We start from the raw sequence: 70,724 nt of genomic DNA, 5'->3' as shown, positions 1-70,724 counted from the left end.
AAGCAGAACATAAAAAGAACCTGTGAACAGCACTCAGAGAACGCTGACAATGCAAAGAAGATGGCCAGATTAAAGATAAAAACATCTGAACACACTCAGTGAATGTTCCCCTCTCCTTGCACTGCTAGCAGTGACATCTGGACACCAGCAATGTGAAGGCCCGGTGGAAGGCTGAATCTGATATTTGGCTCAGTGTATTTCTGTCTCTTTGTGATGTGGATGCACATCTGTGTGTGTGTGTGTGTGTGTGCCCAGCCTCACAGACCGACCACAGCAGTCTTGAGGGGCCTCCCACGGGAATCTGTCTTAATTTATAGACTGTCAGATAGAAGGATTTAGTTTGTTTAAAATCATGCTGCCCATCTCACTTCCATCATCTATCCGCCTCTTCGCTCATCTTAATTTTCGGTTTTGGAAGCCTCTTTATCCCTTCACCTTTCTTATCTTGTCCTAAACATTCTTCCACAGCTGCGTTCTCTTTCCCCGACTTTCCCACACTTCCAGTCCTGTGAATATGACGGCTGTCCCCTGCCAAGGCCAACACTTTGACAGGATTGACCCATGTGGCCAAAAAGATGCCCGCTGCTGCCAAAGGGGAAGGTTGTTTTATGTGTTGTGTCAACATGGACTCTCAGATCAGTGCCAGCTGCCCTCCAAACACCATACCCATGGTGCAGAACAGTGCAGAGAGGTGGCCTGCCAGTGGGACTGTACCCACAGCTTCCCTGTGCCAACTGTACTGAAGAAACAACATGGATGGGTGTGCCAGCTTCCTGCCATCACATTAATACAGACTGGCATGGATTGACAGTAGGCTGACTGAACAGCAGCCATAAGCAGCTGTGAGGCTGTATTTGGGGGGTAGCTTTGTGTAGACAGGGCATTAGAAGTAATGCTAAGCCTCACAGTACACTGGTACTGTTGTGTAATGCCGTTCTAAAGTCACAGAAAGTACCTTGATGTTGCAGTGATGCAAGCAGGATTTTCTTGGCTCGACAACTAAGAATTTATAACAGAAACCCAAAAACCTTCTCTACTGTTGAACTGCATTATGGGAAATGTGGGATCAGAATAGAAAAATTCATAGCAGAGATATAAGAGATCCTGAACAGATATCTTTAGGCAAATTCTGTTCTAGTCAGAAGTGGGAAGTAATGAAATACAAATACTTAAATTACTGTACTTAAGTAGAATTTTCAGGTATCTGTACTTTACTTGATGGTTTTTTTTTCTGACAACTTTTTTATTTTTACTCCCTACATGTTTGCACAAATATCTGCACTTTCTACTTCTTACATTTTCAAAACAGGTTTGTTATTTTCTGTTTAACAGGTCTTTATTTCCCATCACTGCGCCTTCAAACATCAAACTGATTTGAGCCTAAATGGAGACACAATAACGCATAAAAGACAATTTTATTGGTATATTATCACTGGGGCTTTTTGCATACAAAGAGATGAAATCGGCAAAAAAGCTTGCATCATTTATAGCGCTGTGCTCAGGGGTTAAATCTGCTGGAGCACACAGTAGAAATTACTGTGATTTGTGGTTCATTTCCCCACATTGAGCTGCTACAACTGACCTCAGGGGTCCCCTGCTGAATCCCACTTTAACCCCTGACTGTGCTCATTTTTCTGTTTAGGTCTGGAAGCAAAGTCAAAAAAAAAGTTTGTATTCCCTTGTACTTATATCATTTTACTACTATATTAATATAGCATGACTGTTAGCATTGCACAAAGATAGCTGGTAGAAATGTCCTCCAAAGAGCTACTTTTTTCACTTTTACTTGAGTAAAGAAGTTGAATCAGTACCTCAGCTTTTACCAGAGAGCTTCTTTTAAACACAGGTATCTGTACTTCTACTGTACTGCCACCTCTGGTTATACAAAAGATGGAGGTTGTCCTCCCTTTGCCCCCAAAGAGCCAGTAACTGTGTGGTGGCAGGCATGTTGTTATTCTTGACTTCCTGTATCCATACCATGAATTAGCACGGCATCAGTTCAGTGCTCTGGTGGAATGAGCTGCTGATCATGTCGGCCCCCCGGAGTGAGCCGTGAATAAAGCCCTGATGTGTGACCTCATCACGTGACCTTGTGTATCCATAATAAAAGTTTAACTTGGTGGGAAGATCTTTTTAAATCATTTTGGGGGGAAAGAATTCAGACTAATTAAGATTTAACTGCTGAGTCTTTACGTGTGGTTTTTATGGCCTGATGACCAATGAAATCATTTAGTTCGAGGTGCCAATAAAAAAAAAAAAACTGCCCAGAGGTGTTAGCAAGATGCCTATAAAGCATGAGGACTTGCTTCTGTGTGCACCTGCTGCACTACCACCACGGGAGCATATCGTCCCATAGTTACTGACCTTTGACCTCTGCTGGTCAGCAGACATCAGATTCCTGTAGTTACAGTTGCCACTGAGCCTGGAAGAGCTCATGCCCTCTCACCTCTTTCCATCTCTGGAAATAGACACTGTTGCTAAAGAAGTTACGTAAGCCAGACTTTGTTGAGTGGATGATTGATGCACACAGAAGACAATTTCTCTTTCTGTGGGCCTGAACTTTTACATCTAGTCAAGGCCCCACCTCTCCCTACCGTTCTTCACGTAGTCTATTTTGGTGACTCACTTTGATGGATCACGTCAAGTAACTATGTTCCACGAAACATTGTAACATCGGATGCAGATCTCATTTGTTTTGCCTGTGATGGCTTTAATTCCAGAGGAAGGCCCCTGAAACACACAGGGCCATTTACAAAAAAATAAACAAAAAACACAAGAAACGTGTTGATAAAAGAACAATATTTAATTGTTGGATGTTATCTCAGGCAGTAGCTGTATAAATACACACATTACTTTCCAGTTTTTCAGAGCGGGTTACAGTTTAGTTCACATTTGATCAACTTTATTCCAGTCAACCTGTCAAATCTTAATCTGACCGTCCTGTCAATAGAATTTGAAGCAGTTATTATTTACATATGGTACAAAAATAGATTTCACAAAAAAAGAGATAAATTTACAATAAGAAGCTCTATAAAATACAAATATATTTCTGTTATAAAAAGCCAGTTTTAAATACTCTTCCAGCTCAAGTTTTGCACGAGGGAGTGTAACCTGGTCTGTGGTGGGATGAATAATAATTCAAACAGTAAGTGTTGCAGTGACTCCTTGTAGCACGTCTTTACTCCTCACACCTTTAATGGAGTCCATTAGCTCATGGCTGCAGAGCATTCCTGTCCTGCAAAGCTAATTTTGACCCTCGCTGCAGTCCTTACAGCCATGCGGTCTGGAGTTAGTGCCGGGTTGACTTCAGGAGTGCCGGCTAGAGCTGATGCCATGGTTGAGCTACTTGGCAGTTGCTGAGCCATCCAGCTGCATCCTGTTGGGTGGTTTTCTGGGGGGGGGGGGGCAGGTGCACGTTAACTGTTCAATGGGGGGTCCTCCAGACTTCCACTCCCTCCTTCCCTCATGGCTAGGCTCCAAGATGACTGTGAACCTCTGTGTCACATGCCTAGAGCAGACAGAGACGGACATGATTAGAGCAGGACTCCCTGGCTCCTGGGTCGCTGGTTCTATTCTCAGAGTGGCCGACGCTCAGTTTTACAGGCTGCTCGTCGTAAACACTGGTGGCCCCTTGGCTAACAGGGGAGCTGGCTGACTGCCTGACTGGCTAATTGAATGTCCAGCTTTCCAGACAGGCGGGACGCCTGTGGGCTGTGTAGGAACAAACACGGAAATAAGGAAAGTTCTTCACTCCCACTTCTGCCTCTTTCCACTGCTGACATTTAAAGTTGAAATTTCCGACAGGGTTTCCACCAGCACACATTCCTGATACTGTGATGCAAGTTCTAACACTCACATGGCCTGAATAAAGAAGAGGCTCAGCACAAATCAGCTGTCTATTAATCTGATGTTGTGTAAGGCAAACTGCCTTCTCAGGTTACAGTTTTGTGGATACCAAGTCAACTCAGGTAAAATGTTATGAATATAGCCCAGTTTTAGGCAAGCTATCACAAATTTACAAACACCATAAAACACTCTCTACCACAGGGTTGCCAAATCTACGGCCCAGGGGCCAGATTCAGCCCACTGAACAGCTTTGCAGAGCAAAAACTGCAAAGAGGGAAATCAGGGAATTTTACATTTGTAAGAACTGTGTTGTATGATGTCACCGTCAGGTTTGCAGCCTTTTTACTGACCCATGATTGCACTACATGGCTACAGTGGAGTAAGGTGGTTAAATCTGAAGAGCCGTGGCCGTGTGTTTCCTTGATTTACTGCAGTAAGTGACTTTAGACTGAGACGTGTTGTTAAAGTAGCACTTATGTACCTCATCATCAGTTTTACAGATGGATGGTTTATTATCTGTGACTGTTTCTCAGATTGGAGTTCAACTTTCCATGAAACGACGTGGGAACAATTTGGAGGATCAAACTGGGCGGTGTGTGGTCCACAAACTGAAACAAGGTTGACAGCCCTGCTCTACCCTAAGAAGCTCAACGCCCACATACAGGGGATCCGTTATGCTATTAAAAATATATGTAATATACACTGTATACATGAAACGAAAAGACTAGGATGAAATTAACAAAAAGTGCTATAGGGTGTGTTAAACTGCACTTCAACATTGAGTGACAGCGGAAAAGGGAAATGCAGGATGACCCCAGAGGCCTCAGGGTCCACTTCATAATCCTGACACATCATTGTTTCTTAGAAACCTGCGGGGAGGTTCCCGTGTCACTTTATGAGCAGTCGTTAGCGTAACTGACACAGGGAACAAACGCTCCTCTTAATCCTGAGTAGTGGGCGGCACCAACACACAGGCTAATTCATCACTGGGCTCTGACAGCCAGATTACATCAGCACTTACTCTCTAATGTCCTGTCCAGGTCGGCGATGAAGTCCTCCAGTTCTTTAGTGTCGCCCAGTTTGGCTGCAGTGGAGACGCAGAGAGAGAATCATGCTCATGAGCAGTTCAATTAAAAGCATCTTCAATCACTCGTTAATACACAGCAAATGTGGCTGGGGGTGTCTTCCCCCCTGTGATCTCTGGCACATTTACAGCACAGAATTCTGCCAGCGTAGCATATTTATGTCTGTGAGTTTTAAAGGAGCTTCACTCACGTTTTGGTGACATAAGGGGAGGTGAGGTGGAGGTGGTGGGGGAGAGCATGGTGGGCGAGTTCAGTCTCTCATCGCTGAAGCTGAAGCTGTTTCTGTTGAGAGACTCGGCACCTGTCGGAAAGAGACAGGAGAGAAGATGCAGGCGTATTAGATAAAGCGAGTGTTCGCGTTTCTCTGCATCTGTGTCAGTGGAACAGCTTCAGTGTGTAACCACTGCATTCTCCTCTAATGACACCCTTCCTCTATGGGCTGCCATGCACACGCATCACAAACACACGTGCGTGCTGCACAAAAACATATTAGGAGACAAAGGAAAAGAGTGAACACAAATCTTTACACAACACTGAGATCTCTGCTCCACTGGATGACTTCAAGAGCTAAAAATATATATATTGATAACCATAAATCAGAGAGTAGAGCGCCAATGTGGCTGTTAGTGACAGTAATCTGAAAAGTCTCTAAAGGTCTCTAAAGGCGGCCAACTCTTCCCCTGCTCTTAAGCAGTATTTATCTTTGACACGTTCAGTGCCTGATAGCAGAGTGTGCTCTGATTTGGGATTCTGGTTCTCGTGCATCACCCGAGACTCCACACACAGGGTTACATAAACGACCAAATGGCCACCTTGATTGTGCCAGACCATATTTCAAGCCGCCACGTAACGTCACATATTTTAACTATTTGTTTGTTTGATGAGGAAAGAAGCATTTTTTGATCATTCTTGTTGAAGAAGTGCAAACCATCCTGATAATAATTAATGTGTGCTCAGAGATTAGGCTGCACTTAAAGATGTCTGCACTATGTGCATCTTGCACCATGTCAAGCACCCACTTATCCCCCCCACCCCCCTTCTCTGACCTATGCCTCTCCCACCACTCAGCACTGAACACAATGTGGGATAGGCGACACCACATGGGGAGCGCCACACACACACACACACACACACACACACACACACACACACACACACACACACACACACACACACACACACACACACACACACACACACAGTGCTGAGGCCTTAGTGCCTGCATTTGACTTGAACCTGAACCCCTCTCATTTCTCAGCTTCCTCTGCTGCTCTATATTCATCTCTGTCTCTCCTTCTTATTCATTCCTTCATTCTTTGTACCACTTCTTCTCCCTCTCATTCACACTGACACTCCAGGGTGCAGCTCCAAGGCCTTTTGACATTTGTCTGCACAATCACTCCATCCATCAGGGTTCGAGACAATAGGTGGCCCCTGCGTGAGACAGGCCCTTCTTCATTACTTCACTGCTGTGGAGAGGACACGATGCATGTGGGAATCCGATCCCTTGATCAAATCAACAAGCTCATTAGTGTCATAGACACATGTTCAAACACCCTACCTGTGTTTGTGTCCCTGATGATGCTCCCTGCGAGATCCTTAGTGATAATGGACTGGTAAGCAGTGCAAGCAAAACCACTATAACTCCTGCTATCATGCAATTACCAGTATTAAAAGTCTGATTTCCTTTCTAAGATATATCACACATTTGACTGTATGGCCATCTAGTCTGCACATCTTTTCTCCCTCCTTAGACAGCCTTTCCAGAAATCTTAAGCCCATAAAGCCTTTTCACGCCTTCTCTTTGGAAGTTTGGAAAACTATCTTTGCACATGGGGACGTGAAGCATATTTTTCTCTGCATGTCAGCGTATGAGGCTATCCCACTTGCCTGCCTGGAGCCAGCTCTGCAGCTGGGGGAAGCCAGACTTTTAAGACGCTGTATGGTAGAGTAATAAGGTAATGTATGATAGTAAAACTTTAGAGATGCAGCCACAAAGTAGGGACAGGTGTACCAAAATATGCAGCTCAATCTGACACCAGCCTGAACCATGAGGAAGGGTTTGTCTCTCTCTGTGTGTGGGCAGGCGTACGCAACAGTTTGCCACTTGTCTCAGATGCCCTCTGGATGCTGCACTGTAAATGCAAACAATATCCTAACTTCATTTTAAATCATGCATTTAAAATGCCTTATATATATATATATATATATATATATAAATTTACTTGAAAGAAAAAAACGATATAAGTGAGAGTGTTACCTGTACCTCACACCTGTGAGAATGTTAATGTTTAACTTTGAGTCAGTTTAGCAGTGTTGGGATCATTATTCCAGTTATGTTGTGTTTACACTCCTTGTGGGTGTGGAATGTGGTCTCCGGTGGTCCCTCCTGTTGAGATCACTGACTCCTGCTCAGTTTTCTTGTTGGAGTTCATGTTCAGATGTTAGCTAGTGTTCATGTAACTGTGCGGTGGGTGGGACACATGAATGGATCAAAAACTGACATCTCAGCCTCAACACCAAATGAAAACATGAGACACGTTTGTTTAAATCCTACAATATCAACTGAAAATTAAATAAAGCTCTTTTATTTTGGTATACTGCATTAAGTTATTGACATAGCCTCAAGTGCTGTACACTCAAAATAAAAAAGCTAATAAACCTGGCTCTTCTAAGTTGTCTTTACTTAAATTTTTTTTGAGGCAAAGAATTTGCATTTTTTTTTAATGTAAGGCCAACTTTACAGTGTGCATGATAAGATATACACCCAAATATACAGTGCAGTGGAGGAGCTTATCTCTTTAGTCTGCACAGGAGTACTGGGTGCCAGTGTTTTGTGACACTGTCTTGTAACCTTTGCCTGACTGAGTGCGGTCCAGTTTAATTGCGCCATGCTAAGGATCCCAACAAAGTGGCATACATAAACTATTCCAGTGTCTTTGAGATCACATTTGCTGGAAAAACGTGATAAAACCCAAACAGGATCAAACTCCCAACAGGTGACCCCAGAGTACATAATCCTTCCCCACTTACTCTCCGTGTCGCTGATGCCGCTGTCGCTGACGCTGGCGCTGCTCCTCCTCTTCATGGTCTTCAGGTGTTCGTCGTACCTGAAGTGTCGCTTTTCCACCGGCGACGTGAAGTCTTCGATCACCGCGTCGAACTCGCAGAGCACGTCGTTCAGATCCTCCTCGTTGATGAACTTGGCTGCAAGGAAAAAGCAGGAAAAATGTACCATTAATGAAATGGAATGGAAATGTACCATTAATGGAAATTAATGGAATTAATAAGAACTATTAATGCTGTGAGTCAGGGTTTTATATATTAAAAAAAAAAAAAAAAAAAAAAAAAAAAAAAAAAAAAAAAAATATATATATATATATATATATATATATATATATATATATATATATATATATATATATAAACCCTATGAAACAACTTGGCATTACCTTGAGGTTTCAGCTTTGGGGACTTCATGATTCCAGTAATCCGGTTAAAAATGATCCAGAAGCGTCCTCAAAGGTTTATGAATAAAGTGTCTCTCAGGGTAAAGTCCCAGTCACTGTGTCCCAGGGTGCAGCGCTGCTTCAGGTCTTTATCTAAGCCTTCAGGTCCGGGACTGGCGCTTTTTAAACGAGCCTGAAGAGCGGGGGCGGCGACGAAGAGAAGGGAGGGTAAGTGTCTGCGTGCGCGCGTTCTTGCCCGCGTGCGCCGTGACCAATAAAACTTCTCCCGGGTAAAGTTACGGTCCCCTGACGTCGCCTTCATAAAAGTATGTTTGTCAACAACTTGTGTGTCATTCGCCAGGCAGAAGTGTCATGCGGGGATATTTATAATCGTGAGCCAATGCTTTTCATATTTTATCACCAGGCAGATCATCGCAGCAGAATGAGGACCCTTATCTTCGGGGAATGACCACGTTTCTCTAATAAAACTGCATTTCTTCATATTTATGGCCATTGTGGGGTCTGTTTAGACCAAGTAAAGGATCGGCATACTTCTTTCATCAATGATTAACATCCTTGTTAAGTGATTGATCTTCATTCACAGTGTCAAACACTGCATGTTTGCTGCTACAGTAATTCACAAAGACGCCTGAGAACCCATAGGTGCCAGAAAAACATCAAGTTATTGAATAACTTCTCTAAAGAATGTTAATTTCATGTGGTTTCATAGATAGAACATGATGCAGGTTACATAATGCTGCGCTGTACTCAGATTAGACCTCGAAAACCCAAAAAATCAGCCTGTTTTGCTTCATATGAGCTCCAGTGCTCTTATCTCCATGAGACAAAACTTTATTTCAGTGCCCGCAAAATATTTTGTCTACGTCTGATTTTCAGCCATCCTGAACTTGTAGTGACATCTGGTGGTGAAATCCCGCAGTTGCAGGTAACCTTTGCTCGTGATCTATGAAGTTGTTCAGCAACACAACAGCCCGAGAAATCATCTCAGCTTCGCTGCTTGTGTTAGAGCTTTCAGTTGAAGTGCAGTCTTCATCAGCAGGTAAATTCAATTATAACCTTTGCTTGCATTTCCATTAAAACAGCAAATCATCCGTTGGGGAGCAAAACCTCTGTAAACCTGGCAGTTCTGGCTATTTTATTACTATTTCATACTGCTAAGACGATAAACACATTAAATACTAGTATGTGAGATGTTTCTAATATAAAGGCATTTTTTTTTCTGGATGACCTTATATTTATAAACCCAGCGCCACAGTCTTCTTCTTCATCTTATCGAAAGCATTTCCAAATCACACAGTTGAACAGCTGCTTCTCATCAGTATTCCCAGAGCTCCAGCCAGACTGCGGGTGTCCCGTAAAGCTAGCTGTGAGTTAATCTGCCTCCACAGATCGGTAGCAAAGTAATCCAGACATGCTGAGACTTTCACACCTCCGGTGCCCAGTTTAACATGATCAGCAAATGGATAAACATAACATGTGTGTGCAGCTGCACGTGTCTGTTGACTCTGGGTGCTGCTAAATGACGGCCAGCAGAGCCGCTAAAAGTGACACCTTCAAGGCACCGTGAGACATATGAGTGTTCCCAGACTCATGCTTGGGATACCAAGGCTCTCCATTTGTTCAAGCCAAGAGCCATCATTGAACACATGACACTGGATAAAAAGAATGCATATTGTATTTATTAGAAATAAAGTACATGATCTTTGCTTACATATTTACATTAATCAGGATTTATTTCTGATAGACAAAATACCACAGAAACACTTTAAACTACAAGCAGTATTCCAAAAACATAAAACTCTTACTCACTCATCTCAACCTGAAATATATTTGGAAATTTAAGTGCTTTATGATATTATTTGTAAATGCTTTGTTTTCTGCTTGACTGCAACTTCCAAGTTGAGCAAAAAGAAAAAAAAAAAGTCCTAATTCACTGAGTTACTCAAACTATATGATGAATTTACCAAATAGTCTAAGCAACAAGTGTGTGTGTGTTTTCACGTTAGCTGTGATTTGATTAATGTACGTTGTGTGACCTACTTTATTGGTGGCTGTATATGTGAGGGTGGATGTGCTTGTATCTGGACCTACACTGTAAGTGCTTTTTTGGCTTTCTGTGCATTTATTTCTATGTTTATGTGCCTGCTTGACCTGACCTGCATTATCTATTATCTATTATCACTCAAAGTCACATCCCAGTAGCTCGATTCTCATGGTGATGGAGTTCATCCAACTTTTGGGGATGATTCGGATGAAGCGAGAGAAAATGGGAGGGTAGATGTAGTTCTTTAGGTGGTCGTTGTTATTTGTATTTCCCAGGAAAACCTGGATTTGATGAGAGTGGAGAGAAAGAAAGGATTTAGTCTCACTTCTCTACTTCGCTCAAAGAAAACGCCTGCTCAAGGATTTACAGTCTGCGGCAGCTCACCTTGGCAGGCTCATCTTCATTATCCGTGTAGTCCTTCCACTCTGTCCCATCGTCGCTGTACTGCAGAGTGTAGGAGATGACGTACATCTCTTTCCCCAGAGACTTGGCTCCCTGTGTTATGATACCTGTGATCTTCTTAATGTGAGGCAGTTCTACCTGAAGCCACTGGTTCATGTCATTGTTCTGAGGAGGAGAAACAGTCAGAAAAACTCTATGTGCTAACAAACTGTAAATAAAGTGTTGTAAGTGTCCCAGTTTTTACCTGATGCTCACAATAAATCTGACTGCACTTATTTTTGACCTGTCATGCCAGTATTAGGATCACTACCTTGGCCCGCCATGCGTTGATGGCACCCTGTCTGTTGAGGCGTGCGAGTGACGGCTTCCAGGGTCCAGCGTACCAGCTAGTTGCTGTAGAGCTGGCTGTGATGCTGTCGTTCAGTATGTCTTCACTTTCCATCCCGAGAGGCACTGAGCAGCCTGAGGCAAGAGATCAGAACTCATATCAGGAGCTTTGACGTGGTCACAACATAAATCACAGCATCACTTACAGCCAGCTTTAAGTTTAATGAGTTTAGTCTGGGGTTCACAATGCACAGTGCCCAAACCTTTCTTTGTCAAACATGGCTGTTACTGCATCATCTTACCATCAAGCTCACAGCCGTAGAACTCCATGCGGACTGTGGCCATGTTGTACCACTCAATGGGGTGAAGCCTAATGAACCGTCCCACCATGGGAGGAAAGAAGGTGTTTATCTGCTTCTCATAGGCATCCTGGTTACCAGTGAATACCTGGTTAAAGAGAAGAATGCACAGCTGGGAGAATTAGATAGATGGTCCTGTGCTTGTTTTCCAGTTTGTAGGTGTTTGCATTAAACACAGGAAATGATCAAACTCCGCCCACCTTTCTGTAGCCCTTGCTGTCACCTTTGTAGAAGATCCAGCTCCGGCGGTCGTTGCTGTAGGAGATTAAGTATTTGACCACATACTGGGAGTAGAACATCTGCTTGGCTCCCTGTGTCGCCACCTGGCTGATCACAACTGGCCGCTGAAAGTCTACCTGTATGGGGGGCGGGGGTCCACAGGTATTAGACGGTACTAACAATGAAAGCAAGGGAGTCAAACGTGCATGTTATCACACCTACACCACATACCTGAATAAAGCTGTTGTTCTTCTCTGTGCTCCACGCATTGTATTTACCCTGATTGTTCAATCTGGCAAGATGGGGCTCCCAGTATCCTTAAAAGATGGAAAAAATGTCATCACGGAGTGAAGTCTTTGCTTATAGACCTTTACCATGCAATAATTTGACAAGTGACTCCTACCCTGTAAAAAGTAATTGAATGGACACTGAAAAGATAACTTTAAAGGTGAAAAGCCAGCTTCCTGGGTCAATGGCCTTTCTCTGTAAGAAGTCCTCAGTAAGAGTCCAGAAGACTAACTTTGACCAGAATTTGGGAAAAGTTCTCATTTCAGTTAGTTTTTGTTGGGTCCCATTTTTATTGCTGTGTTAGTGCTAAATGTGATGTCCATCATATTTGGACCAAATCACATGGGCTGGCCTTTATTCATGGCTTTTATTCTGCTAAATAAAGGCAGTGACCTCGATGATCCCTCCAGTTTTAGTCCAGGTAACAACGTCAGTAGATTGCTGGTCTGTGATGTGTTGTGACTAAAGTACTGAGTGTATTTGCTGCAGACAGGAGGTCATATAGCTACCTCTAGTGTTGACTGCGGTGATCTGGTTGTCCTTCACACTGCCCGATTCTAGACCCAGTGGACGATAGCAGTCTTGGAGACATACAAGAAATATTTCAGTATAAAAATGCAACGTGTCAAAGTAGGCAGAAAATCATGTTGTAGATGCAGCAGAGTGATATTGTTTTTGTCTGCACCATTATCTAGAACCAGAAAGAGCGTCTGCATGCCCTTCTGTTGGTTAAAGCCAACTTCTGTCTCCAGCTGCCAGAGGCCAGGTTTGGATGGATACATCTCCAGAGTAGCAAACCCCCCTGCAAAGACAGTTCATTTATTAGCTCAATTATCTGAAAGGTCTTTCTCTGCATTATAGCTGACAATCCAAATACGGTAGGATGTGACTTCTAATCTTTAAAATGTAATGAAGAAGGCGTTACATTGAATTTACATATCTTACTCACCAGGCAGCAGTGGGTAGACAGCCTGTCTATAGCTGGTGGTCTTCTTGTGGATAAATGTCTGCCCATGGAAGTGGACACTATGAAAGTCAGTGGGAGAACCCATGTTGATGAGGTGCCAGGTCACGAGCTGGTTGGTGTACATCCTCAGGCCCTTCAGGCTGTGTACAATTCCATTGATGGCTGGAGAAACACCAAACAAGACAGGTTTATACACTTTTTTGTCTCTAGATAAGTGCACAGTATGGAAGCTATTTTATCTAAACACATTTTGGGTGGATTACAGTGGAACTTTAAGTTCTCCTTCAAGTTGGGATCCATGATTTTCCTTCGCCTTTTCCTTTGCATTATATCGCGGTTCTTCTCGTAGTACCAGCTCTGCGACTCATCAAAGGTCATGAAAAGTAATGTGAATTCTCTCGTATTTGTTAACGTCTTGTCCAAGGTTCCCTCTCGACACACCAGCAAAGGCCCGATCAAGCCGGAGTGGATATCCCTTTCCTAAGAGACACGTGAGGTTCCACATTATTTTAAATAAATATTAAAAATGAAAAACATTTGACCTTTTTCATGTCATTAATTTGTTTTTGCAAATTCAACTACCTTCTGGCATGCTACATATATTTAGCTGAAAAGTCACTGCATCTCCCCTTTTATAATAAGTCCTAATAAGCACTCACAGGATTAACGCCTGAATAGTAGGCCCAGGTACGGCAGTCAGACTCTTCTGGTTTTGGCCCAACTGCATGCTCAACTTTCCATAAATAAGTAAAGGTGCTATTGGGTTGAACCTCATTGTCATATTTGAACCAGTACGTGGAGTCATCCTCATAGGACAGACCCTCTGTCCTCTTGGTATAGGACACCCCATTAGGGTGTATAGAATATGGACGGTTGGCATTGTTCCTGAACACCACCTGTGAGACAAAATGACACATTCTGTATTTTGAGAAGATCCAGTTTCAAAATATTTACTTTTTTACGCTTGCTGAGAGTTAGATTATGAGATCTCTGTTTGCGGGGTCAGTCAGTTAGCTTAGTTTAGCTAATTGCAGCACTGGTTAGATGGCTCTTGTTAGCTTTGGACAGAGCACTGCACATAACAATGAGAGTTTAATACAATATATAAAATCTAGAAATATAAAGAAAGCAAAGGCAACCGGTTTATGCCGGCTCAGTCTTACCATGATGCTTTGTCCGACCTCTGCTTTGATGACAGGCCCCAGGATGCCGAGATGCTCTTCTATCTCCCCACGGATGTCGGGCGTTTGGAAGCTACTATCCATGTAGCCTCGGAAAACCACCTTAGTGAACTTAGTTTCTCGGCTGATTAGTTCAGACTTTTCTTGCCTCCTGTTCCAATAACAGGATTGTGCTTTAGCTAATATGTTCTTGCTTTACAGATTTCTAGTATTATAGTGTTATATTTGTTTTTAAACATTTACGTCTCAGAGCTTACCTGTGCCCATAGCCTGCGTAGTCCCATTGAACCTCCTCGGCAGCAATAAAATAAGCTTTGATGTTGGAGCCAAACATTTGTAAGTAATATTTGGTGGTCTCATCTAGGTTAAGGTTCTTGATATCTTCACGATCACTGTAGGGGTCTTTGTACATCACATACTCATATTCATTAGCATTGATGTCTTGTTTTTCTAGCCCTAGGTGATCTGGCTCTTCCCCGGGAATATATAGCTCATAGTCACTGAAATCAGGCCGAGGTACACCAATAACAACGGGCATGTTAATGAGATGGTCCTCATCCACTTCAGATTGTGGTGTGTGGGGCCGCGACCCACGAGGGGTCATTCCTGGATTAAATCCACGAGGAGAGAATGGTAAACCAGTCCGGGCCTGAGGCTTATATTCCTTCTTTCTTCTTGTTTTCATACCATGGCCCTGCTCAGGTCTCTGCCGACGGATCACAGTCCTACGTTTCTTCTTTGGAGGTGCTGTTGTTTGAGGGAGGGTTCCTTTCTCAAAGAATTTCTTCATGTGATCAGGCATTTCCTCGGGGACTGTTTGATAAATTCCTTCGTAAGTCCAGTTGTGACCTTGTAATTTGACCAAGGTGGTTTTAATAGCCTCTGTATGGTTTTCCTTAAGATAGATAAGCACCTCACTGCTCTCAGAGGAGTATCGCTCTTCAGAACTGGTGCTTTTTACTGTAACACCAAAGAGGGACAGGTTAGCTGAAACTACAGTGTCATTAGACAGACTTCCCAATGATGTGTTGGTAAACTTGTCAAGAAGCGCTGTGACGTTCTCGTCACGCTCCATACTGCTCATCCCTGACAGGTCTGATCTGGATGCATTCACTGTGACATTTTGCTCATTCTCAAGCAAAATATGGGTCACATTTTCCAAGCTGGAATTGGTTGGAACAACTTCGAGACTGATTTGAAGTTTGTACTCCAGCTCTTCTGCGCTAACAAAAGTGTTATTGTCACTGGTTTTATTATCTACGCTATCAACCAATTCCAAGTCGGTTAAGTTGTTTCTTTCTGTGCTGCTGCTGCTGACTTCCTGAGCATCTGCCTCTGGAACTGACAACAAATGGTTTGTTCCCTCTGCTGAGATGTTGATATGTTTTATTGCTGTGTTATTCTCGTCTTCCACTTTTGCACTGTCTAACAGAGTGTCAGCTGATAAACTGCTGTTTAGGCTGTTATTGAGACTGTTAATGCCAGGCTCTGACAGAGGCACAGAGTAAGAGAACACATCCCCTCTGGTGTGTTTCTCCTCGAAGTCCGGTACCATCTCCTCGATATCAACAGTCACTGTTACATTTACTCTTTCCCTTTCTAAAATGTAACTTGAATTTCCTGGCAATGCTGCAGTGAGATTGGTTGGCTCTTGCAATGCTATGGTGAGATGGGTAGTCTCTGCAGCTGTATTTCCAGTCATAGATGATGCTGTAGTTTTGTGAAGCGTTGCATTCTTTGTGCCAGAAACAGTGACATTATCAGAAGCACTGCCATTTCCAGTTGTACTGTAATTCTGTAGTGACACATTGTGGCTATTCAGAACAGTTGGGTTCCCTGCTTGATACAGAGTGGAATTGTCCGAGGCAGACTGTGTCGACGGTGTGCTGCTGTTCTGTACGTGCGTTGCGTTCTCAGTAGCGCTTTGGTCCTGCAAATAAGCAGCTGTAATGTTCAAGACTTTCCACATAAGAAACCAAATCTGATTTAGTGCATCTGGCTTTGTGGTAGCAGTCTCTGGTTCACTCTTTGTCTCCTTGAAATCAAGGGTGTTGTTCATATCTCTGTCAAGCACATTCACGGCACCGTAATCAAGGAAAGAGAGGTCCAACCTCTCCATATCTGAGTCAGTAGACTGGTTCTTCAGAGACCTGAGACCCAGTTCTTCTGCAAACATATCTGTGTCGATATCTGGATCCACTGCTGTTGCTTTAACAGGCTCTGGCTCCTTCTTTTTCGTTTCTTTGATGTCGTTGAAGCTTGGGGGCTTCCACACATTAAACTCGTTTGGTGATGAACCATCTTCGTATTCATACTGGTAGTCACGAAAGCACTCAACATCCTGAAACTTTATACGCATTCCTTTAGTTGTCTCATGCGAACTCAGGGAAGCAAGAAGCCAGACACCTGGTTTACGAGACAAACAAAAAAAAAATCAGCTTGGTGAATCTGAACACGCATATCCTGGTTTTTAATCACATTACACAAGATGAACTTCTTGTTATATTAGCTATGAACTGTAGTCTAACACTTAGGCCCGTAAACTCATCAAAAATTTGTTTATCAAGGTCACATAATAAGAGAGCTGAGGGCTGTGTTTCCATAGACTTCTATATAACTGCATTGGTTTTAATTTTCAGAACAGATATCGATGTCAATATTTCATTTACAGTCCAAGGTTAAACCATTGTATCTATTAATCTACACTTAATATGCAGTTTTATGCAAAAATTCACTGAAAGCAGCAGGTCAGTGTAGTGTTGCTTTCAGTGCATTTTTGAAGCTAAAGCTATCATGACAAATTCAAGGTCTGGATGTAAAAATCAGAAAATGAACATCGTCAGTCCTTACTGACCAGTGTTGAGCATTTTCATTGTGATGGTCTCCCCAGTCATGGGGTAGAGGCTTAGGAAGTCCTCTGTTCTCTCATTCAGCTCAAATGTGTGGCCGTAGAAGGTAGCTGTCTGGATGTAGTCCTGTGCACCAATGCTGGACACGTGCCATGTCGCAACCTCACCATTGCAGAATCCCAAGGGTGGGTTGTTCTTAAAGACATAACCGTTAATGGCTGTAAGGCAATTCATGAAGATTAGTTTACTGCAGCCAGGTACACGCGAGGTCAATGTGTCACATGAACTTTAATTCACTCAAACAAAAACTTACTGTGCTTGATATTGGATTTATAAAATTCCGGGTCTTCTCTGTTGACTTTAGATCGATCACAATATTGGCGAATGTTATCCTCCAGATACCAACTCTTGTTCTCATCGAAGACGGCAAAAACGGCATGCTGCTCTTTGTCTGCTTTCAGCTGCAGACAAAAAAACCCTCCTTTTTACAGTTTCGATATCGACAGCATAAACAACTCAGTTTGCATTCCTTTTATATTTTATTGTCCACATGACAATAAAATATAAAAGGAATGCAATGAAAATAATAAAAATTAGAGGAAAATGAAACATTTTGAAACAGTAACAACTAAATTCAAATGAGTGAACCCACTCTGACAACTGACTGAAACTAAACTGAATCAAAAATTATATATATAAAATTTTATTAGTGGCTTTATTTTTATTTTTTGGTAACTTTGTTTTTACCTGCACATTCCTGACATTGAGGGACTGACTCTTGCAGATGAGCATCGGCCCGATCAGTCCGGAGGCGATGTCACGTGGTGTGTTCACTGCACTGTGGTACAGTCGCGTCAGACATCGGGCATCTTCCTCCAAAGGCTCATCCTCTTCGAGCACTTTCCACACATAGGTGTGTGTCTCACCTGGCTGAACGCCATGAGAATGGTTTCCTGACAACCACATTACAAAAATGCCATCAAATATATGTGCTTTTTACATAATTGAACCAGTGTGCACAGCTCAGGCTTCCAATCAATATTCAATCAATCTGTTTTACATGGATGAGAAATCAGTACCTCCCTCTGGATAGTTGACTCCTTCTTGGGATTTCTCTATTGTCAGTCCATGTGGGTAGATACTGTAGGGCCTGGAGGCCTTGTTTTTAAAAACAATCTGTAACAGCAGGAGAGGGTACATGAGGACACACAGTCTGTAATCACTGTGAAACGACTGTGCAATCCCTACAGTGCACTTCAGTGTGACACACAATTCTTGTGTTGGTTCTGTGTTTATTGATTTTAAATACCACCGACTGAGGATAGAATGCTGACTTTCAACTCAACAGTATATCTGTTCCTCGAATTTTGGAGATTTTCAGTTTTAGAATACACTTAAAGTTTTAAATCACATAGTGAAGTGTATTGATGCCCAAAGAGCTGTCATTTTATAGCCAGTCAGTTCATGTTGGGTGGCCGTAGCTCAGGAGGTAGAGCAGGTCACCTACTGATCGGAAGGTCGGCAGTTTGATTCCTGGCTGCTCCAGGCTGCATGCCAAAGTATCCCTGGGAAAGATACTGAACCCCAAGTTGCTCTCCAGCGCAAGCGTTGGTGTGTGAATGTTTAAAAGCACTTAGCTTAGTTACTCATGGAAGTGCTTGTATGAATGGGTAAATGTAAAATGTGTTGTATGAGCGGTTTGAGTGCTCAGACAGAGTAGAAAAGCGCTATATAAGAACTGGTCCATTTACCATGTTCCCTCAGCCAGAACTAAGAGTGAGACAGCTTTTAAAGTACAGCATTTGAAGCACGATACTTTTGAGCTTCTTTTTGAGTCTGCTTTGAGTTATGTGGCTTCTACGATAATGTAGAGTAATTTGAATAATAATTTAACTCGCGGGGTGCTAAGCTGGTATGATCTGGTCTCAAATAAAAGTTCTCTCACCGTGATGACATCTCTGATTTGCGCTCTGATCACTGGGCCCAAGATACCCAGCTCATTTTTCCTCTGCTGGGACTCCGACCTCTCAGTGAACGTCTCATCTTTGTACTGAGTGTACACCACCTTCTTGTACTTCCCACCTATGCGTGTTGCTGACTGACTCAAGTACTGGCGCTTGAAGTCCCTACACAAAAAGATTAGACATTCTTGTATCAGTTCATGTTAGCACATTAGTGGTTCTAATTATTCATAAACGAAAAACTATATCTTGTGTTAGATCCCACAGGTTATATCTGCGACAGCTACTCCGTTTAATAGGGTCCTGATTACACATCAGCGGAGTATTACCCTAACTGATTTGATATAATACTACTTAAGCTGTGGCGGGGTAACTCGCCTGGCTTCTTACCACTGATAGTCCTAGCGTCTGCCCTGCTTCCTCTGCACCCCGATGCCGCCAGTCAGGAAGGCTTACGCAGCTGACCCCGAAGCACAGTCCCGCTAGTTTTAGTGGTTTACCCCTTACAGATCTGTGCGCTTGGTACGTGCCAGGGATTATTTAATGGCTAGGTATAAGCCCTAAGGACATATATTTAGTTTAAGTGGATTCAAGACTAGTGTGACCAAAACAGAGCTAGATGTTGGAGCTTAACTTGCTTATAGTTTTACTATAGCATGAGACTAAGTGTACCGTTAATAGGGGAAATAATTCTCGAAGGAACTATACTGACTTTTTAGAGTCAATTTTAATTTGCAGGTTTCAGCTCAAGCAGATTGCAACTAGCTTAAAATCAATACTCAATCAATTCTTAAAATTCAGTAATCAACTTAAAATTCAGAAGTCAAAATCAATATAAGTCAATTATAGAGTATAATCCTCAAAATAACTAGATCACAATCATGATGAAATACTTATGAGCTGGGTTGTTGAAGTGGGCTGAAAATGTCGGGAAGAAGCTCCTGTAATTCTCGTCCGATGCTTCTGTACATCGTCCTTTATAGTTTAATTCTAAGACACATTCTAGTTTTCAAACATCATCATGACAAACTATCACTCCACCGTCCATTTCCAGTTATGGTGTTTGGCTTAGACATTACTTTATTTCTCGCTAATACATGGGTCTATGAGATACTTTTCCACTTAAGATATTTTTAACATGTTTTTAACTTTGCTCTTGCTTGTTTCCAAGCAATGTTTTCGGGTTCCTCTTTTACCCTGCTCAGTGATTTTCCAAGATTTTACAACTTCCTTAATACGTCGTGCTTCAAATCATCTCTGTATCACACACACACTTATCATCTAACTGAAAATCATACAGATCATTTGTTACATTCATAGAAATCATCCTTTAACACTTTTGTAAATCAGAATTATGATTGCCCACATAGTACCAGGCATAGGCTCTCGGGTAACCAAGATCTCAACTCACTTGACACTTGCCATAATATATCAAATGTTTTAAAATGTATTCTCTACATACTGCTTACTCATCAATATGATCTTGCGTGGTAGGTGCGTAGTCCCAGACAATTTCCTCAGCAGCAATGTAGTATTTCCACTCCCTGCTTTGTCGTCTTTGTGCAATCGTCATCCATCGATTGGGTTTTTCAAAGCCGTCACAGTTCATCACATCCACAAAAGCATGCATGCCAGCTGCAACGGTAGGTATACATTTTTAGCATCAGTTTAGCTACATGCGTAAATGCTTTTCTACTCTGCATAATGTAGAGACTGTATAGAAACACTAACCTTGTATGTGCCTGGTGGTGTGTGAGGAGAGCAGCCAGCGGCCTGTGTGGACAGCCACCATGCTGGCGGTGATGGAAGAGCCACTGATGAGCCCGACCGATGACACTTTATGCCCGGTGTGCTCCAGCACCTGCCCGTTCATGTGCACTGAGAATACCTCAGACTCGGAGCTCATACCCACCAGATGTAGTCTCACAGAGGCATGGGCACACATGCTGATATCTGGAAGGGAAAGAGGAAACTTTGGGTCTCTGTCATTTTTACCTTTGTGTTCTTTTGTTTTTGTAACCAAAGAGGGAAGTGTCAGCTGTGGCGTCGGCTGTGGCCAAATGTTTTAGGAGCAGCAAAGTTTTTGAAACTCATAAAATCTTTGTGATTGTTCTTAACTGTATCATAGAAACATGTAAACAATAATTTAAATGGAAACTGAAGCAACAAAGCGCCCGTAAAACTTTGTGCCGATGCCAAAACCTTTGGCCACGACTGTGTTAACCTCAGCAAACGGAGTCAACCATAGCTAAAGATTAATACGTCTCATTTATTGCTTATTTATTGTTTTTGTTTAATTTCTATTGATATTTATGCATCAAATCTGCATATCAAAACAGGCTCACTTTTATCTCCCTTGGTGACAAATGACTGAGTGTTGTACAGACTTACTGGGCAGAGATCCTTTTGTATATCCATTGATTGTGTATTTTACGTGGTTGTCTGAGGCATAGCCGTTAGGCTCGTATTTGCTCTGGTTCTCATCAAACACGCCAAACAGAAATACAAACTCGTGGTGGATGCCAACCTGCTGCCCCGACTCATCTAGACTGCCTGAGAGACAGAAAAAAGAGACAGAAATTAAAACTTATTACCAGTCAATTAAAAAAAACCCACACTAATAAACACACAAAGCACCAACACTTACCTGGCTTGCAAATGAGCAAAGTGCCAATGAGGCCGGAGTTGTAGTCCATGACCACATTTTGGTGGGAGATATAGGTGTAGGTGAGACAGGTGGGGTCATTTTCCTGAGGAGCAACATCTGACGTCACCTCCCAGTAGTAAACATGTTCACTGTTGGGATATACTGTGTCATCCTCTTTCTCTTTTTGTGATGTGTTGTCAAAGTAGTGGGCTCCTGTGAAGAAAGTACACAGATGCAGGGGTATTACAGATGAATAAGGAATTGTTAAAAGTAATATATCACAATTCCATCCATCCACTTTCTTCCATTTATCCAATTCAGGGTCGCGGGGGGGGGGGGGCTGGAGCCTGTCCCAGCTGTCATAGGGGCGAGGCAGGGTACACCCTGGACAGGTCACCAATCTGCCACAGGACTAAGACAGAGAGACAGACAACCATTCACACCTATGGGCAATTTAGACTCACAAGTTAACCTAACCCCACTAACTGCATGTCTTTGACTGTGGGAGGAAACCGGTGTACCTGGAGAAAGCCCACACAGACCTAAGGAGAACATGCAAACTCCACACAGAGAGGCCTCGGCCAGATGCTGGATGCAAACCCAGGTCCTTCTTGCTGAGAGGCAACAGTGCTGACCACCACGCTGCCCTATATCGCATTATATCACAATGGTAAAATGATCTGAGAAGATTTTTTGCCTTTTTATAACCAACTTTGAACAGATTCCAAGAATAATGAAGATTTTCCTGTAAGGTGTTCTTTAATTTTTGTATTTCCTGAGCACTCTGAATTTTTGCATTAAGTTCAAATTAAGGAACACTTTGTCTCAATTTCCGAAATCCACATTAATTTCTTCCTGTGTGTAGGGACTCAGACAGTGATTTCCTAAGGCTTAGCAGCTGTTCCTGTTGGACTTCAGAACTGTCTACTTTGATAATCAGCCTGCCTGGTTAATATTTTAGAAGAAAACAAACAGAGTTGTTTGTTGTATTGGCTAATGTTGTGTAATTATTACAATGAGGGACATCGTGAGCCCCCGCAGTGACCCTAAAAGGCAGGCTGTGTTATTCAGTGGTACTGCTGTTTTTAGGTTTGCACCATCTGTCACATTCATCTGTTAGCAGCTGGATTAAAAGTCACTCACCCTCAGACTGTTTCCCGTAAGCCACCCCATGCGGGTGGATGCTACATGAGCTGCTCGCCATGTTTCTGAAAGTGACGACAATCGTCTCCCCCTCCTCCGCCCTCAGCGTGGGCCCAAGGAGACCTGCAGACAAGTTTATTTATGTGGAATCATGTCATTTTTAGGCTTTGGTTCATCACTGCGACACACTGGGATACACTCAGACTGAATCGTCACTCTTTCCCTTTAATTATTGTTGATTTGAACCACAGACATTTGCAATGAAATGACAGTAGCCTTTATTCACTGCTTTGCTTTTTTTTCTCTTACTTTCCTGGAAAGGAATTAGCGTGTTACTGTTATTTCGCCATCCTGCAAAAAATATGTACTTTGGCACTACGCAGGAAGAGGAAGGGAGAAAGTCCAAGAAAATAAATAAAAAAAAACCTCCCATCATGCTGATGTAGTTTTAATGTAGCATTTGTAAAAACAGAATGAATTCACCTTTTTATTCAGTTCTTTCTAAGAAAACTGTACAAGTGATAGCTGCTTATTCATTAACACACACTCAGGGTGACATAAGCCAATTAGTCAGATGACACAATAAGGGAACAATAACTTAATGTGTCCTGAAAATATCTAAGTTAAATTTCTCCCTGCTGCACCCAAGAGTGACTGATGATTGTTTTCTGTCAGTGTTGAGCATCCAGGACATCTTAAACATTTCTCAGCACTGATTCAGAAAGTCTCTGATACAGGAGGAACACGGTTTTCCGTAATCTTCCTGTAATGTAACGTACTGGAGAAAAAATGTACCTGCCATCGTCTTCAATTACTGATTAATGGTATTAGCAGTTGAAGATTTCCTGATATCCCCGATTAGTACCAGATTACGTAGTTCATTTAAGGAACTACTTAAAAAAACAAAACAAGCATGTATGTATCAACTCCTTTCTGGGAAAGTTATTGGGAAATACATCTTTCTATGATGCAAGTAAGTGAATTTGGAAACAGCTCAAGTGTTACTTAATAATTTAAACCAGACATACAGTGTGCTCATATAAACCACATGCATCAGTCACCTAACCAGGATGGATGACTCTTAGCCTGTCTGAAGTCTTTATCATACTCCCGAAAGACCATTTTCTTATAGGTGGGACCAGCACTAAGGAAGGGTAGAAAAACACAAAACATTACTCATTATGCACACATAAGAAAATACCCACATTACATACACACAGTGGTGCACAGACTTTAAGGTGTGAACAGTACTGATTTAACAAGGTGTGACTGCATAATAAAATAGAATAAATAAATAAATACAACAATAAAATCACCAGATGTTAAAAAAAAAAATTCTAGTCACTTAATATCAAATTTTGAAGCGTTGTCCTACCCGTTTGTGTCACTGCCAGAGTAGTTCCAATCTATCTCAACTGCAGCAATGTAGTAGCGTCTCTCCTGAGGCTGGTTTGCGTCGACATTGCGGACAGTCAGAAGAACCAGGACAGGCAGGAGACAGCAAGCTCCAGCCCCGACACGGAGCCTCATACTGATGATCAGTCCTCCAGGTGTGAGCGGGTCTCTTCTGCAAGTCAAGATCTTCTGACAGGGAGGTCTGCTCTGTGCTTTATCCGCCACTGACGCGCATTCACAAACCCACACTTGCGTGTTCAAACATTATGTCCCAGGGCAATGAACTGCACGTCTGCATATTTTTTTTTCTCTTGCAATTGGAACCTTACGTGTTTTGCTGTGAGTCATGCCTGAAGGACCCTGAAAAAGTGCAGTAGGGATGAGTGCTGAAAATTACATCGTAAATTAGTCTGCCCTCACAATGTCCCGGAAGATTATTTCATAAAAACATGCTATAATTTCAGAGAAAACATTACTCTATGTGTAATACATGTAGGCGCACGTCATTTTGGGTTAGTTAAATTTTATGCAATAGAAATATTGTTACATCTCTGAACATTTATTTACTTATTTATTTACTTCTCTACTCTATTGCCTCTCTGAACCGAGTGTTGAGTTAAAGCCTCTCTCAGTCTATTCTCAGACTTACACATGTATTTATGTATTACTGTATTTTCCTACCTACTGTAGTTTTTGCCCGTCTATTTGCTGTTCATGCGCGCGCCCTGTGCGCAGAAACATGACGGGACTCTCGTGAATCTGGATGACGTCGCAACGTGGCAGTACGCCTGCGCAGAGTAACCAGGAAGCGCCGGTGTTGACAAAATACGGTGTTTCAGCTGTGTTTTGTACTAAAGAAGGAAAGCTGTTAGGTATTTATAATACTGCCTTTTGTTTGCATGTTGTTGACGGTGGCCTCAGAAATATATTTCTGAATATTTAAAGGAACAAACATCTTGCTTTTATTGGCGGGATTTATTCACAGAACCGTGACGGTTAAAAGGCTAATGATGCTAGGCTACTTTTGAGCTTCAGGATCTGAGCTGTGTGTGTGTGTGTGTGTGTGTGTGTGTGTGTGTGTGTGTGTGTGTGTGTGTGTGTGTGTGTGTGTGTGTGTGAGCAGAGTTTTTTAAATAGCTTTTGGACATGGCAGTGGAGTTTAAATTATCTCAAAAGCTGGAACTTGATTAAAAAATGTCGGCTAATTTTGCATTAGTTTGTTTTGTTAGTCGTTAAGTCTAGAAAAAGTGGAAAGTGCACTAATTATCACTAATAATTACAGCCAAGCCTTGGTCTTTAAGGTGCGAGTTTTGTCAGACCAATCGTAAATGGTTCGGATACAGTCCGATTAGATTACAGAAAGATAAATTTTATCTTGTGCTTTGGGAAAGAGAGGAAATACTGTGTCAAATGTGCTGACTCTAAAAGTAAAGCGAGAATACCAGCAGCGTGTCACAAAAACTTTTAGTCCCATTCATTTATTTGAATCTACAAAAAAATGCCAATGATTATTATTATTATTTTTGCACCAGCAAGGTGAGTCCCAAAGAGCTATTAGCAGAAAACCTGGCATAGGTTCACACTGCACCACGGTGTGCAAAATGCTGAGGAAAGTAGACAAATGGAGGACAGGAGTGTTAGGCCTAAAAAAAAAAATAGCCACAGCAGATGAGCAGTATCTATAAGTAATGTCCTTAAGAAATACGAAAAATTCAGCAAATACCTGACACAGGACCAGAGAGATGCGCTTCAGTTAATCCATCCACTGTTCACTAAGGCCGCATCAGAAATGGTCTCAGTGGTGGCTGTCAAAAAGCCATTCTTAAGGAAGGGAAACAGGAAGAAAAGGTTGTGGCATAACCAAATTACACAGGAACTGAGCTGAAAATCTGTAGCAACAGGACTTATTGAGTGGTGGCTCCAAATTTGAAAATTTTGGTTCAAATCATCGTCACTATGTGTAGAGGAAGTCATTAGAGAGGTACACTGAGTGGTTATAGCCATCTGTAAAACATGGTGGAGGCTCAGTTATGGTTTATAGAGTGATTTATAACCAAATGAACTTGCAATTTTGTGTTCAGTGTCCTGTATTTGATTCATTTTACAAAATATTTTCTGCAATTTTTAGTTATATATATATATATATATATATATATCCTGTTAGTTTGGGCTATTAGAATGATGATCCTTGTCTTTTCAGATTCACATACAGCAATGGTAAAATTTCTTTGGCAGTATTATCATAAATGCTGTCTGTGTGTGTCTCTCTAAGTGTGTATGTGCTTATTTGCGTGTATTTTATGTATTCCAGCAGGTTTGGTTGTATCCATTTCCAGCCCCAGCCATGGTGTGCTGTCCCTCGTGCCCCAGGATGTGCTCCCGCTCATCAGCCTACACGCTTGCTCTTGGGCTGGGCTTTGTAACACTGGGGACCAGCCGCATCCTACTGCTCAAAATGTCTGCCAATGCTGGTGATTGCCTGTCAATAAATGCACACTTTTAAAACATTTTTCACAGAGGGGTACAAAGATTTGTTTAGCTTCTCTTCAGCTCAGCTCATATTTTAAAACAGTGACAATCTGTTAATTTTTCTGGTGTGTTGGCAGCTTGTTGAGTGTGTTTCTGTGTTCTTGTTCTATTTGCAGAAAACAAATATGACTTCCTCCCTGCATCTGTCAATCTGCTTGCTGAGGCTCTTAAACTGCTCTTCTGTCTGGTTATGGCAGTTAGGGTCATAGTCCGAGGTAAGCATCGATGTCACCGTGTGCATCCTGGTTGTGATCAGCTTTTTGAAATACTCTGGTTTCATGTCAAATCTCAGTTTCAGAGATCTGGCTAAGTTACTAGAATATGCAAACATAGTGCAAGCACTTAGAAAGAAACTAGGATGATGTTGCATGTTAACAGTGTGATTACAAGTCTTGCGAGTTAAAAATAAACAGAAACATTTAAATAAAACATAACAGTTAAATATGGCTGATCTTTTCCTCGATGTTGTGTCCTTGTGAACCTCCTTGAATGTTCCATTCTTATCACTTCATTTGTATACCTACGTTTTCACCTCAAACCTGCACAGATAGCAAAAGTTTTTGACAGACTGGCCCAACTTTCACATTGAGGACCATTATTAGTGGAAAGAGCTGTTTCTATGGCTGCCACTCAGAGATCAAACAGGAGTTCACTAGAAGAGCCCAAAGTGTCACATCATGAGTGTGTACATTAGCGTGCTCTTTTTTTTAAAATTCTGCTCTTCCTTCACTAAGCTCAGACTGGGTATCCACAGTTTTACTGAGGAATATTGAGGAAGGACATGATGCATTACAGATGTGTAAGGCTGTCATGACAGGACTTCCAGAGAACTATCTGAAAATTGCTGCCATGCTGGAAGCAACCTGAGCAGAGTCACAGAGTTTTGGGGTTACACCTGTTAGCTTATCCTTCATAGGTGGGGCTGCCTGTTGGAATGACACCTTTCAGTAATGGTTTGAATATACCCGGTAACTTCGATGGTAGAAGGCACTAAAAAAACTAAACTAATTCATTCTATAAGGGACAGGCTACAGAATGATGGCCAGGTGGAGTAAGGTCAACTGTTAAAGGTCAGTGGCAACAGGAATGTTGAATTAACCATTACAAAATGGCCTAGTTGTGTTCTAAGCACAATTTTCGCCTATGCAAATAGCACAGGAAGTGATTTGTAACCTGGATACTATGATTTATTTCTACTGTTTCTTTCTTTCTGTGCTCCGTTCTGTTTGTTGCTTCAGAGGGCCGATCATGCAGAGATTTGGGTCCTACCTCCACCTCTTCCTTCCTCAGCTCCCTGAAGTGGGCCGTCCCCGCTTTCCTTTACTTTCTCGACAACCTCATCATCTTCTATGTTATGAGCTACCTGCAGCCGGTTAGTACAGATAAGGCATGTGCTGAATGATAGCTGCTAGATGGAAAGTTTTTTTTGCCTGGACTCCCAATTATTCAACCATTGTTAACATCCAAGTTTCATTTGCCAGTTTACTTGTTATCTGAATGTAGATTTTACCTTTTCATATCAGACTGGCATTTGCATGTCCTGCCCAAGGCAGTGTGTTTGATGCTGTTAGCATGTGCTGAGCTGTTGTATCTCTGAGTCTGCTGTCCCTCTCCTTGTTCCCAGGCTATGGCGGTGCTGTTCTCCAACTTTGTCATTCTGACCACGGCTGTACTCTTTAGAATAGTCCTGAAGTAAGTTGCTCGTTTAACCCTTCTGTAATGTTCTGTCCTTCAGAAGGATGGTGTTTATGTTCGATTACAGACTGCGAGGTGATATTTTGCTAATATTTTTTTGTGTGGTCTCTTGAGGAGAAGAAACATTCTTTCCTGTTGTCCAGTTGTTTATACTGTTACTGAATGTGTTTTGCTTGTCTCAGTACACTAAAGCAGTCACAATGAATTTGATCTCCAGGCTGCTGTTTTTATTACTGCATCATAAGATAATAGATTAAGCTTTTATTCTGGCCTTTTCCTGTAGGAGGCGTCTGTCTTGGGTTCAGTGGGCAGCGTTGGTTATTCTCTTCCTGTCCATCGTTTCCTTGACAACAGGATCAGGAGGCAAGCAGAACTCAATAGCCGTTCCCAGTCTCCACTCAAACCCACTTTCCACCCCCTCCAACTCTTGCTTCCTCTACACGCAGCTTCTGGAGCAGATGAAGAACAGCAGGTAATGTGAGGCACGCACCAACTTTTAACCTTTATTTAACCCGAAGATAGAACTTCAGAGAGAGTCCAGACCAAGATGGGCAGCAGCACAACACAAAACAATACACACCCAGTGAGCATAAACACACACATAATCTAAAGGATGAAGTATGGAAACATTTGAATTAAATATGTTAATGCTATGAAAACTTAAAATACCAATTCATAACAGGTCAAACATGGGCAGTTGTCACTGTGCTTATAATATAGTCACATTTATAATCACCTTGAATTTATTTAGTGAGTAAAGTATCTCACTGGGAAGCTGCACATTAGGCTTCCCTTTTCCCAAATTCACTACAGGCTGTTGGGAGAGATGGAAAGAAGAGTCTTGGATGGCAAAAATAGTAACTGCATGCACTTTTTTTCAGTAATGTAGATCTGTAAGTAAGCTGGGACAGAGAATAGCCACGTAAAGAATATTATGCCAGTGGATGAGCCTTCAGGACAATAAAGCAGACCTGCCAGCCTGAGCTAAAACTGTCCTGGGAGTGAGGATTTTAAAGTTAGTAATAAAGCTTGGTACCATTAGATTCAGTTAGCATAACAAATTAAAATAGAAAGTGGTAAAGATTCATTCACTACGTTGAAAAATATATTGATGTTGCTCTTCGTGAGGCTTGACACATCTGTCACATTTGTAATATTAGATGGAAAATGATTGTGTTTTTGACTGCTGAGTTGAGAAAAGCAGTAAGCTGTAAGAAAAAGCCACAGTGGGCTTTGGAAACTCCTGATGAGCATTTCTTTTGCAACTTATTCATTTTTTCACATCTTTGTTATTTTGCAGTGCCAGTGGATCATGGGCATCGGCCCTGCCCGGCCAGGCCTGGAGGGACAGAGTAGTGGCAAAGCTTCGAACTCTGGGCGTGGGTCAAATCCTGCTCCTCCTCCAGTGCTTCATCTCTGCCACGGCCAACATCTACAATGAGAAGATTCTCAAGGAAGGAGAGCAGCTCACTGAAAGCATCTTCATACAGAACAGTAAACTGTGAGAAGCAGCTTGTGACGAAAATAGGAAAGCAGAAGACACATGGATAACTTTGACTCTAACCTCAGTGGTTTGCTGCGTGTTTTTTAGGTATGCCTTTGGTGTGGTGTTTAACGGTCTGACTATTGGGCTCAGCAGTGAGTCACGAGGCCTCACCATGCACTGTGGCCTCCTGCATGGACATAACATTTATTCCCTGGGCCTGGTGCTGGTCACTGGTGAGTAATGGTGGATTAATGACAACTGCTCGTACTGTCAATACAGTTTTTTTTAACCTCCAGCACATCCCACGGATGCTCGATTGGATTGAGATCTATGGGACTTTGGAGTCAACACCTCAAACTTGTTATTGTGCTCCTCAAACTGTTGCATGCATCACTACTGTTCTGTCCTTGGACCACTTTTGTAAGATACTGACCACTGCAGACCAGGAACACCCCAAAAAAGAGCTGCGGTTTTGGAGATGCTCTGGCCCAGTGCATATAAACACTATTTTATACAGCTTGTTATTGGAAGACTAAATGTACTTATATGTCTCTAATCAAGCGCGCATAAATGTGATGTTTATGGAACAGAGACGTCCTGGTGTAATCTTTGTTGCTGGAGATGTTCATGCTGGCCAAGGAAGAGAAATGATGTTCATTAATAGCGGAGGTGATGGTGCAGCACCAAATTCTGTTTGTAGAAGCTCAGATGTGGGGCCGTGAACAGAACCTGGCAGGTTATTTGGTTCTAGTCTCACTGCTAAGCTGAGCTAACCCAGCTGCTGGATGTAGCTTCATATTACCTGGACTAGTTATTTTAAAATTTGCATTTCTCCCAAAATGTTACAGAAATTTCACACTCTTGTTATTGTGTTAATGGTGTATAATGGTGTTAAATGCCTGAGCATTCAGGCTCATGCTGGATCCTTACCTCACATAATTCCACTAGTAGTGAAGTGGATTTTGAAGGAAGAAGCTATTTAACAGTACGGTTCTCTATGGGGACACTACCCTGGAATTTTTTCCCATCCCCAGTGATCTGACTTTTTCATGCTCCCACTGCTCTGGATGATGTAAATATAAATGCAGGTCTTTTTAGGAAACATTTCCAACTAGTTTGTGGTTAAGTCTCATGGAAATGTCTTTTTAAGCTTTTCAACATAACTCATGTTCTCATATGTTGTAAGGCCAGTCAATACATAACACCATTGTGTCTCCATTAGAAAACAGGAAGGTCATTGATATTACAGCTTCGGCTTGTCAGGATGTCCAGAGGTCTATGACTGAGCCCGGAAGTTTGTAGTGTCTCACAATCTTCTCTGTGTTCTCCCCAGCTGCCCTGGGTTTGTCTGTGGCCTTCATCTTAAAATTCAGAGACAACATGTTCCACGTGCTGACCGGCCAGATCACCACTGTTCTGGTTACAGGCCTGTCCCTCTTCCTCTTTGACTTCCACCCTTCGCTGGACTTCTTCCTTCAGGCACCCACAGTCCTGCTGGCCATCTTTATCTACAATGCCAGCCGGCCCAAGGACCTGGAATTCAGCCTGCAGCGGGAAAAACTGCGGGTCATCAACGGGGAGGTGTTCGAGAGGTCCAGAGGGGTAGGAGACAGACCGCAAATCCTCAGTAGTCATTCACATAAGCCCACACACTCCCTTTCCTCACACAACTTCACTCACCTAACCCAGATGTATATCCACTTCCTCTCCTCCCACCCACATACCAAGTGCTCTGCAGGAAACTTGGCTCTTGTTTCTCTGTAATGTGATTTCTTCAGTGCATGAGGAAACCTGATTCCCTGCTATGAAAGTAGCATTCAGGCTCATGCTGGATCCTTACCTCACATAATTCCATTAGTAGAGAAGTGGGTTTTGTAGGAAGACGCTATTTTAACAGTACAATACTGTATGGGGACACTATCCTGGAATTTTATTCCATCCCCAGTGTTCTGATCTGGATTGAGGAAACCTTGTAATGCATGTGAAATACCAGTTTTCAGATCTTTGTTTCTCTGCTTGAGCACTAACAAAAATAAACTGTCCATTAGCAGATGTGGCTTTAAAATGCAAGGCATTTCCCCTCTGTGTTTTCCAGGGACTAAATACTCCCCACCACTTATTTTTTTTTTTGTTAATGTTGATGTGCAAAATACTTGTGTGTGCAGATTTGTCCACTGGCTTTGACCACTTGTGCATCCGTTGTTTTGTGTTGTAGGACGGAGAGGAGCTGGAGCTCCTGACAAAGCCAAATGCAGACAGTGAATCTGACGAAGAGTCCTTGTAGTGATGTTACAGCTCAGCCTCGAGAGAGAAGACGCTCCACATCTCACCTGCTGCTGTCAAACTGCACAACGGACCGGATGTAACATGGTCACAAACTGTGAAAGCATTTATTTGAATGATGGTCAGCAGGTAAACAGTGATTGACACTGTTGATGGATGATTATGTGACGGACACGTGGAATAACAAAATGTGTATATTCTGAAAACAAGCCTGTCTGTGTATGATTGCTGTCATTCATATGTGGGGAGTTACAGCAAATGTGCTTGCTGGAAAATTATTGATACTGCCTTTGCCAGTTTTGGATTTCTTTTATGGACAGTGAATTTCTTTACATGATTCCTGTTGTATATGCTGCTATTTGACTGCTCGCTGGAGATGGAAGTTTAAGGACCAGAAGCTGCAGTTTGGGTAAATTTGGGCTTGTTCTGCTACCAGATTTGTTTGAAATTGTAGTGAATTTGAAGTATTGCTTCAAACTATGACGAGCTCAGAGTGTATTAAAATACTGTGGAAGACAGCCCAGTGCAAATCCACAAACTAGAGATGCAGCAATGTTCATGTATTGGGAATTTACACACTTATCATGGGCCAGATGCATAGATAACATATGCTCCAAGTATACACGGTTGTATTTTTTCCAAGTCTTAATCTTCATGAAGCTCGGTGCACGTGCACGAGCCTTGTTCAGCTATGGATGGATGTAGAAACTCCCTTAAATGTGCACATGAAATTGCAGCTCATGTTGTTTCACATGGTAATGAACCGAAGAGGAAATGTCTTTTATTTGGTGATCTCAGTTCCTGACGGAAGACAGAAGAAAATCTACTCAAGGAGGAAAAGGAATAGATGCTGCTAACTCTTAAGCTCAGAACGAAGGGAAAAAAATCCCAATCAGACACTATGGCAGCAAAAGGACAGCAGACCATAATGTAGAGTTGCAGCTTTTTAGAAGATCCAAAATAGGCAAAAATAATAGGAGGCCTGCTCAAATTTAGTACACACTACGTTATGTGCCAACAGAAAAAGTATGATTTAGTGTTTTATACATCTGGCCTCTGGACTATTATTTTCATTGCACTTTATTTATTTTCAGAGCCAGAATGAGCAGTATCGGCACAATCGACCGCTAATGCCTGACATTCAGACAGCACAACAAACTGGCTCCTGCTTCTCTTACTTGAGGCTTGAATATTGTTTTTGTTAACCTATGAAACTGGTGATTGTTTGTGCCAAAAAATCATTGTATAAATGCAATTTGTTGCAAAATAAATAGCAAGTTACGTGTTTTACTTCTATCCAAGTAATACCCCACAATTATTGTCTTGGTCATAAATTTATATCCATTGAAGTTATGCTGAGAAGGTTTTTTGGAGGGAAAACTTAAATGGTATCAGCTGCTCTTCTCAAACGCTGTATTTTTATTCTTTCTCTCTACCAGAGTATCTGCATGCTTGATAGCTCAGATTAAGCCACATTTATCTTACACTGGACCTTAGTGCAGCCCGTCAGTGCACACTCTGGCTTAAACTGTTTTAGCTCCTTTCTCAGTCCCTTTAAGCTCGATTTCTTCTGATTGGCTACTCCTCCTAATAGAAGGTTTAAACAGCAGGTGGGTGGAAATTCACACATGTTCACATGACATGACTATTATAGAGCCAAGAGAAAAAAAATGGTCTGAAAGGGACTGTCAAGCAGTCTGAAGCCCAAGCTTTTGGTGTGTGCGTGTCTTTCTATATATGTGGTTTGAGGAGCACAATGAGTTGTGTGTGTGTTCGTGTGTGTGTGTAAGTATCTGCAACAGAGCCTTTAAGTTCTGTAAGTTGAAGGTGGGGCCTCCATGGATCAGACTTATTTGTCCAGCACATCCCACAGAGGCTGGATTGGATTGAGATCTGTGGGATGTGCTGGACAGTGTCAACACCTCAAACTTGTGCTCCTCACATCATTCCTGAACCATTTTAGCTTTGTAGCAGGACCCATTATCCTGCTGAAAGAGGCCATAGCCATCAGGGAATACTGTTTCCATGAAAGGGTGTTCATGGTCTGCAGCAATGCTTAGACAGGTGGGATGTGTCACAGTAGCATCCACATGGATGGCAGGACCCGAGGTTTCCCAGCAGAACATTGCCCAAAGCATCGCACTGCCTCTGCCGGGTTGCCTTCTTCCCATTATGCATCCTGGTGCCAGGTGTTCTCCAGGTAGGTGACGCACACGCACCCGGCCATCCACGTGATGTAAAAGAAAATGTGATTCATCAGACCAGCCCACCTTCTTCCATTGCTCCGTGAGCCAGTTCTGATGCTCAGGTGCCCGTTGTTGGCACTTCTGGTGAACAGGGTTCAGCACGGGTACCGTCACTGGCCTGCAGCTATGCAGCCCCATACACAACAAACTGTGATACACTGTGTACTCTGACACCATCCTATCAGAACCAGCATGAACTTTTTTTTTTTTTGCCATTTGGGCTACAGTATGTGTCTAAGGTTTATTTGCCACATGCAGTTGTACACAGTACAGTGCAGTGAAATGTATTTCACTATATATAATTTAGATAATATAAAGTTAATTGATTCCAGCCATCCTCACTCACAAAATGTGTTTGTAATTGTGACTATAGAGAGGATGATAAGTTGAGATGGTCTGAAGCTATTGTAGATCTAAGGTTGTTTAAATCATATGTCAAGTAAAACATGCTGAAAAATATTTCTCCACTTTTACAATATTTAGCCACTAGGGGGAGATGTATCTCAAAAGATTATTGCAGTGCATTTGCACTAAAAGTTAGACAAGCAGTGCAAAGAACCTGGTATTAAACAAATGTTTATTTTCATATAGCCATATAGAAACAGAGTATAAATACAAACAATGTATAGCAACAGAAACTTTACAAAAGAGAAATAATGCAACGCTTTTTATATTATTATTGGTAAATGCACTTCAAATGCAACAGATGTCCAATAAATACGTTTCCTATTATCTACAAAATCAAAGTGTGTGCTGAGAATCTGAATATGTAAGTTTGGCCCAGTGAAGATGACAGATGATGTACTAATGTTTGAAGTAAAAAAAAAAACAAAAAAAACTAAAGTACATAACCCATCTCTGAACCTCCAGGTTCATCCATACATTTATTGACTAACCAGATGTGACTGCTAATTATATTGCGTACTAAGCTATATAGTGAATGTTAAAGAAGTGGATATGTGAAAGCAGTTTTCTTCCTTTCTCTAAGTGCTACAAAATATTCATCTGTGACAACTGCCTGGTGGAAGATGGGAAAGGTTATGGGCCAAAGGAAGATAGCACCAAGGACCAGCTGCAGGGCGGCGTGCATCACTGGCTCGCACACACCTATTAGTAACCATACCCTTGGTGATAGCCGTCCTGATAACCGTGTTCGTATCCATGCTGATGGTAGCCATAGCCACCGTATTCGTCTTCAGGGCAGCGCATACCAAGCGACTGTTGGATGGCCATCTCCTGTCTGCGGAGCTGCATAGAGTCTACCAGGTCATAGATGATGGCCATGGACCACATAGGCGAGGGGTACCAGGACTTAACATTGCCATCCTTTCCCACCAGCAGCATGGAGAAGTATTCTGCGCTGATTTGGAAGTAGTTTCTCATGTCCTTCACAAGGGTAGCTGAGAGCCCTTCACGCTCCACGGTAGCACTCCCTGGATGGACCAGAGATTCCAGTTAGGAACACAGTAAAATTTCATCATAGAGAGAGAGCACAGCCACATTTTCCTCTTGCAGCCTTATTTGACATTTACAGCAACTTGCGACACTGAACAGCTCTAGTTTGTAAAGTCTTGCACAATCCAAACTCACATCTCTGTTTCCCCAGTGAAGTTTTTAGACAGCTGTGACACTGTACTGAAACATTTCTGTTGGACTAGTAAGTGGACCTCTTTACCAAACTGATTAAAGAGGACTAAAGAAACACTGGCATTGCAGTTTTTTTTGTGTGTGTGTGTAACTGACTTGGATCTTGGTTGTAGAGTGCAGGGCTCGATTTCAGACCTGTATAAGGAAAATGTGTACGGTATAAATTAAATTAGTATAAATTAGTATAAATTAAAAATTCTTACCATTGATAGGATAGAGTTCCAAGACTCCGCCCATATCTGGCAACTCCGTGCCAACCAACTTCAGAATGGCGATGTGCCTCAGGCCTGTGTCACCATGGCAACCATTATTGACAAGACATCAGAAAGAGGCAAACATATCTTAGATAACAGCAAGACTTCAACTGAGAACACTATGCCAGCAATGTGCCGACCAACTGTTACTTATCGGTCTCTCTGCTTACTCAGGCTGATCGTTACTGTGGTGGTTTATTTGTTATTGGAACCATCCTAAGCGCTGGTTCTAGGTAAAGGGAAGAGAATGTGATGGTGGTCTGGAAATGCCTGCCAAAAAGCTGTTTCCTCTGAAGCGAGAAAGCCCACATTAAACACAGGAGAACGCTGGCTTCACTTGGTGAGCGCCAAGTGCTGAATACCAGGATCAAACCTCTCAGGCCTTCAGCCCAGTCAGCAGGACAGGCCTTTGTCTGGGGCGGGGAGGGAGGGGGCAGCCGTGGGTACTAACCCAGCCAAGAGCAACACACCAGGGGAAAAAAGTCCCAATAGGACCTAAACTGGACCTGCTGATAAAGCAAGAAATGCTTTTTTCTTCAATCATCTGACTTAACTTAGAGAAAAACTGTGTACACTCATACAGATGGATGGTACCACATCCCACTAAGTTATATTTCACGAGAGGTTTAGAAGCTAGAACAAATGTTATATAATCTGTTAATGTTTTACCAATCAGCAACAAGCTATTAGTAAAAAATATTTTCATCATTGCAAGTTTGTAAAAAAAATACCTGCTAAATCAGAGGGTGCAGTGCATGGCTGTAAATCCTCTCTATCTTTTCATGCTGCTTCTTTCTTGGTACAATCATGATGACTGCTGCAGAACTACAGACTGTATATAAAAGATGGCTATAGCTACATGAAGCCAATGCAGACATGCCTTAAAGTGGACATATCATGCTTTTAAATCCTTCCTTTTCATATGTAAATCATTCACTTGTGGTCTATATACAGTAGAACTGCAATGCTTTGGTCTGACAGACCCCTCGTTTACCCCTGTTCTCAGGTGCGTCTTAGAGCAGCTGGGTTTGGTGCGGTCTGTTTAAATGTGAATGAGACATTTCACGCCCCGCCTCCCCTCCAGGTCGCAGAGCGTTCCCACTCCACTTCGTTCGGCCATTTTTGTAGTTTGATAGCAGCAGTATGATTATCTACCGGCAGAGAAACTTTTTATTCCCAAGTTTATTAAAGATTTCAACAGTGGAAGACTTGTCCATCCACCCTTACATGTTCGAACCAGAGTCTGACCCAGAGCAGGACAATGAAGACGACGAACCCGCAGAAGCACGCCTTCAAATGAATGCATCGCAATGGTGTGTTATTACTGTATTTACACCCTCTCCATCCATAACAACTACCTACAATATGGAACGTAATTTAACTATAGTGTCCATACACTGGGAACTACTATTTAACACCCACAACAGGATACTCACTCGCTGTACACAATTAAAGATGTGCAATAATTTGATTAAGTATATTTTACTTGGACTACTAAATCGCTGCAAGGGAACAAAAAAGGCAGGTCACAAAATTGGTTAGCCGAAAGTCCACGATCTTGTTTAGCAGTTCCACAGCAAATACTGTGATGTAATAGACAGGAAACCATAATAGGGAATAGAGAAAAATGAACAGACTGAAAAATATGACCCAAAAAGAATATAAAGATATCTACGCAGCACCAAAAGAGAATACATTTAAATTTTCTGCACTCCCAGAGTACACAAAAAAGTTTATGTAAGGGCTAAAAATAGTGGATTTTGCATGATATGTCCCCTTTAAACCTGCATTCTTTGTAAGGGCCAGCAAAGTTTCTTTGTCGTCTTGTTTACTGATGCAATGCATAACTGCAGATGTGATGGCTTGCGGTGTAGCATTTCAGTTACGCAGTTGCAAATGTTAATAAATTGGCTTTTTTTTTTTTTTTTTTTTACAATAATAAGCTTTTGAAGTGGTCACTTACACCATTTAAGCTTCAGAAAATTTTCCTATTACAAAGTGTAGTTAGTCAAGTCTAAGCAAGCTTATTAAATTCTGATTAATCATTTCTTCCTGAACCATAATAAGCATCAAGAGTGCAAAAGTCAATCTCATGAATGTGAAATACATTTAAATGTTTTTTCCACACTACGAGGGAGCAGAGCTAACAAAAGTCTGAACGGAGCCAGGAAGAAATGTCCGAAATCTTGAACTCGTGTAAACAAGACTGTAGCACGAGGTTCATCTTGGGTAGAGAGTCCTGCTGACAGCATTTATTTGGTTTCACTGAAAGTATAGTTCACCGTGGGCTATTTAAAGTTTACATTTATCTTCCATAAACCTGTCAAACATGTCAGGTTGTTGAGATTTGCTAAGTTGAGATAAATGCCTCTTTTTGAGATGTGCAGTAATAACTTTCAAGTAACTGTGGAAAAGCTGACTAACTGGCCGGCTGAAACGGCCCCTGCCACGGGAGGAAAAATGCTTACAGTACAGTTCTTTGCCAGTTTTGTCATCTGGAATCCTTCTGCACATCCGCTGGTGCACACGCATTAACACACACACATAGTGCTCACACACATAAATATACACACAATATCTAGGGAGTTGCAGTAAACAAAAAACATTCCTTGCAATCTGCTTCTTCAATTGATTTACATATTCATGAACTGACTATTACTTTGGCAAGCAGAGTCAGGACACGGGCCTGAGTGAAGAGAGAGTCAGCATGAAGTAAACATCTTATCAATTATCACAGGGATGTTTCGCCCTGTGCTCACTTTAATAAAAGTGAAGCTTTGTACTTTCTGGCTTGCAGGAACAGGAGGTTGAGTGGGCTGTCTGCCAATCAGAAGGTCAGGGGTTCGATTCCTAGCTACTCTAGTCTGCACGGGCAGGATCCTGAATCCCAAGTTTCCCCTGATGCATCCGCAGGAGTGTGAGTGCGTGATTAGGTGAATGAGGCTTGTAGTGAAAAGTGCTTCGAGTGCTCAGAGTAGAAAAGCACTTTAAAAGTTTACTATTTAGGAAGAGTGAGCATGAGATAAAGCAAATAAAAATCCAGTGGGAACTACTTTTACTTAAGAACACATGACTAAGTCAGGGTTTCTCAAAACTTCAATGATCAAATGTAAATTTAAGGAGCCAGCATACGCTTGAAGACCTCACAGAAAAAAAAAAATGTCATCAAGAACTTACAGTAAAGTTGTCTGACAAATCAGATTTAACATTTCAAATCTTCAGCTGTATGTAGGCTCCTGTATGGATTTGATGAATTATGAGCCAGTCAAATGAAAAAAAGAGGCCACATTTTACTTCAATTTATAAAACATGTAAGCAGAGTTTGCATTTCCCTTTTTAAATCTTTCCAAAGGATGAACCTGATGCTTTGTCTTTAGGTTTTCTGTCTGGATGGATGACGCTGCTGCAACACTGCATGAGCCTTTTTTACAGGCTAAAGAGAACAGTGCACAACAACTGTTACACTGACACTGAGGTACAGCTTGACCCTTTATGATTAATTAGAATAGCGAGTGCAGTAATAAGTAGCAATAATGGATCATATGCATGTGAAAGGGTTTGGTCTGTACTGGTTGATCCTGCACGGAGGTACCTGTGGTTAACCTCAGCTTTATGGACCTTCACAGCATCTTTTAGCTCACTGATTTTCCAGCCTTCAACTTTGTTTCTTATAGATTTGCTTTTGGTTGCAGCAGGCAGCAGTGTTTGGAGAAAAAACCTACACCACCCACGCAGCACCAAACAGCACAGACTCAATTAGGAGACTGGATAGTGAACATAGTTGAGCTTTTAGCAAGTGAACTGGCCTCCGACAAGTGAAAATGGTTTAATTCTGGTGACTCACCCAGATTGCAGGCTTGGCTGTTCAGGGCGTAGAGCTGCTGCTGATAGGCCCACTCCTCGTCGCTGGGAGCGGAGATGATGAACAGGCGACGTCTCCATCGGAACCTGCAATCAAAGAAAATTTGAGCCTGGATTTAAGTGGCACTTTGGTCACGCAGTGAGAGCTCTGTACCAAGACAAGGAGTTTGTGCTTGTGTGTTACATATCCCCCCCCATTACTGCCAGAGGGTGACAACCCCGAATTATGGTCAAAAACCTGCCAGAGCGCTGCGCTGTGTTCGGGGGGTGGAATTCAGGTCTCTATGGCAACAAAAGACAGCCTGTCTGCTTTAGACGTCTCAGGGAAAAAAAAATGTGACTGAAATGATTCAGCCTTGAGGAATGGCAGGGGGTTTTGTTACTTTTACTCTTCATGGAACACAGGCTGCTGCAGTCTGCCAAAGGCTGCGCAGAATTATTTAATTGTGGTCCAGCTGACTGCAGAGCAAAGCAGCTGATATCTGACTGAAGTGGACACAGCGTGATGGGACCACCCAGTAATTCTAACTACACCCAGTAATTCTAACTACATAGATCCTGGGGGGCTCCACCTATACAGGAAGGCAAGGCCCCTCCTGTATAGGTGGCAAACCATTTCTGCTATGGGCGAGGGTATGGGGGGGTGTGTGTCCTGTATGATTTGTGCATATTATTTTTAAGCTAAAAGCTGCAATGCATGATGCTATGTTGGCTCTATCGATCTTTAGTATACAGGCTTTATCACCTGAGCTCACGGGCTGATCTCAGTGATGTGGCAGAATGTCAGCAAATTCCCACTGGTGGTTTCTAAAATCATTTTCTCAGACAAGAAGGCTTTAATGTTTGTACATCTACATACTTTTGCCCATGCAGTGTATTCCAACAGGAAACGTTACCTGGAGAGGAAGTTTTCCAAAGATCTGGGCTTGTCCTCTTTCTTGCAGAACACCCCATCTCTCTTCTGCTGCTCCATCTCTCGGATTCGGGAGGAGAAGGTGTCGATGTTCTCAAATACAGCCTTCATGGCAATGGGAACCTCGTAGGATTGCTGAAAAAGCAGTCACAATCACCCAAAGGTTGAGTTTGAGGTGAAGCCACAGAGTAAATAAATCAAAATCTCTGTTGACAAAAAAAACCCAAACCAAAAAAAAAAAAAATTATATTGAAATAGAAATTGAAATAGAAATCCGCAGCATGAAACAATGGCAAAACTCCTTCCAAGAAAGTGATTATATGAAGTTTGAGCATGTTAGTAAATGTGGTGCGGCCTTTGCCGCATCCCAACCATTCTTTATAACAACTTCTGGGAAGCAGCATAAAGCACGTCGCTCAAGCAAAACCAAGCGTCATTTAATCCATTTAATCCTAACAGGTCACAGCATGAACATCAGAAACATGCATGAAAATGTAACACACTTTCACACCTTCCTCAGGATATGTTGAAGTTGCTGTTCTTTCACACCTTTCCCTCCGCTGCGCTCTCTGGCCTTTTTCTGTCTCATGCACACACCCACATCCTTGTACACTCACAGACTGCTCTGTCTCCGCTGCTGACAGCAGAGGATGTGAACACTGGCCTCTTTGATGAATCTGTCCGAAAACAGCCCCGTGATTTATCCTGGCCCATGCACACACACACACTCCTATACACAGATGTTGAGCAAATGTCATGTTGTGTGAATTAAAACAGTGTTTTAGTGAAAACACCATGTTAGCAATATGAGGACAGAGAGAGAAAATGGAAGTGTAGGCAGACGAGTTGTGAATCCGTGAATACTGGGAGAGGACCAGCAGCGGTGCTATGAATCAAGGAGAAAGGCTGTTTAAAAGTATTAGTCAGGATTATGTAAAAAGGGCAAATACTTTATGTTTTGAGGAAAAGTATTAATCAAATCCTCGGTCTTAAAATACTGCAGCATATTTAAAAGGTCTTTCACAATTCAGGGACTGAACCCTTTAAGGATACGTCCCAGGAAGGGAGGACCTTTAGCACAGTTTATAATGCCAGCTTGGTGAATACACTGCAAAATAACTGGCTTGTCCAAAAATGCTATAAATTGGTTTTCAAATTACTTGTCAGCTAGAACGCTTTGCTGGCTCTTCTTCCTTGTTTCTTCTAGTATCCAAAGGTGTGCCCCAAGGTTTCATATTAGGACCACTGCTTATCTCATATACTATAATGATCATAGCATATTATGTATGTCTTTATGTTCCCCTTTTCCTTCTAAACAAGTGGACCAATCTTGATGAAACTTTGCATAAACATTGCCTAGGGCACTCTGAGTGCCAAAAATCTATATGGAGTATACAAATACAAATCCCACAATCATATACATTTGACAGTTCAGTTGAGCACCAAATGGAAGGCCAAAAATGTGCCTGAATGTGGTGCATTTAGGGGACATCTTAAAATTGTAGATCCAAAAACACAATGCGGATCGCATGCTCCCCAAATTTGCACTGCACTAATTTAAGTGTTCAACAAGGCATGTGATCTCCAAACCTCAGCCATTCTATTATAACATGGGACTGGCCATCACACGCTAGCTACTTCTGGCTGCCCTGTTATTCACAAGGGGTCACCACAGCAGGTACCGCCAAATGTTTGATTTGGCAGATTTTTAAACCAGATGCTCTTCCTGATGCCACTCCCAAGGGATTATGTCTCCTCCTGGGACTGAAGCAGGGATCTTTCACTTGTTAGGCAAATGTGCAAACCACTATACTACAGGGCCACAGCCTTCACATGCTGCTATTATACTGTTTAGAAAGAGTAAGTCCCTACCTTGACTCTCATGTCAGTGTCTGTCAGGACCATGTAGAACTCCTCGTATGTCATGCCAAACTCTTTCCTCAGCTCTGTGATCAGATCCTGGTTCACCAGGTCCTCCTGACGAAGACCCCTCATAGGCTTGTCATTGTCTGGAGAAAGGAAAACATATTAGTCAGATTCAACGAGATAATATTTGTTAATATTTCCCATCCATCCATCCATCCATTTTCTTCCGCTTATCCGGGGTCGGGTCGCGGGGGCAGAAGCCTAAGCAGAGAAGCCCAGGCTTCCCTTTCCCCAGCCACCTCCTCCAGCTCATCCGGAGGGACCCCAAGGCGTTCCCAGGCCAGCCGAGAAACATAATCTCTCCAGCGTGTCCTGGGTCCACCACGGGGCCTCTTCCCGGTGGGACATGCCCGGAACACCATGTTAATATTTCCCCTTAAAAGTAAATCAACTAACTGTTAAAATTCATAGGAACATTGCACTGATAATGTGCTCCAAAAGTCCAAATAAAAAGTCCAAAGTGCTGTTAACTCAGGGAACAAGTGTGTGAAGTTTGATGGGTCCAGAAGGGTTGGATGTCTAATGGAGCCGGTGTTTATGCAGACCAAAGCCTTTACTCATCGCTCCATCCGTGTGTGTGTGTGTGTGTGTGTGTATGAAATACAGACCACAAAACAGTGTGTTCTTGGTGGTTGGTTCGCCCACTCTGCTGTGTAATGTGTATGAGCAATCAAATCAGGAAACCCCCAGTCCATGCAGGAGGCAGAGGACACAGACTGTACACACAGATACATACACTAAACGCTCTCAGATGGGTTCTATATATATAACACATACGCATGGCCAACCAGCCTGAAACCCAAACATGAAGTCACAGTAATCAGAGGGGAGGGGCAGACCAGAAAGGACCGGCTGTTTGCACGTGTTCACACACGTGTTTCCATCACTTCAGAGGACATTAGACTAACTTTCTTAAGGCTACTTCACGTTACTATCTCTTACATTAACTTTAACCTAAGCTTAAACCAAGCCTTCATGATTAAAATAAATGAGGACCACGGCAAGAGTAACAGAAGTATGTGTGAGTGGAACAAAAGCGGAACTGAGTCCAACCACGGATGGTGTTACCTCGACCCCTCCGGATAAAACCTCGTTGCTGCATCGAGTGTCAGACTTATAAAGCTTAACAAAGTGAAGTTAACACACATCGACCACAGCCTCTGGTTTGAGACGGCTATAAAATGACTCAAAATAGAAGCCAAGCACAAATGACGCAGCACACCTCATAAAAACAAGCAGCGGTTTTGTTACTTTTGAACAAGTAGCTTTTCAAGCACTGTTCTAAGTGCATTTGCTGTGCATGTGGGTGTGATGCATTAACTATCTCCAGCTTACACATCAGCTCCAGAGGAGATGATACACAGGGAAGGTATGCACTCTGGCTTTCTCTCCCAATACATGTTATACAGACTTCTGTAATTCATATCTGCTGAACTCATCGCGTTTTGTATTAGAAGCCCAAGGTATTCCTACTGCTAGCTAAAAAATACAGTATTGTTACTAAAATAAACATTATGACACGATGGTAAATGAGCAGAATCTAAGGTCACAGGATTCAGCAGTCAGCACTGTTTAGTGTCACTTGCACAGGGAAGCACAAAACACTGTGGCTTTGGCAGTTGTGTACATTCTGAATGTTTTTGCTGGAGCAGAGATCTCTGCTGAAAACATTTAGTTTGACATAATGTGAGGAAGGTAAAACAAGGACAGGACAGCAGACGTGGCAGGAGACACTGTTCCTCGCCTCAATCTCAGTATGGACAGCACTCACAAAATATCATTTCCCCTGAACAGGCTGTAGTTTCAATAGCAATAGTAGAAAAATCTCAGCGTTCACAATAACTAAGCTTAAGAAACAACAACAACAACAACAACAAAAAACTGAAGCGAACATCTACTGAAATGCTAAAATTATGCAAGATATTTTATAGTGGTGGGGCGAGAACAAATGGAGTGATGTGGTGGACACTGACTCCCATCACTGTTTTGTTACAATAGTATATTAATGCACAAAGTGGGCTGATGCTTCAGAAACAGTGTCTGACCAAGGAACTTCATCTGGATGGGATTAGCTTGGCCGCTAACACCACTGTGAGGAATCTTGGAGTCATGTCAAGCACATTAAGCAAATATACTGCTCAAAAAAATAAAAAAATAAATAAATAAGGGAATGTTTCTTAATCAGAGTTTAGCATGAAGTCACTTAAACCACTGGGATATAGATCTGGTCAGTTAATTATCAGAGGGGGTTGTTAATCAGTTTCAGCTGATTTGGTGTTCATGAAATTAACAGGTGCACTAGAGGGGCAACAATGAGTCAACCCCCCAAAACAGGAATGTTTTTACAGGTGAAGGCCACTGACCTTTTTCCCTCCTCACCTTTTCTGACTGTTTTTTCACTAGTTTTGCATTTGGCTAGGGTCAGTGTCACCCTACAGAGGTTGTACAGGTAGCCCAACTCCTCTGTCTCCCAGCACAGTCTCAGGAGCATGGAGGAGATTCCAGGAGAGGAAGTTACTCTAGGAGAACCAGACAGGGCCATAGAAGGTCCTTAATCCATCAGCAGGACCGGTATCTACTCCTTTGTGCAAGGAGGAACGGGATAAGCACTGCCAGAGCTACAAAATGACCTCCAGCAGCCGCTCGTGTGAATGTCTCTGACCAAACAATCAGAAACAGAAACAGCCCTGTGCTCACTGCCCGGCACTGGGCCATTCTATTGCCATAGAATACCAGAATTGGCAGCTCCACCGCTGGCACCCTGTGCTTCTCACAGGTGAGAGCAGATTCACCATGAGCACATGTGACAGACATGAAAGGGTCTGGAGAACCCGTGGAGAACGCTATGCTGTCTGTAACATCATTCAGCACGACCAGTTTGCTGGTGGGTCAGTGAGGGTCTGGGGAGGCATATCCATGGAGGGAGCCACAGACCTCTACAGACTAGACAACGGCACCCTGACTGCCATTAGGTATCAGGGTGAAATCCTTGGACCCACTGTGAGACACTACGCTGGTGCAGTGGGTCTTGGGTTCCTCCTGGTGCACAACAATGTCTGGCCTCATGTGGTGAGGGTATGCAGGTAGTTCCTGGAGGATGAAGGAACTGATACCATTGACTGGCCCCCAGGCTCACCTGACCTAAATCCAACAGAACACCTCTGAGACATTGTGTTTCAGTCCATCTGATGCTGCCAGGTTGCACCTCAGACTGTCCAGGAGCTCAGTGATGCCCTGGCCCAGATCTGGAAGGAGATCCTAGAGGACATCATCTGCTGTCTCATTAGGAGCCCCAACCTTGTCAGGCATGCATAAGAGCATGTGGGGGGCATGCAAACTACTGAGGACCATTTTTAGTTGCTGCAATGAAATTTCAGCTTGCTGTGTCTGAATTCAGCCTCTGTAGGTTGATAATTTTCATTTCCATCAAACCTTCCATTACTAACACATTACCCAGCCCATATCAGTGCAGATATCCAGCACGATTTTTTCCCATTGAGATCTGATGAGGTTTCAGAGTGTTCCTTTAATTTATTTGAGCAGTGTATATAGGACTGCCTTCTTTCATCTGTACAATATTGCCATAATTAGAAACATCCTGTCTCAGATGGATTATCAGGTTCTTCTGAAAGCTCCCTGAAAAGCCTTCAACTGATCTAAAATGTACTGATGGGGATTCGAGAGACTGATCTGATTTCTTCCATACTGACTTCTCCTCATTGGATCCTTGCTAAATCCAGAATTGAATTTAAAGTCTCCTGTGGAACCAGCCGCCAGCTTGAGTTCAGGAGAAAGACACCCTCTTTGTTTTTAAAATTCGGCTTCAAACTTTACTTTTTGATAAAGCTTGTAGTTAGGGTTGGATCAGGTAACCCTGAATCATCCCTCAGTTACGCTGCTGTGGGCTCAGGCTGCCGGGGGATTCTGCATAATGCAATGAGCTTTGCTTCTCCACTCACCTCTTGCCACAACTGTTCCATTTATACACCTCTAACATTTGTCTTCTCTGTTCTGTAGGTTGTGTTTTGTCCTTGTTCTCTTCTCTCTCTCCTCACTTCCTGACTGGCCACAGCAGATAGCTGCCACACACCGAGCCTGGTTGTGCCAGAGATCGTTTCTTATTAAGAAAGGCAGTTCTTCCTTCCCACTGTCACCAAATGTTTGCTTACAGGCTATCTGATCATTTGTGAATTGGTACTATAGAGATTAAACTGGACTAACTGCTTTGATGTTTTTCTTCCGTGTAGTGCACAGAAGCAGTGCTTGCTGTCGTGTTTTCCTCACATTAAATCTGAGTGCTCTTTTTCCTCCGCAAAGAAGAGAAAACCAGCAGCTCTTAAAATTAGCAGGGAAAGCATTTAGCTGGATCTACGATCATTTTCAGTTATCCTCAAAAACATTTACTGTCAGTGAAAACATGACTTAGTTAAAGAATTACAGCCTTTTGTTGGTTAACTGAAGTGTTTTGCTGCATGTCAGAGCTGTTGTGGGAAGTCCATCTTCAGTGCTGGGAACTTCAGAAATGTTTTACTGTTTCACCATGTTGCAACTGAGAAACGCTGAATGTCTGGAAAACATCTGCTCCAAATTGAGATCCACGTGAACTATTCAAAAAAGGTGCAGCAGCTGAAAGACTAGCTACAGTTCATCATGGCCTATTCTATGCCACAACAAGAAACAAAGAAAACTTACTGAACCATCTCATACCACTGTATATGAACTGTATGTGGGACTACTTACCTATCTGATAGTGGTCAATTTTCATGGTGGAGTTGGTCAAAGAGCCAAAAATAGTAATGATAGAGACCTTCCTGATGGCCATTTCACACACAGACTCCAGGTACTCATCCCTCTGCTGAACATACATGCTGTTCTCCTCACTGGGGGATGTAATCAGCTGCAGGAAGGGAGGGAGTGGAAATATGGAGGTTAGAATATCCTGGATATGCAGTGAAACACACATACACACACACATACAGTGCGCTGCGGAGGTGATGTTTACATTAACCTGCAGGCGGAGGATGGGGCATATTTTCCCAGCCTGTTCACAGCACTGCTGCGATAAGAATCTATACTGGCTGCAAAACAGAGCCGCTCAGTCTGTTAGCACACATAGCTGGATGATGGTCGTGTTACCTACCACTGCATTATAAAGAAGTGGCACCGTACACAACTGAATGATTTCCTATCACGGGGCACAGAGGTGCTTTTTTTTTTTGTTGACTAGCAAAAAATGAATCAACAGAAAATTATTTGTCCAGATGTGATGAGTGTTCATAATGTTTCAGCACCCTGTCATGGAAAACAAGCTCTTTCCTCATTGGAGCTGCACCAGCTGTAGATCATTTCCTCCTGCTGTGAAAGAAAAGGTCCAGTGATTCAAAATGGTGCAGTGCTGAGCCTCACAACTCAACAACTATGAAGTCAGTCAAAACTGGAAAAGAGCTAAACTAAAAAGACTAAAACTTATCTCGTGTATAATGAGTCTGGCAGGCATTTCTGTTGGATCACCACTGACTGTGTCTTTTTTTTTCTCTTATAACTTCAGCCACTACTGATGCTAATATGCTTCTATAAATAAACTGTTTGAGATTTGGGGAATTGTGCTTATTTGCTTTCTAGAGACAGATGAAGAGATCAATGACAAATATGAAGCTACAGAAACTGAACAAGCATTTAAGCCAAAATGTCAAACTGCTCCTTTAAAACCTGTCCTCACATTTAACTGTGGCGCTCTGAGTACTGACATTTCCATCTGGCCAAGACCTGAAACCTGGAGTTTTGCCAGGAGAAAGAGGTATTGAGCATCTTATGAACTGTGAATATTACGTCATGCTCTCACCAGCAGCCGCCTCCTGCTCTCAAAGTAATCCAGAAAGGAGGAAAGTCGGCTCTTTGGTAGGGGCGTTGGCTTCTTAGTGGGCTTTGTGTAGTCCTCTTTGTCCGGGTACTTTGACACCTTCTTTCCATTTTTTTTCCCGCCCATCTTTCCCTCCTTCCCTGGCTTTCCTCCTCTCCTCTCGGTTTTCTTGCCGGCCTTGTCACTCTTTTTCTTCTTCTTGTCGTGCTTATCGTGCTTGCCCTTCCTGATAGGAGTGTTAGGGGTGGTGGTTTCCAGCTCTTCCTCTGCTGTTGGCTTGCTAGGCTCATATTTATCTTCATACTCATTAGTCAACACCTGCACACAAAAGCAGATGTTATTTTTCATTTTCATTACTCATTAAAACACCACGACAATGATTTGGTCTTGAGTCAGTGTCTTAGTTAGCTTTGTTAGCTTTGTGCACACAGAAAGTGTTACTTTGGCTGTTAAACACCTTTTTCGTGTGAAAACTGTAAAGCCATAAAAATAATCTAAAGGAAGTGCACTGCACAGGTGACATATTGGCTAATTAGCTCATCCATATCATCATCTATAAATCTATGTAACTTATGTTTTTAGTACCAATATACAGCATGTATTAGTATTCCATATACAGCATGAATCTCATAAATTACCTTCTCTCCGCTGTTCTTCTTCTTGGTGGGCTTGGTCTTTGAGAGTTTATGAGTGGCGGGTAGCTTGCGGCTGTGCGGATCTCTGTGGTCCTTGTCCGTGCGGTTATCTCCGGCTGGGGTGGTTTTCGCGGGGTACCGTTCCCTCTCTCTGCGGCTGTAGTAGGGATCAGCAGTAGTTCTTGGCGGTGGGAGCCACAGGGCTGTGGTGTGAGCTCTGGTCGGTTTCTGGGTGGTACTGGTGGTGGTGGGCCTTTTTGTGGTGGTGGTTCTTCTGGTGGTGGTAGTGGTTGGTTTTATGGTTGTTGTTGTAGCTTTGGTTGTGGTGGTTGTCGCTCTGGTTGTGGTAGTGGTCGTAGTGGTAGTCGTGGGCTGGGTTGTGGTTGTGGTAGTTGTGGTTGGTTGTGTAGTTGTTGTGGTGGTTGTGGTTGTTGTTGTTGTTGAGGGCTTTCTTGGGATTTTTTTCTGTGGTTTTCTTAGCACAGGCGTGTCCGGAGCTGGTCCCCAAATACACAAACACAGATCAGAGGTAAAGGTAATTTTATATTCATCTGCCAAAAATAATTTGAATATTGAAACTGTTTGTTATAACACGCATCATCCGTGTCTGTGTTTCTGAATACAGCTGCATCCTGTAAATGCTAATGTCGCTGAGGGAAAATATATGAACAGGCAACCACTGCAGATTTTTCCAGTATTTTCTTCTCTGGTTTAAATCGTGAATTTAATACTGTCGTGGGGATTCTTTCAATTATTTGGTGAGGTGTGTTTAAGAGACTAAGAATAGGTTTAAGGTTTAGTTGGCAATATGCCACCATGACAAAGGCTCTTTAAGCAAGTTAACTGACATAATAATAAAGTATCATGAACAGCTGATAGTGTTATGTGGTAAAACTTCTATTCTGCACAGCACAGTATGCTAAAGGTTTTTACATTTTTCAGTCTAGCTGCCTGCATTTCACTGTATTTTATGAATGTACAGATTGCTGCATCTAGTAGATCAGTTCACAAAAATAAATGACCTCTTGGTTTATTTTCATTTTGGTTTAGTCATGCAGAGTTTTTTGGTTTTTTTTCACTCAGATTTTTAAAAGTCTGCCTCTGGGATCTGGGATTACATTTAAATCCATTTAAAAAATATAATCCGTCAACCTCGCTTCCCAAAAACCAACTCTACTTAAATCTGAATAATTCACACACAAAAAAAAGCAACATTATCAGCATTTCTTAGGAACTAATTTCTTCTGAACAAGAGGCCCTCTGAAAACAGCTGTCAGCATGGATTATACCGAGTTGCACTATTAGCATTATCCAAACTGCTCTAGACTACTAGAGATGAAGGCTGGGCGAGTGAAAACCATTCTGCACGGCTGGATACCTGTGAGAAAGGTCCAGTGTCAATTTTGGCGGCTCCCTTACTGTCCAAGGGGTCGCCACAGCGGATGAATCCACACATTTTACAATGGATGCCCATCCTGGTGCAACCATCCAATTTATCCAGGCTGGGGACTGGCACTAAGAGTATACCAGCTTGTGAGCCCCTAAGGCTGGGTTTGCGTCTCCTCCTGGTCTCAAACCGTGGAGCTTTCATGAGGCAAATGTGTTAACCACTACACCACAGAGGCACTAGAAAGTTCCAGTGTTTATTAAAAAGGTTAAAAACTGAAACGTGTGGCTTTTCCTGCTATAAAAACAATCATGTTAAAAATGTTTGAAGCATAACCATTCTCACCTGCGAGTGTGCCTTCTTCCACCTGTCCTTCCACACCTGCTCCTTTACACTTCTGGACGAAGCCTTTCTGACGAAGCTTCTCCAGCTTCCTCATGGGTGACTGGTCAATGACCTCATACATGGCCTCCAGCCTCACCGGGTAGGGGTATCTCTCTTCCACCTGCAGGGTTTTCTTCAGCAGCACCATTCCAAATTTGCCTACAGATCAACACGTTACTGGATTAAGCCTGTGATGATGTTTGGACCCATGTCGAGCTGAGTCACAGATTTGTGCTGTCTCCTTCCTTACCTTTCTCTAGTTTTAGGAAGCTCATTAATCTGGGGATGAGGGCAGTATCCAGTGGCTCCTCCATCACTTTCCCCTCTTGTGTAATCCTCCGCACCTTGCCCCCCATCTCTCCTTCCTGATGAAACATGACTATCTGGTGGACGTGTCTCTCTGCCAGCTCGCAGTAGACATCTGGCTTCAGAAGTGACATCATCAGTCGGTAGTAGCCGTCTGAATCATGGGGCGCCGAGATGACAAGGACCCGGTTTTTCCCTGCGAAACTGGCCAGCAGATTTGGTGACCCGGCACTGCTGGGCATCCGGGTGACTCTGGCTCTCGCTCCTGGAGTGCCCTCATCTTGCAGCATGGCCACCTGACGGCGTAAGCCAATCTGTCCGCGCACCCCTCTCCTTTGGCCTCCTGCTCTCTTGCTCTCCAAGGTTTCCGACCTGGTAAGCGGGATACCCTGGTCAGACTGTACATCTTCTGCTTTCGTGGAGCTGTGCACCGAGATTGCCGAACCATATCCAGGACGCAAACCTCTGAGGGGCTTCCTGGCCGTTGCGCCCTGCTGGATACGCCGAATTACGCATCGGCGCTTGAGGTGAGTCTGTTTGTCGGCTTGGGTCCAGGTAAGCATATATATCAGAGCTAAACTGAGAACAAAAACCCTCATTGTGATGTGTCAATAAAGTAGGCTAAACACTTACTGCGGTAAATACAAAGATCCAGCGGTGGATCCTTGATCCTGTGCGTCTTTAGCGCATCTGAGGTTGACAATCAATTAATTCCAGAAGCAGCGGGATCGGCACATAATCTGCCAACGACCACTTTCAGAGCATGACCTCTACTGAACAAATCCACTTTACTCTCTGCTTTTAATCTGACAGCGCGAATACGAGAGGACTTTATAGCGCATAAACAGATCTACAACTTCATCTCAGCAGCACTTCCGTTTCCAACTTACAGAACACAAGCTCGGGAGTGTAGATCATCGCGGTTATAACATCCAGAACTGGTGTAGAAGAGTTCCTCTCCACCGAAAACAATCAATGATGACCTGGAGTGAAAAGTTTAGGACCACGTCACATCTCGAAAATGTAAAATTGGTTTACGCCCCAATGACTTGTTAACTAATCAAAATATTCTTCGGGCGCTGTTCATTTCCAGCGAAACTTAACACAGCCTTCTGGGTGCAGAAATGGGGAAGATCCCTCAAAATGCAACAAAATGAGTCTGAGCGTCGCTAGAAACCTGCGCTGCAACTGTGCGGGGAAACGCGACTGTGTCTCTTCCCAGGTTCCCCTTTGGCAAATCGGAGCTCTAGAGGCTTTCCCAGAAATGTCCACACAGACCTCAGCCTCCGGACTCTTGGCGACGCAAAGTCAGACCCTGCCCCGGGACGCTGGGCTGCCAGTTCACTCCGCAACACCCCTTTCACCATAAAGTTCCTTGCAGGAAACTGGTCGGACTGAGCTGGGCTGCACGGAAACACGTTAAGTAGTTCAGGAAAATAAAAATAAAATAAAAAAAAGAAAGAATGAAAGTTTACTCCCTGCTGGCCAGTTCACCGGGAAGAGAAATGACCATAATCAGATACAGTGTCATGTTCCCCCGTAAAGGCAAAAGAGGAACGCCCCCAAATTCGATTCCTTTCTACCATCATATGTGAAAAATGATTTACGGACACAAATGATTTACAGGCTGACCGTCTGTTCAATCTTACCCTAAATATTATTGTGAGAAAAGGAGCAAAAAGACAAATGATTAATATAGAAACATGTTTATTTCCAAAACAACACAACTGCAGTGACCATCTTTGTTCTTTTATGATGGCTTTCTAGCCCAAAATCAGTTTTTCTCCATTTCCTCTATGAAAGTTTCCTAGGTTGGCTTGTAATTAAGGCCTAAGTAAAGAAAAGAAAACCGCTAAGTCTAAGCCACATCCACTCTCACTCCAAAGGCAAAACACAACCTCAGCATATAGCTGCTTTTTAAACAAATTGGGATAGTTTCCACATTTCTCTACAGACAGAAAATAATGCAATGCAATAACCACTTCTTATATTTGTGGAATGGTTTCATTACTTATCTTCATCTTTCTGCCAGTGATGTTTGTCAGTGCTGAGATGCAACATCAGATCTGAAGCAGCTGGGACTCACGGAAACTCATGCTTGTCATTTAGACAAATAAGGCCAAAGCAATCGGCAAACAAGAACCAGTTTATCCCATTTCCTGTCAATGTGACTGTGCTTCATGGAGAAAAAAAATCACCACATGACTCTTTTTTTGTGCCTCAAAATCTCCCAAACCAACAAGAAAATGCCTGGTTTTTATTTACATCAGCACTGGGGATGCTGCTTAGAGTGACATGCAGGTTCCCCAGACAAGTTTGCAACCACTGAATAAATGATTAGGCTAATTTTTTTGTGTAATCAAAGCAGCACAAGAGCTTAAAGAATTATTCTGATGTCAGCAGATAAGAAGATGCTGCAGGACTGAGACTGATCCCTCATAATTTCTGCTTATTAGTAAGGAGGGGATTGTACTTCTAATTTTAATGGGCTGTCGCTTCCCTTATTTAAAAAATTGATAAGTTGGCTTTACTTAAAAATGATTACAACATCTTCCTCTACATTTTGTGTAAGAGACAGCACTCTCAGTTTTTGTCAGTGTTTTTTCTTGTTCCCCAGACACTACACAGTGACAGGAACATGGTTTTATTAGTGTTTTCATTCATATTTACAGAAGTAGCGTCCATGCCCACCTGTTATTACACCTTTCTCTGTATCACACAAACACTGGAAACCTCATTACACATACACAAGAATCAAAGTCTCAGCACAGCATAACTGAAATGATCATAACACTGGTAATCTCAAGATTTGTGGTTTGGTACAGACATCCTGTGAGTGTTTGTGTTTGCCATTACAGAAGTCTTTGGTGCACAATGAAACATGTAACACTATATTCCTCAAAAGGTCATCAAAATGTATAAATAGCTCATTATGAGTAAACTTCTCGACATCTTATGAATTCAGTTAAAAAAATGTAAGTAGGGATATTGTTTGCATTTACAGTGGAGAGAATTACACAGAGCACTGATTGCACCACTGAACGCACAAAGTCCACAGACTTCTCCATGATTTGCTCTGTAATTACACTCAGTATCCGAATCGCCATAGTCCTCTTGCCGCTCCACTCTGAATGAGCCAAAGTGCAAATCATTCCCAGCACTGCCAGCCTTGAACCATATATTTTACTTCATCCAGATGGCTCTTTATTACAGGCCTTTGTTACAGTCAGAGAAACCGGTATGAGTAGCAGCGCACGTTCACGTGGAAGGATGCCAGCACTGAGCACGAGGGATGCAAATGCATAAGCCACAGTGGAGGAATCACTTGAGGACCTGATACTGACCCACTGACCCGAACATTCATCATCCAGACAATGTGATGAACTTAAGATGGGCCTGTACATGTGCCTTCTTAAGCAGGGGAACCTTGTACGTGCTGCAAGATTTCAGTCCAGTACAGTCTTGGTGACTGTGGTCCCAACTGCATTCAGATCATTAACAAGCTCCTCCTGTGTCGTTTTGGGATGATTCATCACCTTCCTCGAGATCATCCTCACCCTATGAGGGAAGGTCTTACATGGAGCTCCAGACTGAGGGAGATTTCTTCCATTTCTGAATAATCGCACCAACAGTTGTCACCTTCTCACCAAGCTTCTTGCTGATGGTCTTGTAGTCCGTTCCAGCCTTGTGCAGGTCTACAATCTTGTGTCTGACGTCCTTTGACAGCTCTTTGCCAGTGGTGGTGGTGGAGAGGTTGGAATGGAAGAAATGTATTCTGTAGACGGGTGTGATTTATACACAGAATGAGTTGAGATCAGGAGTATCTGTAATTGCCTGATTGATTGATTGTAACGCGCACAGTCAATCTGTGGGAGGCAGAATTCTGGCAGAGTTGTATCAAATTGGTTGATATTCTGTCTCCATTAAAATGAAACTGCCTTTACATTTAGAGACTGTTCATTTCTTTGGAAGTGAGCAAACATACAAATTCAGCAGTGGATCAAATAATTATTTCCCCCCACTGTATGTTGAGAAACACATTGTATATATGTCCTTGATGAAATACTACTTTCTCTTGTATCCTTTCAAACTTAGTTTAAAATTCATACAGGGTCACTTCTGAGAGTACCGTAGAAACAGGAAATAACTTGGGCTGCCCATTTAAAAACAAAAGCCATCCACATGTTTTCAATAAATGAAATGTTCTGATTTCTGTTTGCTTTTTTTTTCCCCTGAATGTTTTGTTCTCTGAAAAAAAATTGAGTGGGCAGCCTACAGCCTGCTTTCAAAGTCTCCAGCTGCCGACCATCTTAACGTGATCAGAGATGCAATTCAGTTTTATTTATATAGCACCAAATCACAACAGTCATCCCGTGGGGTAAAGATCCTACAATAATACAGAGAAAACCCAACAATCTGATGACCGCCTATGAGCAAGCACTGTGACAGTGGGAAGGAAAAACTTCCCTTTAACAGGAAGAACCAGAACCAGGCTCAGGGAGGGGCAGTCATCTGCTGTGACTGGTCGGGGGTGAGGGGAGAGAGAAACACAGCGAGGTCAGAGGAAGCAGACTGCTGCCACCTCTCTGAGAGTGCAGAGGTGTTCAACTGTGAACTCAGAGAAAGAAGTAAAGCACACACTCACACAGACACACACCACTCTGCTTCTTGTTAAAGAAAAATCACACACAAACATATACCCTACTGTAACATGTTGTTTGTGGTATTTTATTGTTTGAAAGTCTACATTTCTGTGCGAGCAGCTTTTGTGATGGTGAGATGTGAGGTTATGGTCTCTCGCTCTCTGCTTTGGTGTTGAAGTATTCTTTATCATATTCTTGTGTACTTCTATGAAGGGCTATGGTAGGAATCAGCACTCCTCATCTAATGACCACTTTTGTTTTTCCTCTGGAGAGATGAACATATAAACTTGAGTGTTAGGCATGTGGGGACAATATTACATTTTATTTTAGTGAATACTAACTTTACTCATTGATTACTGCAACTGTGACAGCTTTAATTCCCCAATCTCATTGTACATCCTGTATAATGACAATAAAGGCATTCTATTCTATTCCATTAATTATAGAAGTATTTATATAAGCATTTTGACAACATTTTGTTCTCCATCCATCCATTAATTATTTTGTTATTTATTAGTTTTTAGTTTAGTTGTTTATTATGTTGTGTCAGTCTAGAAAGAGCACCGGTAGTTAGCAACAAAATATTAAGTCCACGGAGAAGCAACGTCACATCAAACCTTTGAGGTACTTCATTTTCAGTGTTCATTCAATAACAGTATGGCGTCAGAATCTCTACACAGTACCTACAGTACTTTGACTGAATGACATTTGAATATAATTATGTTTCAGGGCGTGACTGATTTTTCAAAAAACAAACAAACAAAAGGAAACTTTGTTTATGAAAGACCGTTTGGTCTTCCCTGTACCACCTTCCCCTGCTAAAATTAAGCTCTTCCCAAAGTCTGCTATCCCACACAAAGATTACAGCCATCTGTGTCTCACATGTTCTGTTCAAAGACTTGCTTGAGTAGTATAACATGTCTGAAACTTCACTGGTATCCTGAGATCTTGCTGAGATTTAGAGCTCAAAGGGGTCCTGATAATTCTCACGTGTCCTATAAAGCAGGCTGTGGTGTGTGGGTGAATGGTAGCCTGCTGCAGCTGTAATTTTAAGATGGTCGGGTTAGGTGGATGTGGCCACACCTTGGTGTTCCAGTCCCCTCTATTTTAAACAGGGAGGCTGACACAATAAAATAAATGAAAAACTTTTTTGAATAAGCACAAGATGTCAACATACTGTTTCTCTCCGTAGTGACGTCCTGACTCTGATGAATTTTTGTTGGCACAGCACATCCAGAACTCATAAACGACCTTTGACCTTGCTCATTGGCCTTTGAACTCCCCTTCTTTTTTTTCTTTTTTTTTTGATGGGTTAGTGAGAAGGAAGCCTGCCAAATGTTACACACATATATGACACGTGACCATACACATAGAAAAATCAGGCAAGATTTTCATAGGAGCAATTATTTATTATGGAAAAGTAAAAACAGAAAAAAGGAGAAATTTAAATGTTCTATAACCGCCTGCAATCACTTCAACCTAAGTAACACCAACAGCAGGGCTAACGAGCTCTGCCCCTCAGAAGCAGACTCCTTGACCAACTTCCTCCACCCACCCACCCACCCAGCTCAGGGAAAGAGAGGAACTGTATAAGAAATGAAAAGCCAGTGTTTACATGTGACTAAAATATCCTAAAGCTTCTCATATGCCATCATTTAGTGGAGCACAGCACAAGTGAAACAGAAAACTATCAGAGTAAGAATCTGAATGTGAGTGTGAATGGTTGTCTGTCTTGCTGTGACAGACTGGTGGCCTGCCCAGGGGGGTACCCCACCTCTCACCCTCTCAAGCTCAAGCCCCCCCATGACCCTGAATTGGATAACGAGAAGAAAATGTATGGGTGGATGTAGCTGAAGCTGTAGGAGACTGATTATTAGACTCGAAGTCCAGTGCACAAAGTTAAAATGGGGACAAGCACACTGCATATACATGAAGTCCATCTCAGATTCTGCTTCACAGTACAGGCATCTTCACCATTCTGAAAAGCTTTTATATTACCACATATCACCACAGATCCACGGACTCATGTGAATAGATTCTTTAGTAAAGTTTGCTCAGCTCAGCAGCCTCTAAGTGTTTTAACCTGCTAAGGCACAACATATGTTCACAAAGCAAGTTTTGGCTGATGACCTCCTGGCCATGACTCAGTTTCCCTGAGTACCCCACTATGAGGCTGAGACCATTCATCATGTCAATAGGGGGCCTTTCATAAGGTTGAAAACTCAGAGGCTCTGCGGTGGAGGAGGAGGACAGACTGTGAGTCAATCCCCACGTAGTGCTGCCCGGGCCAGGGCTTCCCAGCTAATGACCCTAACATGTGGGCTTTTCAAAACAAACTTATTTTAAGGCCTCTGCAGAGGCATAGCAGACATATTGTAGAAATTGTATTTAAAGGTAAACCTTAGACTTAAATGTCAGTGAGGGAGGTTTATTCTCATGGCTGGATAAGAGCTGTAGACCCAGTCAAGATATGAAAATGAAGACTTGAGACAAGAAAGAAATAAACCTTCAAGTCTCAGATTTAGATCTGTGTAAAGCCACAGATTTGGAATATTTTGTTAATTTTTACTGTTTTTCTTGGATCTTCTTGGATGAACGGAAAGATGCACACCGGGACTTAATGTCACTGAGTGGTTTCGAACAAGTGTCAGAATGGATGGAATAAACCTGCACTGACTTTAACACTGGAACTCCCAAGGTGGTCATTTTGACCTTTTTTAAATTTTGCAGTGTAATATCTTTTTTGCTATTAACCTCATGTAACTGTAGGACCCTGACTTTTCATAAATATGTGTATATTTTATTCTAACATTGTCATTTTATTAAAATTACAAGACACAAAAGAGTTATGAGTGTTTCTACCTAGAACTCCCATAGGTGGTCATTTTGACCACAATACATTATTTACATAAATTTGTAATAAATAACTATGATAAAAGAAAGAATACATGGATCTGTCAATATCAATATGACTGCTATGACCATGGCCGGGACCATCTGAAGTTGACTGGTAACATTACAGATCCATGTATTCTTTGATCTTTTATTGATTACAAATTATATTTATGCATGATTTGGTGAACTCGGATGCTTTCTGATCCCTGATAGCTATCACTTGCTGTTGAATCACAAAGTGTTGTTCCTGGTGTTCTCAAGAACTTGAAAAAAGCTGACTGGACTTTATTTAAACCCTAGTGGGGGTTGTTCCCTTAGGAGGTGGTTGTTGACCCATTGTCTGTGTAGGTTCTCAGTCATCCAGGTCATAGTCACACTCTGGAGCTTTGTGGGTCATTACCACAAAGGGTTTCCTGTGAAACCGAGACCTGTGAGACCTTGTCACTTCAGGTGACCTCAATAGTTCACCTGAAGTAAGGTGTAAGTGGGGTTTGTGGCACCTGAAAAGGATCTCTAGGCTGTATTGTAGGAAGCTGACAGCTAGTGTCATAAGGTACCACCTCTGTTCAATGATGGCTGTTCACAGTGGACATAGATGGCCTCTTTCAGTCCTCTTTAAAACCATCTTAGCTCTGGGTCCAAAGTATGAACAGTGGCATCCGCAAATGACATGTTGTTATCACAGCTGGGCCTTCATCAAATCAGTGAAGATGTGCAGGAAAGAAAGTCAGACACCAACTAACATTATCTCTTATGTAGCAGGTTTGTCAGAGAAATGCAGAGAATTTTCTCCAAGTATGACATCCCAGCCACAGACAAAAACTGGTCCCAAGGACAAAACTCCCAAACACAAGCCAAGCAACATAATGTATGCTGTGCAGTCCAGCGAGGAGTGCTTGGACCTCTACACTGGAGAAACTAAACAGCCACTCCACAAAGGCACAACATAATATAGAAGAGCCACCTCAGCATGACAAAACTCAGCTGTACTTTTGCACCTAAAGGATGAAGGACACCCTTTGAGGATGCCAGTGTTCACATTTTGGACCAGGAAGGCGGGATAGTTGAAAGAGGAGGAAAAGAGGCATCAATGTCCACTGTGAACGACCATTACTGAACCATCTCAGTGCAGTCTAGAGATCCCTCCCCAGGGACCTCAACCCCCACTCACACCTTACTTCGGTGACCTCAGTAGGCCACATGATTTTTTTGGGTGGGGAGGGAGGGGGGGGGGGTCACACAGTGGTTTCAAATGAAAACAGTGACACTGGTGGTAATGACCCACGCCTTTTTTTTCCACCTTAGCTTATATGCAACAACAGTTGACCACCTCCAAAAGGGACAACTCCCACTAGGGTTTAAATACCTGGTATTGTCCCTGAAGAAGCTTCTTGGATAAGAGGGGAACTGGCTTAATAAAAAAGTCCACTCACCTTTTTTTGAGCTGTTGAGAAAACCATGAACTGGATGACTGAGAATCTATGCAGACATATGTTCCTGCTACTGATGTTCCTTGCAACAAGCATCTTTAATTGATTGTAACATTACAGATCCATGTATTCTTCAATGGTTTTATTGATTATGAATTATATTTATATATATGATGTTGATTTATTATAAATTTAAGCAAATAATATATGGTGGTCAGAATGACGGTCTATGGTAGTTCCAGTAGTTCTAAAATTCTGGGAATTCTAGTCTTAAAAATAATGAAAACTACGCTGAAACTAGAATTTGCCGTTTGCTCATGAAGAGCAGCAACTTTACTGAAACCTGTCCTCATAAAGTCATCATCAGTGATGACCCTAGCTCTAACCCTAACTCTATACTATCACAATATATTGTTTTTGTTCTTTTTACAAAAACTCCTCTCAAAACTTGGCAACAGAGGTGCTGCTTGGCTTGCAGGCAACCGCTTGGGGCCTGAGGACAGGTGGAGGCCCTTGAAGCCAGCAGCAGTAATGTGCAAAGTTTGCAATGACACTTGGACAGATCTGATGTCTCCGAGGGGGGTTTCCCATGACTCCACTCACTTCCACTGCAAATGGTGAGCATGTTTCTCTTTAAACAAACCAAATGAGAACAATGAAAGCCACTCAGTGAAAATGAATCAGCTGTCGAGCTCACAGAGTCGGGACAGAAGCAGTTACAGTATTAACTCTTTATAAGCTTGGTTACCTAAATAAACATGGCCTTTGCCAGTGATGTACTTGTCATCGGATTATTGTTAGTTATTACCATCATGAAATAATGGTGATGAATGAATTTTTATTAAAAAAAAATATATATTTATATATATATATATATATATATATATATATATATACTTTTTGAGCTAGGGGTCAGGACTGGGGTTAAGGATTAGGGTTGGGTTCATCACCAATGATGACTTAGACCTCAGAGGGTTAAGGAAAGATGACATAGAAAATAGATGACAACAAACAATCATATGTATCAAATTTGACAGCACAGTGCTTTAATTAAATGGCAACCAAAGTGAAGCGCTACTGCTGAAACAGCTCGCGATGCAGGTAGATTAAAGAGCCAGTTGCAATGAGCTGCATCCACAAACTCAGCGGGACAAAGCACATTCCTGCATCGGATTAGTTTTATATAAAGACGAGGGAAAGAATGTTGCCTGATTGGGTGCGGGAGTGATACACTGAGACCACACTGTATCCCAAATCACTTCCATGTGAAGTTTCTGTTATTGGTATGCTAATAGCTTCAGTACAGTGATACACTGGGAATGTGTGGAGAAAGCTCGGGTTAACTGACAAGGAGGTCTCAGAAGAAAGAGGAAAACATTTCATCGCTGACATATTTTATCAGTATTATGTTGAAATATGCTGAAATTGTAATTTTTTTTTTTTTTTTTTTGTGGAAAGTGAATCATCCTGGCAGTGGATAGAACCGGGATCCAGCAAAGAAAACAGAATCTAAACATGGATTCTCACAGAAAACAGAGCTCCATCGACACAGAGCTGCAGCTGAGCTGTAAACGCAGCGGGGGATAGTGTATGATGATGACGATATGAAGTACACTCTACTGTATGAAATATGTGGAAATCAGCTGTATGAGCTGTGTCTGTACTCAGGAGTCTTGTTAGTTATACTGCCGCATGGATTGGATAATGACTTGCAGACTTCCCTGTTGGAAGAGCAATGGGCCTATTAACCTTGAATACAAACCACTGAGCCATACACACACACACATACACACACAGCTCAGCATTTCTAAATCCAAACACATATCAAAATAGATATCCCATGCCTTGTGGAAGGAAATAGCAGATATAATAGACCGCAGATGAGGATGATAATGAAAATCTGCTGCACGGTAAAGAGATGAAAAATCAGATCCGGGCTGGACAGCGGATGTTTTTCTTGGATTGTGAGGTCAATCGCGGTTTATAGGCATCTTTAATAAGACTGCAAATGTGTTAAGCCTCAAAAATTGTTCAGGCTTGGGTAATTCTAACTCAGGAGGAAATGTCTTTCTCTCTAAGTTTCATTTAATAATTCTTCATTGTTTGGATAAATTATTGTATGAGCTTGTTTAAAAGATAAAGATCTTTTTATTAGTTTCCTCATTAAATTGAGTTTATTTTATTCAGTATTACCAACAATTTTTCATTTCCAACATCACACTTTATTCCCATCCATCTGCTGCTTTAATAATATCAGTAAAGATAACTTGGAATCAGTCATTTGCACCACTTATGACTGCAGAGATTACAGAGTGTAAAACTGTGTTATCATGTTGGTATTTCAAGGTCCAGAAAACTTACTTTCAAATCATAACTATTTAAATCTTTACATTTCTCAAAACTAAGAGAGATAAATTGTTATCGTTCCGCTCCCAAGTGAAATGTTAAGAATGTTAATACAATCAGCTTATTACAAGCCATAGTTGTGTGCAGCCTTCAGTGGCAAAAGCAAGTATGATGAGGGAAAAAGAGAAACCTGGTCTGGTTGTTTTGGACTCATAAAAACAGCACCGAGAGGAGGTCGGGGCTCATGGATGGGTTTGTGAAATGCTGCACTTCAACATGAGGAGTGGCAGTTTGTTTCTCACTTCAGACCAATCGCTGGCTTCCTTTTTCAGGCACAAATGATCCAAAACCTTAACTTCCTGTTTATTAATGTGTCCATGACAACAAGGTCATCTATTGTAACCCGAAGCACAATCTTTGCCAAAACCTCAGGGGAGCGACTGGCTGCCATGGGGCAATGAGAGATCACAGGAACTGCCACTGCTAACTATGCTAACTATGCATCAGTAAACAAGCCAAATCAGTGATGCCCACTACAAGAAGTAATTTCCCAATGGGGAGCGTAATATATTCAACAATACGACAGCAAATCACAGATTTACTGTATCATTTATAAGGAGGAAACTCAGCCTCTCTCTCCCGGTCCAAACCAGGACCAAAACCAAGAATGCTTCTGTTTGAAGAACAGATTTCTGTCCTCCTTGTAGGAGAAGAGGTAGGAAAACTACAGTGTAGATCATGGTACGCCCAGCAGGGGAAAACCTCCCTGAGCTGACGTGATAGCTGTGACTGAGTGCAAATGTCAAGCTCACAGTTTAAGCAGCATGTTAACTACACTATAAGCTTCCCCGTGAGATGCAGGAAAAAAAGTGAAGGCGTAAGCTACATGTTGGAGGCGGTAAATGGCTTTTGCCCAGAAAAATTTTGGGCGAGCTTCATGTTGTTACTGTAAAAGAAGATGAGAACCCCACATACTGTAAAAGTCCAATAATATTATATTGTTCCCTACAGTGCCCACTATCTGAAAGCATACTTTAATTTCCACTAACTCCTCCACATATTGGAAAACCCTCTATGACCCAAAGCTGAAGGCAAAAAGGTTAAAATTAGGAAAAAGAAAAAAATTCATTGTTTAGTTAAAATCCAACGAATGTCCTGAAGAATTCAAGGGTTCAACTGCACAAATAAACAAAGGCAATCAGAAAGTTTAAAGTACAGAAACCAAATGCAAAACCTGCTTTTTAAGAAACTATTACTATGTACTAAAGCTTCCTAGATGTAACATGCTGTGTGACTGCCCCACTCATCCTACTCCCTAGACAGACTACACGATAAATCGAGGTTTATTAGCTTTAGATCTGAAATTCACAAACATAAGCTTAGAAAACGCAACCCTACTCTAACAATAGAAACAATCCAAACACATTCTGGATCGGAAATTTGCCATTGATCTACCAGCACAGATTTTTAAAGACAATACACAGAACTAAATGCTAAGCTCAGCCCCACTGGGAGCCAAAGAGGTGATGGGACAGAACATTTCAGGGAATTTTACAATCTCTGAAAAACCTCAGCAGCTCCGTTATGTTGCAGCAGATGGCTGGGAGACGTCTTTGGCTGTTATATTACAGTGTATGAATGTCTATGCTCATGCATGTTTTGTGAAATACACTATAATACAATACAAAAGTGTTTGTTTGTCAATCTCTGAATTCAGATGTTTCAGTCGCTTTCTATGAAATCCAGCACCTAGCCATCCAGTCTGCCTTTCCAAACCTCGAAAGAGATCGCTGAATTTGAAGGTGGTACTGTAATAGGATGCTGCCATCCTATTTGGGGTGGCTGTAGCTCAGTAGGTAGAGCAGGTCACCTACTGATCAGAAGGTCAGCGGTTCGATTCCTGGCTACTCCAGGCTACATGCCAATGTATCCTTGGGCAAGATACTTAACCCCAAGTTGCTCTCCGACCGTTCTGTCGGAGTATGAATGTGTATGAATGATAGTTAATTAAAAGCACTTAGCTTAGCAAAAACATGGAAGTGCTTGTATGAATGGGAGTGCATGGGTGAATGTAAACATGTTGTAATAGCGCTTTGAGTGCTCTGATTGAGTAGAAAAGCGCTATATAAGAGCTAGTCCATTTACCATTTACCACCACAACAAGTCAGTCGGTGAAATTTATTACACAGTTGACTGCAAGCGGTGTTATTGCAAAGTGGAAGTGTTTATGAACTCCTGTAACTTTATGCGGCGGACCACATAAAGTTACGCAGCGGGGTAACCCAGTGCTGAGGCGCTCTGCTACCTCATTTAATGCAGAGCTCCAAATCTTCTCTGAAATTAACATCAGCACAAAAACTGCATGCTGGGAGCTTCATGACGTGTGTTCGCGTGACTGAGCAGTTCCTGTAGATGTAACGTGTAGGTGGGCCAGTGCTTTTGTTCATATAGTGTACCAGTAGATAACCCCTACCTGGCATTTGTGCTGTTTTCATATACTGTACTGAGCAGATCAGGCGATACATTTGAACATGAAAAAAGGATATTATTTTTTTACCACTGAGGTGCCACCTCAATGTTTTCAATCAGCATGCAAAGGGAACATAGTCCTGTGTGTGGGTAAGTCTATAATGTTTGAATAGTGCATTCCACAGTCGGGCTTTAGAATAACATTGCCTTCATGCACAGCTACTGGTACAAATAACTCCAAATGCCCCATCAGCTATGGATCCAGACATGTAGGCTTTTGTGCACATACGGGACCTGTACAATTGCATACAGGACAGTAAGTATATTCACTGAAACAATCATATATGCAGCTTATATGGAATACACACACAGATACTTCATTCAAGGATTCAAGGATTTTCCAAGATTATTTCTAAATTATTCATACATAGGTATATAGTCATGTTTTGGTGATGATAGGACATACTATGACAATCTCCAGCTCCATATTTCAATTCTGGGATGCCAGAGAGTTTATTTACATAAATCACAGTTTTAAAATAGTCCTTATTTAGTTGATCCTGGGCCTTTGTGCAACCCATCAGTTTATCCACTGTCTGAAACAAGCCATACTCACTCCTGTTCTTTAAGGACATGCTCTTTTTATGCCAGGGCTCTTCTGATTGGCTGCCCCTCATAAACAAATGAGTTGAATAACCAGAGCTGTGTGCCTGAGATGACCATGAAAGGTATCTCTTCTCACAGACGTCACAAAGAACCAAAAATAGAAAAAAAAAAAAGCTGCCTGAAACTGAGCTTCTGGCTCACAGAGATTATTTGTACAAACTCCTGCCTCGTTATTTGAAACTTTGACCTCGTTTAATGTAACCATCATCCATTGTGGCAGCATGTGTTAGACAGGGAATGAGGGAAAAGCATGATAGGTGCACTTCAAAGGCTCGTTTGCCTGAGGAGGATTACATTTGGAGATAAAATTGTGAAATGTAAAAAATATCCCAGACATGCTAGCTAAATAAATAAATTAAAAATAAATAAATTAAACAAACAAACAAACAAAACAAAACAAGGATTTTTGCATGTAAAACTAAAAAAAATGTGTACATTTGTAAAGATAACAAAACTGAGTTAAAAATGACTCAAAATTCATTTTTAAGTGACACGTACTGTTACATTTTAATTTCTTTTTTTTACTGATGTTTTCTGATAGCTTGGTGAAAAACTGACCTGGGGCTGGTTTAGAGTCTCTTCTCTGTATTTCCATCTGCAGTATACAGGGATCTTGATGGCTGGCTATAGCAGCCCGCCCTGCACATGTCACTGCTCCAGACTTTAAAAATGTGAGCTGATTATTATTATTGGGGCTGGATCTGTTTTCCATTATAAGTACCCCTGCATACCCCTTCAAAAACAGTAATTAGAACAAAAATGCACAACCTCATAACATTGTACTTTTTAATACCTTCATTATATCTTCAATCTACACAGGGGGAAGAAAAAAAAACAGCAACTTCTTCCACTTCAACAAGTTCTAAATTTCTTTTGAAAAACATCTCCAGTTAGAGCTCATTATGTGAGGAAGTAGAGGAAGGTATTAACATCCTGTCTGGTTCACAGTGTCCTGGGGCCTTGGCAAATCTAGTGGTCAAGTTTACTTTGGGGAGGATTAAGGATGAAAATGTTTGCTCATGGCGAAGGTCCCTTAGCATCTTTGCCCGCCCCAGCCGGCGTCTCCTGGTGCCAGTTTTCCCTGAGGCTAGCAGCTCTCATGACCACTGGGCATCAAAACATTGCTCTTGTCTGGAGTAGGATGAATAGAACCCTAATGCTAGGTTGAAGGTCTTATAAAAGATCAGATCACAGGCAGACCTAAACTGCCTGGTGCCCTATCATCAGCTTAAGCATACACAGAGACATGCCTGTGCACCTGTACAAACATGCACCCGTTTGAGCACACAGCCTCGTGGCCTTAAAGAGGTCAGCAGTCAAAACTAAATGTTCAGCCAAGGACCACAGGCAAACTCTATCATGGACCTTCTCTTACCTTTGAAACTGGCAGCAGTGGATCCAGCAACTTCAGGCAAAAAAAGGAGCATGAGGTGGAACACCATGGTTCCATTTTACTGAGTGCGTTCAAAGTTATTTCAACTATTTTTATACTGGAGAACCAAAAGAATAAATAAATAAAATTCTATACTACTTCTATACTAATTCTATACTAAGCTGGCTATAGTAGTTAGATATGGTAGTGTGATGGTCTGGGCCTGCCTTGCTGTTTCAGGACCTGGATGACTTGCCATAATTGAAGGAACCATGAATTCTGCTCTCGACCAGAAAATCCCAAAGGAGAATATCCAGCCCGACCTGAAGTTCAAGTGCACTCACATTATGCAGCAGGACAATGAAACACACCAGCAAGTCCACCTCTGAATGGCCATTCAAAACATTCAAACCAAACAACCAACCAAACAACCAACCAACCAAACAAACAAACACTAAATGAAAGTTTTGGAGTGGCCTAGTCAAAGTTCAGGCTCAAATCCAATTGAAATTCTTTGGCTTGATCTTAAACAGGCCGGTCATGCTCAAAAACCCTCCAATGCACCTCAATAAAAACAATTCTGCAAAGAAGAGGGGGCCAAAATTCCTCCACAACAGTGAGAAAGACTGATAATTCATACAGAAGATGATTCCTTCAAGTTATTGCTGCTAAAAGTGCTTCTACAAACTAATGAATCACGCAGTGTACTTAGTTTTTCACAGGACTGCACATCCATAGCGATGGGATGGATTCTGCCAATAACTGTGAGTGAGTGCATGGAAAAAATTAAATACTAATCTGCGACAGTTTCATGTTGGCCTTTGATCATTTCATTCGAGCCTGTTAAGTGTTAGAGGCCACACTAGACGCTGCTGCTGCTGCTGCTGCATGGGTCCATTAACAAGCTTTCAAAAGACAACATCAGATCCTTATGCGAGATCTGAGTGTGAGATAAAACAAGAAGAGGAGGGGCACATAACGAGTGTATATAATTGAATAATAATTGTCAGTTGCACATTTTGAAGGGCTTAAAGCATTATTTCATGTTGGGCTCATGTCTCTCCTTTCAAGCACATTTTGACCATCATGGCAGACAAACAGGGTGTAATTATAACATGATAAATAAATATGCAGTCTGGTTTATGTTAGACGGTGCATTAAGAGTTCAGAACAAAGCTTCAAATAGTCTGCAAAAAACACAGAAATTCCAAAACAGAGCCGAGCTAAGCTTTCCCAAGTGTCCCATACTTTGAACGCTTTGTCATGTATACAACAGCTCCATTGTGGAGCAGAGAGGCAGACAGTCTGTGCTGTAATAATGTTGACATTTCACAGAGACAACAGGGTGTAAGTGCTACAGTCACTGTTTCAGTGGGCACCAAGTCTCTCCAACACAGACTGGACAACTTTCTCACACAATTACATAAATGACTGTGTGGAGCAGTTTCATTTTCACATCATCTGGGATCAAAACTGAAGAAGACCTGGCCTGATATAGTTATGAAAACGCTCAAGTGTTATGTGGAGGGCTGCAATCTATACAGTATTATTGTATTATTATTATTAAAGTATTATTAAAATACTAATATCAACATTGCCTCAAAGGTGTCTCAACACCTTTTTAGACAGACACCATACACGATGGGGAAAGAATTTTGTCCCACGCTCATCATGAAAGTATCTGACATTAATTTGAAGTTGCTAAAGCACATTGATCTGGACTGGATCCACTTCAGCTATTCCCACAGGATCTTTGTTCCTGATCAAGCTTAAGGATTCCTGAGCAGTGTTTGGTAGAACACATTACAAAGTAATGCACTAGAGTACTCAGATTATTATGTCCCGTGATGAGTGGCACAACCCATTTGTTTTGTAATTCAAATAATTAGTTATTAAGTGATAGAATGAAGATGGAGGCTTGGATGGAGCTCTGAGTGAAATGGTTGAGATGGAGATGGGGAGGAGTTGGGCTGCAGGACTGAGAGTCTGAAATGAAGAATGACAGAAGAGATTTAAAGTATGCAAAGTTGAGATTGATTGGCTCAGAGAAGGCAGGCTAGAAGATGATTGGACTAGAGCAATGATGTCAGCATTGAGTTTGACAGAATGGGAAAGTGGAAGTGATGTAAGAACAGACTAGCAGCTGAACACAAGCAGGCAGAGGAGTGATTACAGCTCTTCCATACTGAATTTGCACACAAATACTTTCCTGTTCCTTCAGGTTGAAACAGTGATTTTTGCCTCCCATTTCCCCCCAGTATCTGTCATCTTGTTGAATCATGAACTCTGACCCTAACTGAGGACAGCAGGGCCTGCAGTTCTCTAGATGTTGTTCTGGGTTCTTTTGTGACCTCCTGGATGAGTTATCGATGCCCTCTTGGAGTAATTTTTGTAGGCTGGCCGCTCCTGGGAAGGTTCCCCACTGTTCCAGGTTTTCTCCATTTCTGGATAAGGGCTCTCACCGTGGTCACTGGAGTCCCAAAGCCTTAGAAATGTTCATTTTTAACCCTTTCCAGACTGGTAGATGCCATTGACTTTGTTTCTGTTGTTGCTGTTTCTTTAGATTGTGCCCTGATCTGTTGCTTTTTAAGATCTTTTAAGCTGCTTTACTTTGTCAGACAGCTTCAAGTGACTTCTTGTTTCAGCAGATCTGGCAGACTGAGGCTTTCCCCAAACTTCAGTCTCAGTCTCTTTGCTCACTCCGTCCTCCATTTTCTTTCAGTAAATATTGTCTAATCATATTTGAGGGGTGGTCCCTGCTAGTGATATAGATAAATATGAATATATCAGATCCCAATATGGCACAACATGCAACATTTCCCTGTGATATGTCAGTGCCTTGCTGCCTTGCATCACAGCCTGCTATAGCAACACCTCCACCAGCCCATCATCCACCTGTAGGTTATGTTCACTCATCACTCCCCAAACTGTGTGTCATATTTCCAGGAAGTAATGAGGGAAAAGCTGCAACACCAAACTTCAGCTGTAAAAAACATTTAAACTGTGCTCTATCTAAATGAAGTGTACTCCATTACCCATTCCTTTAGCTGTGAGCATAGAAAAAAATTGTTGCTGTAAAAGTGTATTTCCAGTATTTCTGTCCCCCTCCAGCTGCTTTTAGTCGAATGCATCCAATTCTGCTGCTGTCACCGACCATGTTCAGGTCAGCTAGCAAGATGCCAGAGGTGAAGGCTTTTACATTGGGCAAGTATTTGCATTATTTTGTCCTGGAGTGATAATAAGAGTCTGTCAGCCAATAAGGAGCTCTAGTTCACATTTTCAAGGAAGAACCTGCAAACTAAGTACAG

The 70,724-nt window shown here is 42.2% G+C and overlaps 4 protein-coding genes across 7 annotated transcripts; 1 reads left to right on the top strand and 3 right to left on the bottom strand.

Annotated features, from left to right (window-relative positions):
* Positions 1-3,395: 3,395 nt before the first annotated feature.
* On the bottom strand, positions 3,396-8,559 carry rgcc (regulator of cell cycle). The gene is made up of 5 exons (XM_030758878.1): positions 8,384-8,559; positions 7,965-8,138; positions 5,122-5,232; positions 4,868-4,930; positions 3,396-3,508 (listed from the first exon to the last, which is right to left on the bottom strand). The coding sequence occupies exons 1-5, from the start codon at positions 8,409-8,411 to the stop codon at positions 3,501-3,503; spliced, it is 384 nt and encodes a 127-aa protein (XP_030614738.1). The 5' UTR covers positions 8,412-8,559; the 3' UTR covers positions 3,396-3,500.
* A 1,544-nt stretch (positions 8,560-10,103) lies between these two features.
* f5 (coagulation factor V) lies at positions 10,104-24,503 on the bottom strand. Of its 2 annotated transcripts, XM_030757717.1 has the most exons (26): positions 24,164-24,503; positions 23,850-23,932; positions 22,789-22,911; positions 21,646-21,858; positions 21,390-21,551; positions 20,876-20,951; positions 20,730-20,740; positions 20,468-20,633; positions 18,983-19,163; positions 18,117-18,213; positions 17,785-17,990; positions 17,351-17,498; positions 17,043-17,255; positions 14,446-16,594; positions 14,171-14,339; positions 13,667-13,903; positions 13,271-13,487; positions 12,990-13,169; positions 12,726-12,842; positions 12,550-12,621; positions 11,984-12,069; positions 11,734-11,889; positions 11,477-11,621; positions 11,158-11,309; positions 10,830-11,012; positions 10,580-10,726 (listed from the first exon to the last, which is right to left on the bottom strand). In XM_030757717.1, exons 1-26 carry the CDS (start codon positions 24,316-24,318, stop codon positions 10,580-10,582), a joined length of 5,844 nt encoding a protein of 1,947 aa, XP_030613577.1. In that variant the 5' UTR covers positions 24,319-24,503. The 2 variants fall into 2 exon arrangements, with proteins under 2 accessions (XP_030613576.1, XP_030613577.1); XM_030757716.1 differs by having other exon boundaries at positions 10,104-10,726; positions 20,730-20,951; positions 24,164-24,500.
* Positions 24,504-24,934: 431 nt separating this feature from the next.
* slc35a5 (solute carrier family 35 member A5) lies at positions 24,935-33,472 on the top strand. 2 transcript variants are annotated; one of them, XM_030757718.1, is made up of 10 exons: positions 24,935-25,055; positions 26,495-26,654; positions 26,829-26,927; positions 27,951-28,084; positions 28,337-28,404; positions 28,691-28,879; positions 29,708-29,908; positions 29,999-30,126; positions 31,227-31,495; positions 32,109-33,472. In XM_030757718.1, exons 2-10 carry the CDS (start codon positions 26,528-26,530, stop codon positions 32,175-32,177), a joined length of 1,284 nt encoding a protein of 427 aa, XP_030613578.1. In that variant the 5' UTR covers positions 24,935-25,055; positions 26,495-26,527; the 3' UTR covers positions 32,178-33,472. The 2 variants fall into 2 exon arrangements, with proteins under 2 accessions (XP_030613578.1, XP_030613580.1); XM_030757720.1 differs by having other exon boundaries at positions 24,970-25,055; positions 26,498-26,654.
* Positions 33,473-35,016: 1,544 nt separating this feature from the next.
* Positions 35,017-53,076, bottom strand: ccdc80 (coiled-coil domain containing 80). 2 transcript variants are annotated; one of them, XM_030759002.1, is made up of 11 exons: positions 51,540-53,076; positions 51,251-51,448; positions 49,522-50,015; positions 48,866-49,201; positions 47,764-47,920; positions 42,970-43,106; positions 41,081-41,232; positions 40,168-40,271; positions 36,273-36,356; positions 36,166-36,204; positions 35,017-35,855 (listed from the first exon to the last, which is right to left on the bottom strand). In XM_030759002.1, exons 1-11 carry the CDS (start codon positions 52,192-52,194, stop codon positions 35,533-35,535), a joined length of 2,679 nt encoding a protein of 892 aa, XP_030614862.1. In that variant the 5' UTR covers positions 52,195-53,076; the 3' UTR covers positions 35,017-35,532. The 2 variants fall into 2 exon arrangements, with proteins under 2 accessions (XP_030614862.1, XP_030614863.1); XM_030759003.1 differs by lacking the exon at positions 36,166-36,204 and having other exon boundaries at positions 35,533-35,855; positions 51,540-52,194.
* Positions 53,077-70,724: the final 17,648 nt, after the last annotated feature.

This window comes from Archocentrus centrarchus, chromosome 21 (genome assembly GCF_007364275.1).
Source record: "Archocentrus centrarchus isolate MPI-CPG fArcCen1 chromosome 21, fArcCen1, whole genome shotgun sequence".
NCBI classification, from domain to species: domain Eukaryota; kingdom Metazoa; phylum Chordata; class Actinopteri; order Cichliformes; family Cichlidae; genus Archocentrus; species Archocentrus centrarchus.
The sequence above is the reverse complement of the archived record's forward strand: the minus strand, read 5'-3'. Positions and strand labels throughout refer to the sequence as shown.

Coding starts and splice junctions, on each gene's coding strand:
- rgcc (XM_030758878.1), bottom strand. CDS start 8,411: ATGAAGTCCCCAAAGCTGAAACCTCAAG. Junction 8,139..8,383: donor CCCAAAGCTGAAACCTCAAG/GTAATGCCAAGT, acceptor TTTTCCTTGCAG/CCAAGTTCATCAACGAGGAG. Junction 4,931..5,121: donor TCCCCTTATGTCACCAAAAC/GTGAGTGAAGCT, acceptor TCTCCACTGCAG/CCAAACTGGGCGACACTAAA.
- f5 (XM_030757716.1), bottom strand. CDS start 24,318: ATGAGGCTCCGTGTCGGGGCTGGAGCTTGCTGTCTCCTGCCTGTCCTG. Junction 17,256..17,350: donor TAAATCCAATATCAAGCACA/GTAAGTTTTTGT, acceptor ATTGCCTTACAG/CCATTAACGGTTATGTCTTT. Junction 11,013..11,157: donor TCAACGCATGGCGGGCCAAG/GTAGTGATCCTA, acceptor TCTCCTCCTCAG/AACAATGACATGAACCAGTG.
- slc35a5 (XM_030757718.1), top strand. CDS start 26,528: ATGGTGTGCTGTCCCTCGTGCCCCAGGATGTGCTCCCGCTCATCAGCC. Junction 26,655..26,828: donor CAAAATGTCTGCCAATGCTG/GTGATTGCCTGT, acceptor TTCTATTTGCAG/AAAACAAATATGACTTCCTC. Junction 26,928..27,950: donor AGTTAGGGTCATAGTCCGAG/GTAAGCATCGAT, acceptor TTGTTGCTTCAG/AGGGCCGATCATGCAGAGAT.
- ccdc80 (XM_030759002.1), bottom strand. CDS start 52,194: ATGAGGGTTTTTGTTCTCAGTTTAGCTCTGATATATATGCTTACCTGG. Junction 43,107..47,763: donor AATTGACCACTATCAGATAG/GTAAGTAGTCCC, acceptor TCCTTTCTCCAG/ACAATGACAAGCCTATGAGG. Junction 40,272..41,080: donor TTGGAAAACTTCCTCTCCAG/GTAACGTTTCCT, acceptor CTTTGATTGCAG/GTTCCGATGGAGACGTCGCC.